Source organism: Oncorhynchus masou, unplaced genomic scaffold (genome assembly GCF_036934945.1).
Source record: "Oncorhynchus masou masou isolate Uvic2021 unplaced genomic scaffold, UVic_Omas_1.1 unplaced_scaffold_1387, whole genome shotgun sequence".
NCBI lineage: Eukaryota > Metazoa > Chordata > Actinopteri > Salmoniformes > Salmonidae > Oncorhynchus > Oncorhynchus masou.
In genome coordinates this window covers 75,366-138,408 of record NW_027003790.1, presented here as the reverse complement: position 1 = coordinate 138,408, position 63,043 = coordinate 75,366, and the positions used below count along the sequence as shown (strand labels likewise).

Below are 63,043 nucleotides of genomic sequence, written 5' to 3'. Positions count from 1 at the left end.
CTGAAGATTACTGCATTACTTTAGAGGGGCCTGGGAGATCCCTGCATTACTTTAGAGGGACCTGGAGATCACTGCACTACTTTAGAGGGACCTGGAGATCACTGCACTACTTTAGAGGGACCTGGAGATCACTGCACTACTTTAGAGGGACCTGGAGATCACTGCACTACTTTAGAGGGACCTGGAGATCCCTGCACTACTTTAGAGGGACCTGGAGATCACTGCACTACTTTAGAGGGACCTGGAGAGAAGAGAACATATCAAAGCCTCAATTCTATGATCCTAAAGTGCTGTATATGAGAAAAATGATCTCTCCATGCTAATGCCTAGGCTTTAGCGTGACGAGCCGACACATTCATCCTGGATACCAGGGTTTGATTCCTGGTTGGTCAACAGAGTGTTGTTAGCAACAGTTATGGGCCCTGTCACATGATGCCCTGTCGGCTTAGTCTGACAACATGGATTAAAAATCACCTGACTCATCTGAGGAAAGGGAACATCGTCTGCCTGCCTATCACATTAAACCATGACAACATCCTATCATAATCCGTCTCACGTCTTACACAATCAACACACTAAAAGGCAACGGTCCTCTAAAGGTGCCACTGTTTCTAGTAGAAGAGTCCATCCTGACGACCTTCACCTGCGTCAGTTTAGATATTTTCCAAAAAAAATGTCATATACTTTCAAATACTTAAGAGGCACTTGATTGACAAATTCAAAATGAAAGACACATTACAGTTGAATACATTCAGTTGGACAACTGACTAGGTATCCCCCTTTCCGTTCTTTATTATGTACATGTAGGTAAAGTAACTACGCATGGATAATGAACAGAGAGTAGCAGCAGTGTAAAAATGAGGGTTGGGCTTGGGGACAATGTAAATAGTCCGGGTAGCCATTTGATTAACTGTTCAAGAGTCTCATGTCTTGGGGGTAGAAGCTGTCAAGAAGACTTTTTTTCCACCTTTAACCAATTTGGAACCAAATGAACCAATGGGACAGTACCAGAAGTATACACCTCAACAATCCACTGCTTGGAAGGAAAGAGACATTTAATGTGATGTCATAATTGTTTTATCACTAGCGAGGAAGCCAACGTGATGTTTAGATTGGTGCTTGGTTGGCGAGACTGACTAGGCCTTAAAACAATACATGGTTTGTGTCCTAGCCTGCTGCCATTGCTTCTGCTCTGGGCATCCTCAGTTGGGAAACATATGGTTGCTGTTCATCAAAGTCAGGGAGAGCCAGCGTTCCAAATGACACCCTATTACCTATTTACTGAACTACTTTTGACCATAGCCCATAGGGAATCCCATAGGGCTTTGATCAAAGTAGTGAACTGTATAGGGAATAGTGTGCCATTTGGGACGTATCCTAAGAAAACCAGTGAAGGCCTGAATTCATCACTCCCCAGCCCTCAGCACTTCTCTGGGCTGATGGAATAGCATAGAACCCTTCATGTTCTCTGTCTCTCTCTTTGTCTCTCTCTCTGGCTCTGTGTCTCTCTCTCTGTCTCTCTCTGTCTATGTGTCTCTGTCTCTCTCGCTGTCTCTCTCTCTGTCTCTCTCTCTGGCTCTCTGTCTCTCTATCTCTCTGTCTCTCTCTGTCTCTCTCTCTGGCTCTCTGTCTCTCTGTCTCTCTCTGTCTCTCTCTCTCTCTCTGTCTCTCTCTCTCTCTCTCTGTCTCTGTGTCTCTCTGTGTCTCTGTGTCTCTCTGTCTCTCTCTCGCTCTCTGTCTGTCTCTCTGTCTCTGTCTCTCTCCATCCAAGGTGGTTGTTCTGACTGCAGCACTGATGGTGAATGATTGTGTGTGTGTGTGTGTTTGTGTGTGTATCCGTGTGCATGGGGGAGGTAAAAGTAATTGGGTATCCTTGTTTAAATCAATATAGTGTCTGGGCAACATAGACAGGAGAAATAAGGGTACTCATATTTGGCCCCCTGTAAACAGGCCATGACAATGTCCCTCCCTGGCAGAGAAAGTCATTTGAGCTTGACAGGAATGTGTTTTATACAGAACAAATAAACACACACAGCTGTATGGGGTATTTCAATGACATGTCATTCCATCCAACTGTTCGTGTTCAACTCAGGGATTATAATAAGAAGAAATGTGAGCGACCAATATTATTTTCATCTTATATATTATGTTTGGAATTTCAGCCAAGTGACTTTTAATTAGGAATTTCTGTCACATTCAATAATGATAACATACAAAGCTCTTGGGACGGTAGATGAAACCACTTTTTCTCTGTTGAAAACATGAGCTAATGAATCACATCAAATAGTATTTGTCACATGCGCCGATTACAACAGGTGTAGACCTTACAGTGAAATGCTTACTTACAAGCCCTTAACCAACATTGCAGTTTTAAGAAAAATACATGTTAGGTAAAAAAAAATAGATAATTAAAAATAAGAAATAAAAGTCACAAATCATTAAAGAGCAGCAGTAAAATAACAATAGCGAGGCTATATACAGGGGATACCGGTACGGAGTCAATGTGCGGGGGCTCCGGTTAGTCAAGGTAATTGAGGTAATATGTACATGTAGGTAGAGTTAAGGTGACTATGCATAGATAATAAACTGAGAATAGCAGCAGTGCAAAGGGTGGGGTGGGGGGGGGGGACAATGCAAATACTGTGGCTAGCCATTTGATTAGCTTTTAGAACGACTGATATTGTCATTTTTACACCTATTTGAATTCCATCACAAGGTGGAGGAATGTGCCTTGTCCAATGACTGTGCATCTTACAGTAGACCAGAGTCATATATTTAGATCTTATTACATGACTCCGCAGTAGACTATTCCATGGCAGGGGCTCTCGTACTGGTTTAGAATTATATGGCGCTCCCTGCTGGCCAATGCTTGTACTGCGCTCCTACTGATGGATGGTAGACAAATACCAGATGGATAATTACGGTCTTTACGGGCACAGAAAAGATAGCAGGAAAATATTTCAAGTTATATTGCAAGAATAATAGTTATTATTTCGAGCTAGTATAACAACGACTAAATGCAGTGTTTTTTTGTTTTGTTTTGCTAAAGGATTATGTGTTTTACCTGTAGGCAATACTCTGACATTGTCATGGAAAACCCCCATACAAAGTAGCAAAGAAACTATTTGCAGATTTCGAAAGCATATAGCACGTATTCAAAATCGAATGCAATCTCTCTGCATGTATTCCCCCAGGGACATTCAGGGTAATTAGCCTAAGGCACGTCTCCATCCCCGGGTCCACGTCTCAGAAGTTTGAATGGGGTACTTACTTGTGGGCATCAACTCTTTTTTCTCTCTCTCTCCTCAATATGTTGCTCCTCCTCATCCCCAAACCTTCCCCCCTTATTAAAACAAGTCCAAAAACTCTCCCTGGTTAAGAGTCTTTTGAAATGTAAGGAGCTACGTGCAGGAAGCATAAACCCAGGACGTCTGGAAGGAATTAGACGCTGAAGAAGCAGTAAAAGTAGCGTGGTTGGGCAGTTCATGACTTTAACCTGTATTACCTACAGCTCTTCTCACCAACATTGACTACTGTTGAATTACAATTTTTTTCTTTTTTCTTTATTTTGTTTATTTCTTTTATTCGTTGTATATATTACACTTATGCCAAAGTTGACTAACAAGATGATTTGTATACATTTTAAATGTATACATTATATAATTAATGTATGCAAAGAGAGAAGTTAAAAAAAAAAAAAAAATACAATACTTGAATGAATGTTTTCAACCGTTCACAGCAAGGAGAATTGGAAAATTGCACAAACTTTTTTCTTTATGAAGAGACATTTTAAGAAGCTTCATGAGTGTTTCTGCAAAGGTGACTCAAGAAGATACGTTGCTGAGAAGTTTTCTCCAAGTTGAACGCTGCTAACCGAGCCTATGCTGACTGCATCCATTTAAAGAAACGGCACAGCCACACACAGCTGCTTCAAGGTATGCCCATCACATCTATATTATTCACTTTGACAACTTTGTTATCAACTAACTAGCTGTTTTTATTTCATTATGAGAACATATATTTTTATTTTATTTGACATTTTCATTTTAAATAATTTGAATTCAATGAATGGAGCTTTGGATGAAACTTGGCAACTACAGTTAATTGACATGTCATGATTGTTCGGTAGTTGCCAAGTCATGGTTTAATCCACATCAATGAATCGTGATGCTGTATCTGTCAGGGTGTGGAAAGTATTTAATGTTTGTTATATTAAAGTACTATGGCATATGTTTGGAATATGGTAGGATATACCCCATACAGAACAGTCCTGTAGACATGTTGATGTGTGGTTTGGTTACGAGTTTGTTTTATTTTATAGACATTAGTATTGCATTAATCTCAGCCAATAAATGAATGGATAAATGAAATAGTGGAACTATAAAGTCGAAACAAGGTAGTTCTTTATTATTCCCTGCTGCCTACGGGGATAAAACAAATCTACACCATAACGTAAACTGGATTCACACGGTACTCCATCGAGGATGGACATAATCACTGTCCAAATAATTTATTGTACCGTTAGAATAAAACATATATCGACGTCACGGTCTCATACGTCATTCGAATCGCAGGGGTGCTTGAGCCAATGACAAGGCAGCTATTGGGTTTCCTTCAGAGCACGCTCAGTAGGTTCGAAATGTCGTTTTTTCCATGGATACAGTATTTTATATTTATTTTTTATTTATTGTCATATACGCAGGTCAGATGCAGTGAAATATGGTGTTTTACACGGTCAGCCACAGTAGTACTGGAGCAAATTAGGGTGAAGTTCCCTCCTTATTCAAGGACACAACAATCTTCGAACTTCCTTCCTTTCCCGCTCAGGCGTTTTATATACCCTCCGCGTGGATGCGCGCGGTGTTCGAAACACATAAATAGCAGCCCACCATTCATTCCATAGCAGTTAATTTAGCTCGTGGTTTTGAGTTAACTTGATTCCACAGCAGTTTATTTAGCTAGTGGTTTTGAGTTGACTTGATTCCACAGCAGTTTATGTAGCTCGTGGTTTTGAGTTGACTTGATTCCATAGCAGTTTATGTAGCTAGTGGGTTTGAGTTAACTTGATTCCACAGCAGTTTATGGAGCTAGTGGTTTTGAGTTAACTTGATTCCATAGCAGTTTATTTAGCTAGTGGTTTTGAGTTAACTTGATTCCACAGCAGTTTATTTAGCTAGTGGTTTTGAGTTAACTTGATTCCACAGCAGTTTATTTAGCTAGTGGGTTTGAGTTAACTTGATTCCACAGCAGTTTATTTAGCTCGTGGTTTTGAGTTGACTTGATTCCATAGCAGTTTATTCATGATAAGCCTATACTTTATGGAGATAATCACATCTCATCTGTTGTGTAGGGATTATATATTTTTTCAAAGATGTACACCTACAGTATACAGTAGACTATTTTCATTTCTGAAAGTAAAATATCCCACTGGGCACAGATGTCAATTCAACGTCTATTCCACGTTAGTTTAACGTAATTTAATTCCACGTTGGTTCAACATAATTTAATTAAAATGACGTGGAAACAATGTTGTTTCAACCAGTGTGTGTCCAGTGGGATATGACTGTAAATGATCAAATACATGCTTTAAACTGTGTGAAAACAAAACCACATGACTGCAAGGGTACATGCTGTCATTCATTATAACCGCATGAAGACTCCTGTTGAGAGGTGGGAGTCCTCAACTCAACATATATGGAGATGCTTAAAGCTGGAATCCTCAGTTGAAACAATAACAAAGCAGCTACCCGCCTCTGTTTTTTAAATTAATTCATTAATACGTCCAAAAATGAATGTAGCAACTAAGAATTCTAGGTTTAACACAGCCACGACATAAACCTGTGGGCCGACACCCCTTTTGATATATGTCACTATATGGTCAACATTGTTATGACAGATGGCAGGCATTACAGGTCAGATACCCAGCTTTTATCTACTTCCTCAGCCACAGTTATGACATTGTTATTAAATGGTTGAACATGACTACATAGAATGTCACAATGGCAATACTGTCTTCAAACTGAAACCTCCAGTCATCTAGTTAAGACTACTGTCATCTACCGCAAGGTTTCACAGACTCAGTCCCCCCCTGTGTGCGTTTTTCCCTTAGCGCTACACAACCAATTTAAATAATCAACCCTTTGAATCAGGTGTGTAGTGCTTGGGGGGAAAAACTAAACGTGCACCTAAGGGGGGCTCCAGGACCAAGTTGGGGAATCCCTGATCTACCGGACCAGTACACATTTATAGTTTAACAATAACTTTGTCACAATAAGCCTGCTGCCTGTGAGGAAAGTTGTTTGTCCGTTCTGGCTCAGACAAGGTTACTTACTCTTACTTACTATGAGGAAAGTCATGACTCAGCATGCCTGTGTCTACGTGTTGGTCATTGCTCAACAACTTACACAGAGAGATGGCAACACACACAAACTAATGCATTGTTTATGTCTGCATTTCAGACTACCATTTATCCCATTTCTAGTTGACGTACTCTTCCTATCTAATCCCACCTACACTATATTCAGTGTGCAATCAAGATCTCTGAAGGTTATATCTACCAATGAGGTGGTTTGTGTATTTACAGAGGAAGAGTTCTGTAGGACTATCCACCAATGAGGTGGTTTGTGTATTTACAGAGGAAGAGTTCTGTAGGACTATCCACCAATGACGTGGTTTGTGTATTTACAGAGGAAGAGTTCTGTAGGACTATCCACCAATGAGGTGGTTTGTGTATTTACAGAGGAAGAGTTCTGTAGGATTATCCACCAATGACGTGGTTTGTGTATTTACAGAGGAAGAGTTCTGTAGGACTATCCACTAATGAGTTAGTTAGTGTATTTACAGAGGAAGAGTTCTGTAGGACTATCCACCAATGAGGTGGTTTGTGTATTTACAGAGGAAGAGTTCTGTAGGACTATCCACCAATGAGGTGGTTTGTGTATTTACAGAGGAAGAGTTCTGTAGGACTATCCACCAATGAGGTGGTTTGTGTATTTACAGAGGAAGAGTTCTGTAGGACTATCCACCAATGACGTGGTTTGTGTATTTACAGAGGAAGAGTTCTGTAGGACTATCCACCAATGAGGTGGTTTGTGTATTTACAGAGGAAGAGTTCTGTAGGATTATCCACCAATGACGTGGTTTGTGTATTTACAGAGGAAGAGTTCTGTAGGACTATCCACTAATGAGTTAGTTAGTGTATTTACAGAGGAAGAGTTCTGTAGGACTATCCACCAATGAGGTGGTTTGTGTATTTACAGAGGAAGAGTTCTGTAGGACTATCCACCAATGAGGTGGTTTGTGTATTTACAGAGGAAGAGTTCTGTAGGACTATCCACCAATGAGGTGGTTTGTGTATTTACAGAGGAAGAGTTCTGTAGGACTATCCACCAATGAGGTGGTTTGTGTATTTACAGAGGAAGAGTTCTGTAGGACTATCCACCAATGAGGTGGTTTGTGTATTTACAGAGGAAGAGTTCTGTAGGACTATCCACCAATGAGGTGGTTTGTGTATTTACAGAGGAAGAGTTCTGTAGGACTATCCACTAATGAGTTAGTTAGTGTATTTACACAGGAAGCATTCCACGCCTGTTCCGTATTAATGCTCCCAGTCAGGGCCTTGACAGTCATGCTTAAACACTGCAGGCTGGGAAGCAGGTAGGCAGGGAAGCGGGAAAGCTGGGAGGCAGGGAAGGAAGGAAACTGGGAAAGAGGGAAGGAGGAAAACTGGGAGGGAGGGAAGCTGGGAAGGAGGGAAGCTGGGATGGAGGGAAGAAGGGAAGCTAGGAGCGAGGGAAGGAGGGAAGCATAAAGAGGAGGTGAGTAGCAGAAAGTCAGGGAGCTGGAGCAACGATAAGTAGTAGTGGTGGAGGATCACTGACCGGACCAGACAGGAAGGAGGGAGGGACAGAGAGATGTGATGGATGAGTCAGAGAGCTAGCTGAATCAGGAAAGCATCCAGGAGCCAAGGTTGGCAAGGCGCCACCACCGCCCAACTTCAACATCACACACAGTCTCCTCCTCTTGCTGAGGTTCAACCCATCCAGAAAGAGAGAGGGAGTTGTATGAGGGAAGACTGTGTTGTACGGTAACTACTACAGCTGATTCCAATCAGGAGAGGAAGAGGAGTAGGGTGTTCCATTTAATGATGGAACACTTAATGACAACATGATTCCCCCACCAGGGAGAATATTGCAGCCACAGGGAAAGGCTGTACATCTACATAGGGTTCCGGAACTACAAGAGGGTTAAGGGGGGGGGGGGGGGGGGGGGGGGGCGTCACTTCACACACACACACACACACACCCTTTTGACACATTACTAGTTGTCTCTTAATCACGTTCCCGAACCTCAGAACCTCAGTGACATTTGTTCATTGAGTTTGCTTATAAGTCCAGTTCAAGAGAAGGTTTGATCTGAACTAACTACAGTAGCAAGCCTAGATAGAACTACAAGTAGCTAACTACAGAAGCAAGCCTAGCAAGAACTACAAGTAGCTAACTTCAGAGGCAAGCAAGAACTACAAGTAGCTAACTTCAGAAGAAAGCAAAAACTACAAGTAGCTAACTACATAAGCAAGCCTAGCAAGAACTACAAGTAGCTAACTACAAGTAGCTAACTACAGAAGCAAGCCTAGCAAGAACTACAAGTAGCTAACTTCAGAGGCAAGCAAGAACTACAAGTAGCTGACTTCAGAGGCAAGCAAGAACTACAAGTAGCTAACTTCAGAAGCAAGCAAGAACTACAAGTAGCTAACTATGGAAGCAAGCAAGAACTACAAGTAGCTAACTATAGAAGCAAGCAAGAATTACAAGTAGCTAACTTCAGAAGCAAGCAAGAACTACAAGTTACTAACTACAGAAGCAAGCAAGAACTTCAAGTTACTAACTACAGAAGCAGCAAGCTTTGAGATAGTACAGTGTTGTATATATAATTAACATCTTGTACAAGGATCCCTGGTCATTCCGCTCCTGTCTTGTAATCTGCTATAGAAAAGTCGTCATGAGAAAGACAAGTGTTAGCAAGTACATAATCTATTGGTAAATAGCCCACCCATTTTCACCTACCTCATCCCCACAGTTTTTATTTATTTACTTTTCTGCTCTTTTGCACACCAATATCTCTACCTGTACATGATCATTTATCAATCCAGTGTTAATCTGCAATATTGTAATTATTCGCCTACCTCCTCATGCCTTTTGCACACATTGTATACAGACTCCCCTTTTTTTCTACTGTGTTATTGACTTGTTAATTGTTTACTCCATGTGTAACTCTGTGTTGTCTGTTCACACTGCTATGCTTTATCTTGGCCAGGTCGCAGTTGTAAATGAGAACTTGTTCTCAACTAGCCTACCTGGTTAAATAAAGGTGAAATAAAAAAAAAAATGAGGCATGTGTTTCCTGACATTTATAATGGCAGTATTGAGGACCGTCTTCATTTCACTGCAGCTGTGCCTCTCAGACATGAAGTGGAATCTCTGTCGTCTTGAACTACAGTACTGTAATATAGTACCGTTACTGTATTAGCATTAACACAAATGCGTTATGAAACTATAAATAATGGAATGGGGATCTAACTTTACTGGTCTTCATGACTACACATGATGTTCCACTTCAGCATGCAGTCTGTAAGTGCTACGCTAAATCCCATCCAGCAACACAAGGACATCACTTTAACATGTATTAAATACAGGACACCAACTGATTTTTTTCCATCAATAACCCCCTTCTATCCAGATACATTTCCCCCTTCTGTACATGCTGTAAGGTGTAAGAGCCATTGAAGCCATATATTCATGGTGATGGTAAACCATTTGATTGATTGATTGATTGATTATTCCACACATGAAGTTCCACCTCACCATACACCTGAGAATGTCAATTCAATGTCTTGTTTTTTCATTCAACAACCCTCTTCTATCCTTTCATCCTCCTTCTACACATACTGTTAGCAAGGCAACTGTTACCAAGACACCTGTTACCAAGACAAGGGTTATTAAGACAACGTTTAGCAAGCAACTGTTACCAAGACAAGTGTTAGCAAGACTGCTGTTAGCAAGACAAGTGTTAGCAAGTCTGCTGTTAGCAAGACAAGTGTTAGCAAGACTGCTGTTAGCAAGACAAGTGTTAGCAAGACAAGTGTTAGTAAGACAACTGTTACCAAGACAAGTACTATCAAGACAAGTGTTACCAAGACAAGGGTTTGCAAGACTGCTGTTAGCAAGACAAGTGTTACGAAGACAAGTGTTAGCAAGACAACGTTTAGCAAGACACGTGTTAGCAAGACAAGTGTTTGCAAGACAACTGTTACCAAGACAACTGTTACCAAGACAAGTGTTTGCAAGACTGCTGTTAGCAAGACAAGTGTTAGCAAGACAACGTTTAGCAAGACAACGTTTAGCAAGACAAGTGTTAGCAAGACAAGTGTTAGCAAGACACGTGTTAGCAAGACAAGGTTTAGCAAGACAAGTGTTACGAAGACAAGGTTTAGCAAGACAAGTGTTAGCAAGACAAGTGTTAGCAAGACACGTGTTAGCAAGACAACTGTTAGCAAGACAAGTGTTACCAAGACAACTGTTAGCAAGACAAGTGTTACCAAGACAACTATTACCAAGACAAGTGTTAGCAAGACAACTGTTAGCAAGACACGTGTTAGCAAGACAACTGTTAGCAAGACACGTGTTAGCAAGACAAGTGTTAGCAAGACAACTGTTAGCAAGACACGTGTTAGCAAGACAACTGTTAGCAAGACAAGTGTTACCAAGACAACTGTTAGCAAGACAAGTGTTAGCAAGACAACTGTTAGCAAGACACGTGTTAGCAAGACAACTGTTAGCAAGACACGTGTTAGCAAGACAAGTGTTAGCAAGACAAGTGTTAGCAAGACACGTGTTAGCAAGACAACTGTTAGCAAGACAAGTGTTACCAAGACAACTGTTAGCAAGACAAGTGTTACCAAGACAACTATTACCAAGACAACTGTTAGCAAGACAAGTGTTACCAAGACAACTGTTAGCAAGACAAGTGTTACCAAGACAAGGGTTATTAAAGTGCACTTCATACAGCTGTGGCCTGCAGGGCTCTGGTAAAAAAGTAGTGCACTATACAGGGGATTGGTGTCACTGACCAGGTGTGAACTGCACCTCCGTGGCGGTAGACCACTACATTAATTAAGTGTTTTTTACTACAGCAGGTATTAATTTTAGAGCTGTAAAGTCCATTGACTCCAGTCATTGCCACGATTATATTTCAGTTGTTGCACAGAACAGACTTCAAGTCCTCTTGGCCCAGTTTCAGCTAATGCTCAGCTCTGCTCTGGCCGCAGTGTTGTATTTCATCTAAACTGTAAAAGCCTTAGAGTTGAGGTTTTCCCCGCTGACCACGATTCAACTCTCCGTTGAGTCTATCCAGCTCAGCACAGGAACCCCTCCCTGTGTCCGCCTAGCCTTTATACCCCTCCTGGAACAGGGCCAGCTCCAGCAGAATCAAACTAATGGTCTTCATGTTGGATTCTCAGACATGTAGTCAGACAACAGGTGTAAATATGAAGTCTTTACATGTCAGCTACCATGCCGACATGGTAGCTGACGCACGCACGCACACACACACACACTCTCTCTCTCTCTCTCACGCTACCTCAGCTGTAGTTATAGTACGGTACAACATGACGTGTTAGATTTGCAGTTGGCTGCAGCCACAAGGTTTTTATTGGTTACTTTCACTCTCCAACATCCACCTTCACTTACTCAGCCTTCACTCTCTAACATCCCCCATCACTAACTCAGCCTTCACTCTCTAACATCCCCCATCACTAACTCAGCCTTCACTCTCTAACATCCCCCATCACTAACTCAGCCTTCACTCTCTAACATCCCCCATAACTAACTCAGCCTTCACTCTCTAACATCCCCCATAACTAACTCAGCCTTCACTCTCTAACATCCCCCATCACTAACTCAGTCTTCACTCTCTAACATCCCCCATCACTAACTCAGCCTTCACTCTCTAACATCCCTCTTCACTAACTCAGCCTTCCCTCTCCTACATCCCCCATCACTAACTCAGCCTTCACTCTCTAACATCCCTCTTCACTAACTCAGCCTTCACTCTCCAACATCCCCCATCACTAACTCAACCTTCACTCTACAACATCCCCCATCACTAACTCAGCCTTCACTCTCTAACATCCCCCATCACTAACTCAGCCTTCACTCTCTAACATCCCCCATCACTAACTCAGCCTTCACTCTCTAACATCCCCCATCACTAACTCAGCCTTCCCTCTCCTACATCCCCCATCACTAACTCAGCCTTCACTCTCTAACATCCCTCTTCACTAACTCAGCCTTCACTCTCCAACATCCCCCATCACTAACTTCAGCGTTCACTCTCCAACATCCCCCATCACTAACTCAGCCTTCACCAACATCCCCCTTCACTAACTCAGCCTTCACTCTCCAACATCCCCCTTCACTTACTCAGCCTTCACCAACATCCCCCATCACTAACTCAGCCTTCCCTCTCCAACATCCACCATCACTAACTCAGCCTTCACTCTCCAACATCCCCCATCACTTCCTCAGCCTTACTCACTATCAATTGAGATCATTGGCGGTGTTATCTCAGGCAAAGGGAGTTTCCCACCCAGACCCAGGCCCAGACCCAGCCCCAGCCAACACAGTGCGTCAGTCAGTCCACGTTGCAAATGGCACACTATTCCCTATTTAGTGCACTACTTTTAAACAAGGGCCCATATGGCTCTGGTCAAAAGTAGTGCACTGTACAGGGTGCCATTTTGTCAGTCTGCAAGTGTTCAAGCTAACCCACCGGCAAACAGCCCAGGGACAACACACACAGGGCCTTGTGCAACTGTGAGGTGACATCATCTCAATACGCTGATGACACCCTCAATGTCGCACACGTGCACACATACACACACATGCACACACACACGTGCATACACACACACACACATGCACACACACACACATGCACACACACGTGCACACACACGCGCACACACACACGCACACACATGCACACACACACACGTGCACACACACACACACACACATTTGAAATACTTTATTTACATCTACCAAGTACATTTTATTTACATCCACCATTCAATTCAAACATTTCAAAGGTCCCTGTATACATGGCACTCAAGGGTACAGAAAGCACCTCCTTCTCCAAACAGTCCACGACAGCTGAAACAGAGCAGTACCTAGCCAATTTCTTTGTGCTAGTTTTCGTCAGGCCCACAATCTGGAGGCTCTACCCGAGTCTGTCCCAGCGTGCCACGAGGGACTGGTGCTTAAGCAGCTTCTCGGCAAAGGCCTGCTCCAAGTAGCCGTCAAATGAGCAGCCCACTTCAAAATGAGCACCCCCCCCTCCCCGGCCCCCATCAACAACAATATCTGGTGTTTGGCACACAGAAAAACACATCATTATCACCATCAAACCAAGGTTTAGATCTACGTACATAGTGTCTGAAAGTACAAGGGGGTTAAGGGGAGGAGGAGGGAGGGGGTGGGGGGCAAAACGTCACTTCACACACACATTAGTGGTTAATCCTTCTGCATCTGGCCCGCAGGGTTTAGTTATCTAGGCTGTTTTAGCACCATCTGAATGAGGGGGTTTATGTTCACAGTTCACACAAAATGTAGCCTACAACAGTGAGACTTGAAAATAAAGATTTTAGGGTTGGGACACTCTTTGTACTGGTTTAACACTACAGATGGTAACACCAATGCGTTAGGTTAACCAGTTGGCCAAGGGGTGGGGACTTGGACCATATGGAGGGGAATGGAGACAGAGGTCTTGTAAATGTGATGACGCTTCAAGTCCAGAAACATGCCAGTTCAGCACTCAGCTCGCCTTACACACTGATTACATCCACTTTTCATCCTGTATCAAGTGATCCAGGCCTTATTTGATGCCAAGGAGGTGGCTGATTTAACAAAAAGAAACCAAACTACAGTCTAGACACAAGGCGTATCAGGGTTTCTTTGCTTCACAACAGCACCGAAACACTTCAAGGTGTCACTTATGCAATCACATATCACATATCCAAGACTTTAACCACGATGTACCAGCGTCTTCTTCACTGTGACAGACAGAGAGGTCTTTCATGGAGAGGAGCCTCTGCTGAGTCCCCAACAAACGGATGTTCCAGTTTTCAGGGGAAATGGAAAGAGTCCTTGGAAATGGAAAGACTTCATGTGTCTTCCACTTTTGGATGTTAACAAGGAGACACTCCATCTTAACTCCTCCTCCACATTTACTGGATTGGTTGAACAGTGCAGAAGAGAACCTCCCCAGACCAGGATGTAGGGGATCTAGTTTCAGACCAGTATGTAGGGGATCTAGTTTCAGACCAGTATGTAGGGGATCTAGTTTCAGACCAGTATGTAGGGGATCTAGTTTCAGACCAGTATGTAGGGGATCTAGTTTCAGACCAGTATGTAGGGGATCTAGTTAGGGGACCTAGTTTCAGACCAGTATGTAGGGATCGAGTTTCAGACCAGTATGTAGGGGATCTAGTTTCAGACCAGTATGTAGGGGATCTAGTTTCAGACCAGAATGTAGGGGATCTAGTTTCAGACCAGTATGTAGGGGACCTAGTTTCAGACCAGTATGTAGGGGATCGAGTTTCAGACCAGTATGTAGGGGATCGAGTTTCAGACCAGTATGTAGGGGATCTAGTTTCAGACCAGTATGTAGGGGATCTAGTTTCAGACCAGTATGTAGGGGATCTAGTTTCAGACCAGTATGTAGGGGATCTAGTTTCAGACCATGTATAGTTTCAGACCAGTATGGGGATCTAGTTTCAGACCAGTATGTAGGGGATCTAGTTTCAGACCAGTATGTAGGGGATCTAGTTTCAGACCAGTATGTAGGGGATCTAGTTTCAGACCAGTATGTAGGGGATCTAGTTTCAGACCAGTATGTAGGGGATCTAGTTTCAGACCAGTATGTAGGGGATCTAGTTTCAGACCAGTATGTAGGGGATCTAGTTTCAGACCAGTATGTAGATCTATCTAGTTTCAGACCAGTATGTAGGGGATCTAGTTTCAGACCAGTATGTAGGGGATCTAGTTTCAGACCAGTATGTAGGGATCTAGTTTCAGACCAGTATGTAGGGGATCTAGTTTCAGACCAGTATGTAGGGGATCTAGTTTCAGACCAGTATGTAGGGGATCTAGTTTCAGACCAGTATGTAGGGGATCTAGTTTCAGACCAGTATGTAGGGGACCTAGTTTCAGACCAGTATGTAGGGGATCGAGTTTCAGACCAGTATGTAGGGGATCGAGTTTCAGACCAGTATGTAGGGGATCTACTTTCAGACCAGTATGTAGGGGATCGAGTTTCAGACCAGTATGTAGACGACCTCAGCCTTTAATGTAGTCTACCAAGACGACCTCAGTCTTTAATGTAGTCTACCAAGACGACCTCACCCTTTAATGTAGTCTACCAAGACGACCTCACCCTTTAATGTAGTCTAGCAAGACGCCCTCAGCCTTTACTGTAGTCTACCAAGACGACCTCATCCTTTACTGTAGTCTTCCCTGACGACCTCATCCTTTAATGTAGTCTAGCAAGACGCACTCAGTCTTTAATGTAGTCTACCAAGACAACCTCAGTCTTTAATTTTGTCCACCAAGACGCCCTCAGCCTTTACTGTAGTCTACCAAGACGACCTCATCCTTTAATGTAGTCTACCAAGACGACCTCAGCCTTTACTGTAGTCTACCAAGACGCCCTCAGCCTTTACTGTAGTCTACCAAGACGACCTCAGTCTTTACTGTAGTCTACCAAGACGACCTCACCCTTTAATGTAGTCTAGCAAGACGCACTCAGTCTTTAATGTAGTCTACCAAGACGACCTCAGTCTTTAATGTAGTCTACCAAGACGCACTCAGTCTTTAATGTAGTCTACCAAGACGACCTCAGCCTTTAATGTAGTCTACCAAGACGACCTCAGCCTTTACTGTAGTCTACCAAGATGACCTCAGCCTTTACTGTAGTCTACCAAGACAACCTCAGCCTTTAATGTAGTCTACCAAGACGACCTCAGCCTTTAATGTAGTCTACCAAGACGACCTCAGCCTTTACTGTAGTCTACCAAGACGACCTCAGACTTTAATGTAGTCTACCAAGACAACCTCAGCCTTTACTGTAGTCTACCAAGACAACCTCAGCCTTTAATGTAGTCTACCAAGACGACCTCACCCTTTAATGTAGTCTACCAAGACGACCACAGTCTTTAATGTAGTCTACCAAGGCAACCTCAGTCTTTAATGTAGTCTACCAAGACGACCACAGCCATTAATGTAGTCTACCAAGACAAGCTCAGCCTTTACTTGACCAAGAAGTACCACTTTGTTCTCCATTGTGACAGATGGGTCTTTAGTGTTACTGGACAGACCCATGCAGGCAGCATTGGACACATCAAAGTGTCACTTATGATAGATCCAAGATCTTTAAATAAAACAAAGTAACAAGATGCACTACTACCTGCTTCACTGTGACAGAAGGGTCTTTAGTGGAGACCCAAAAAACTGGCATTCAAATAAAACAAGTCGTGATAGTGTTGCATTGCTTTTCAACAGCATTAGACACCTTGAAGTGTCACTTAAACTATCACATGTCTAAGCCTTAAACAAAAGGTGCCAACCTCCTCCTGTCTCAACTGATAAAATGTACCACCATATTGTTCAATGTGACAGAAGGGTCTTTAGTGGAGAGGCAGCGTTTTACATTTCCCTGCTCTTGTCTTCCCACGGAGATATAAACAGATGATGTCAGAGGGTGGTGCTCGCTCTCTCGCTCGACTCGTACGTCTGCCCAGCAGATGGGATGCAGCATTAATACAGAGACTTGGAACAATCGGCCATAGAGAACCATCTGACATTTAGAGGGGGATTTTGGGGGGGGGGGATGTAGGGAGAGAGAGATGGGAGGAGTCTGTTTACAGTCTATCTGAACCCGTTTTTGTTGTTGTTGTGAAACATGAAGTCTGTTGCTATGGTGACAGTGTAGAGTTAAGGAAGAGCTTTTACAGTGACGCATCGTAATGATGATTATTAGGTACATTTATCATCATTTTGGTGATTATTAGGTACATATATCATCATTATCATCAATATGTCTTCTGTATATCTCTAACAAGTTGACCAATTAATATCTGAAGCTGTGTTAATTTCGTAATTACCATATCAATGTCCTCCCAGTGTCACTACTGTCATCTCATTATTGATCCCACTGTATGTCTCTACTGTCATCTCATTTGACATTGACAGTGATTCTGTTCTTGTTTGCTTTTCCAGATGAAATGTGACAAAGCTCTCACCTACCTAAGAATTTTCGGGACAACAATGTTTGGAGTCTCGCTCCTCGTGGGGATCTCTACCGCCTACATAATGGGCTACCAGTTTTTCACCACGGCACGAAACCACTTGTCCTTCGGGCTGTACGGGGCCATCCTGGTCATCCACCTCATCATCCAGAGCCTGTTTGCTGTCCTAGAACACCGGAACATGAGGAGATCCATGGAGACGCCCATCAAACTCACCAAATCACTGGCCCTGTGCATTGCAGCCTATCAGGAGGACCCGGCCTACCTGAGGAAGTGCTTGGTATCGGTCAAGAGGTTGACCTACCCGGGCATCAAGGTCATCATGGTGATCGACGGGAATAACGAGGACGACAAATACATGATGGAGATCTTCCGGGAGATCATGGGGTGGGATAAAGCCACCACGTACGTCTGGAAAAACAACTACCACCACCGGGGATCTGAGGAGACGGACGAGATGTACGCTGAGAGCCTGCAGGCCATCTCGCGCCTCGTGCTCAATAATAAATGTGTCTGCATCATGCAGAAGTGGGGAGGCAAGAGGGAAGTAATGTACACAGCCTTCAAAGCCCTGGGGAGGAGTGTGGACTATGTTCAGGTAAGTCCTGGGGGGAGGAGGGGTTGGAGGGGGGGCGGTGGGGGTACACAAAGACCCTTTTGTGTTCTCCTTCTTTAAAAGGATGGTGTGGAGGCCTTGTGTATGTACTGTAGCCCTACGGCTGTAAGGCTAATGCTGTTCACAGAGTGCTAGAGCTCAGCGTGAAACCCATTTACATATGTTTCTGCACTCAGTCCAACTCAGACAAAGTGGAGAGACCTGTAGACTAATAGGTTGGAGTCAGATCATGTTGCATAGCATCGCGTCAAAACACACAGTATTCTCAGTGAGGAACTTTAAAAGTGACAGTATCCGCATTAGCTACTATCCCAAGGCGTGTATTAAGTTCCTTCATTTACATTTACTAAGTAAACAGCACCAACTATGCTGTATATACTACATCGTGAATAGTTATACAGCAATACTGGAGTGTAGGTCCTCCAAACTGTTCTGGGTAATACTGGAGTGTAGGTCCTCCAAACTGTTCTGGGTAATACTGGAGTGTAGGTCCTCCAAACTGCTCTGGATAATACTGGAGTGTAGGTCCTCCAAACTGCTCTGGATAATACTGGAGTGTAGGTCTGGTCAAACTGCTCTGGATAATACTGGAGTGTAGGTCTGGTCAAACAGTTCTGGATAATACTGGAGTGTAGGTCCTCCAAACTGCTCTGGATAATACTGGAGTGTAGGTCCTCCAAACTGTTCTGGATAATCCTGGAGTGTAGGTCCTCCAAACTGCTCTGGATAATCCTGGAGTGTAGCTCCTCCAAACTGCTCTGGATAATACTGGAGTGTAGGTCCTCCAAACTGTTCTGGGTAATACTGGAGTGTAGGTCCTCCAAACTGTTCTGGGTAATACTGGAGTGTAGGTCCTTCAAACTGCTCTGGGTAATACTGGAGTGTAGGTCCTCCAAACTGTTCTGGATAATACTGGAGTGTAGGTCCTCCAAAAACTGTCCTCCAAACTCTGGGTAATACTGGAGTGTAGGTCCTCCAAACTGTTCTGGGTAATACTGGAGTGTAGGTCCTCCAAACTGCTCTGGATAATACTGGAGTGTAGGTCCTCCAAACTGTTCTGGATAATACTGGAGTGTAGGTCCTCCAAACTGCTCTGGGTAATACTGGAGTGTAGGTCCTCCAAACTGTTCTGGGTAATACTGGAGTGTAGGTCCTCCAAACTGCTCTGGATAATACTGGAGTGTAGGTCCTCCAAACTGTTCTGGATAATACTGGAGTGTAGGTCCTCCAAACTGTTCTGGATAATACTGGAGTGTAGGTCCTCCAAACTGTTCTGGATAATACTGGAGTGTAGGTCCTCCAAACTGTTCTGGATAATACTGGAGTGTAGGTCCTCCAAACTGTTCTGGATAATACTGGAGTGTAGGTCCTCCAAACTGCTCTGGATAATACTGGAGTGTAGGTCCTCCAAACTGTTCTGGATAATACTGGAGTGTAGGTCCTCCAAACTGCTCTGGATAATACTGGAGTGTAGGTCCTCCAAACTGCTCTGGATAATACTGGAGTGTAGGTCTGATCAAACTGCTCTGGATAATACTGGAGTGTAGGTCCTCCAAACTGCTCTGGATAATACTGGAGTGTAGGTCTGGTCAAACTGTTCTGGATAATCCTGGAGTGTAGGTCTGGTCAAACTGTTCTGGGTAATACTGGAGTGTAGGTCCTCCAAACTGTTCTGGATAATACTGGAGTGTAGGTCCTCCAAACTGCTCTGGATAATACTGGAGTGTAGGTCCTCCAAACTGCTCTGGGTAATACTGGAGTGTAGGTCCTCCAAACTGTTCTGGGTAATACTGGAGTGTAGGTCCTCCAAACTGCTCTGGATAATACTGGAGTGTAGGTCCTCCAAACTGCTCTGGATAATACTGGAGTGTAGGTCTGGTCAAACTGCTCTGGATAATACTGGAGTGTAGGTCCTCCAAACTGTTCTGGATAATACTGGAGTGTAGGTCCTCCAAACTGCTCTGGATAATACTGGAGTGTAGGTCCTCCAAACTGCTCTGGATAATACTGGAGTGTAGGTCTGGCCAAACTGCTCTGGATAATACTGGAGTGTAGGTCCTCCAAACTGTTCTGGATAATACTGGAGTGTAGGTCCTCCAAACTGTTCTGGATAATACTGGAGTGTAGGTCCTCCAAACTGTTCTGGGTAATACTGGAGTGTAGGTCCTCCAAACTGCTCTGGATAATACTGGAGTGTAGGTCCTCCAAACTGTTCTGGATAATACTGGAGTGTAGGTCCTCCAAACTGTTCTGGATAATACTGGAGTGTAGGTCTGGTCAAACTGTTCTGGGTAATACTGGAGTGTAGGTCTGGTCAAACTGCTCTGGGTAATACTGGAGTGTAGGTCTGATCAAACTGTTCTGGGTAATACTGGAGTGTAGGTCTGGTCAAACTGCTCTGGGTAATACTGGAGTGTAGGTCTGATCAAACTGTTCTGGGTAATACTGGAGTGTAGGTCTGATCAAACTGTTCTGGATAATACTGGAGTGTAGGTCCTCCAAACTGTTCTGGATAATACTGGAGTGTAGGTCCTCCAAACTGTTCTGGGTAATACTGGAGAGTAGGTCTGATCAAAATGCTCTGGATAATACTGGAGTGTAGGTCTGGTCAAACTGCTCTGGATAATACTGGAGTGTATGGCACCTATTCAGTGCACTACTTTTGTCCAGGGCCTGTCTTTCCACCGTAAACTCCTGGTTTCAGTTATAATTCTAACCTCTGATCCAAAGCGTATGGAGGGCTAACTGTGTTGGCCTTGTCACAGATCTGTTTTAGCTAGCTATTAGCTACCAGACCTGTGTGGTTATTCTCACTGTGGGGTTGTCTGTCTAACGTATCTGATCGTGACGGTTAAAGCCTTGGCTTGGCAACACACAGATGACTTACTTGACTTGACTTAGGTTACGTCCCAAATGGCACCCTATTCCCAAACATAGTGCACTGCTTTTGATCACTACCCTAAGGTCCCTGGTCAAAAGTAGTACAGTATATCGGGAATAGGGTGCCAAAACAGTTGGGTAGAGTTCGTGCATATACTGTATTATAACAACATTTAGTGACATTTTAGTTAGTTTTGGACTTCGGTCAGGGTTTTTTCAGCTGTTCGTTCACACACATTTGTTTTCTGGAGGTAAGCCTAAGTTCGGTGTCTGACGTTTCCACCCCTTGGTCGGTGATTGGTCAACGGTAGGGATTCTTCAATAAAGTCTTTGTTGTCATTCAACATAAGACGACTTGTTTTCATGCACATTTTTTCATTGAAAAACACTGCACCAAACATCTTAGTTAGATGTAAAATTGTGTGACTAAGATCCCTTCGGCAAAAAACAGATTTCTTGAGTTATCTTAGATTCATTCGGACTATTTTGAGGAAGTGTATACTGGCTACGGCGTCTCAAAATGAACAAACTGTACTATTGCCGTTCTTTTATCATTTTTAAATTGAAGGTCTTTTTAAGGGAGTATGCTAGCACACTCATTCGGTATGACTAGATTCAGCCAACAAGTGCTCAGCATATGTGGGAACTCCTTCAAGACTGTTGGAAAAGCATTCCAGGGTGAAGATTCAGCCGAACTGAAGCATGCTGACACTTTTATTCCTTTTTGCTGCTAGTGGAGCAGAGGGCCTCGACAGTTCAACACAGACATGACAGATTGTTCTCTAATGCCATGTCCTTTCAAAGGTAGCCAGTTTAAACTGAATTCCTCCAAATTGCTTAAATGGAAATTAAAACATCGACATCATAGTCATTATCTCCAGAACCATCCATGCGTCAACATATGTGAAAATTGCACATTTCTATGTTCTGTAGTAAAATAGTTAGAAGATGTGTTTCCAATGATATCATCGGTGTGCATCACGTGATTTTAACCAATTGCCTTGGAGGCATTACCTACTAATTACCTACTAATTGTCTACTAATTAGTTTATGATGTCATTGGAAACACCTACCGTCCTCCATTTTCTTTTACTACTAAACATAGAAACGTGCCATTTTCAAATATGTTGACGATGGAGTGGTGCTGGAGAGGATGGCTATGATGTTGAATTGTCCCTTTAAGCATTCCTCTTAGCAGTCCTGTCTGATAAGATATGTTGACGATGGAGTGGTGCTGGAGAGGATGGCTATGATGTTGAATTGTCCCTTTAAGCATTCCTCTTAGCAGTCCTGTCTGATAAGATATGTTGACGATGGAGTGGTGCTGGAGAGGATGGCTATGATGTTGAATTGTCCCTTTAAGCATTCCTGTTAGCAGTCCTGTCTGATATGACATGTTGACGATGGAGTGGTGCTGGAGAGGATGGCTATGATGTTGAATTGTCCCTTTAAGCATTCCTCTTAGCAGTCCTGTCTGATAAGACATGTTGCATCAGTGGATGACCTTGACGTGACCTTTATTTAGCTACCGGTTGCTGCATGATCATCACAGTAAACTAACATGGCCGAGTACGTCCCAAATACCACCACCTCTTTCCCCTATACAGTGCATTACTTTAGACCAGGGCCCACAAGGTCAACAGAACTAAACCTTGTGTTCTCACCAGAACTGTGTGTGGATGTATTGATACCAGAACTGTGTGTGGATGTATAGGGTGTGGGTATAGGGTCAACAGAACTAAACCTTATATTCTCACCAGAACTGTGTGTGGATGTATTGATATGTGGGTATAGGGTCACCAGAACTGTGTGTGGATGTATTGATATGTGGGTATAGGGTCACCAGAACTGTGTGAGGATGTATTGATATGTGGGTATAGGATAAACACGTAACAACACAGGCATAAGAGAAACTTAGTATAAAGAGTGTTACCCGGCATTGCTTTGCGGTGTCATTATTCTGTTGGCAGGTGCATTATGGGTAATACTCACCACACTGTGAAAGGAAAGCGCCCCAGGACACCCAAGCTGTCCTCAGACAACCCCTTGTTTGTTCGAGGAACTAGCTCCATGTGACAGGCGTACTACGGCGTTAGGAGAAGGACTACAACGCTGTCTGTCAGAGGACATGTCCTATGTTAGAAGGACTACAACTCTGTCAGACAGAGGACATGTCCTACATTAGAAGGACTACAACGCTGTCTGTCAGACAGAGGACATGTCCTATGTTAGGAGAAGGACTACAACTCTGTCAGACAGAGGACATGTCCTACGTTAGGAGAAGGACTACAACGCTGTCAGACAGAGGACATGTCCTACGTTAGGAGAAGGACTACAACGCTGTCTGTCAGACAGAGGACATGTCCTACGTTAGGAGAAGGACTACAACTCTGTCAGACAGAGGACATGTCCTACGTTAGGAAAAGGACTACAACGCTGTCAGACAGAGGACATGTCCTACGTTAGGAAAAGGACTACAACGCTGTCTGTCAGACAGAGGACATGTCCTACGTTAGGAGAAGGACTACAACGCTGTCTGTCAGACAGAGGACATGTCCTACGTTAGGAGAAAGACTACAACTCTGTCAGACAGAGGACATGTCCTACGTCAGGAGAAAGACTACAACTCTGTCAGACAGAGGACATGTCCTACATTAGAAGGACTATAACGCTGTCTGTCAGACAGAGGACATGTCCTATGTTAGGAGAAGACCTACAACTCTGTCAGACAGAGGACATGTCCTTCGTTAGGAGGACTACAACTCTGTCAGACAGAGGACATGTCCTACATTAGGAGAAGACCTACAACTCTGTCAGACAGAGGACATGTCCTACATTAGAAGGACTACAACGCTGTCTGTCAGACAGAGGACATGTCCTACGTTAGGAGAAAGATGACAACTCTTTCAGACAGAGGACATGTCCTACGTTAGGAGAAGGACTACAACTCTGTCAGACAGAGGACATGTCCTACGTTAGGAGAAGACCTACAACTCTGTCAGACAGAGGACATGTCCTACGTTAGGAGAAGACCTACAACTCTTTCAGACAGAGGACATGTCCTACATTAGGAAAAGACCGACAACTCTGTCAGACAGAAGACATGTCCTATGTTAGGAGAAGACCTACAACTCTGTCAGACAGAGGACATGTCCTACATTAGGAGAAGACCGACAACTCTGTCAGACAGAGGACATGTCCTACGTTAGGAGAAGGACTACAACTCTGTCAGACAGAGGACATGTCCTACGTTAGAAGGACTACAACGCTGTCTGTCAGACAGAGGACATGTCCTACGTTAGGAGAAGGACTACAACTCTGTCAGACAGAGGACATGTCCTATGTTAGGAGAAGGACTACAACTCTGTCAGACAGAGGACATGTCCTACATTAGAAGGACTACAACGCTGTCTGTCAGACAGAGGACATGTCCTACGTTAGGAGAAGGACTACAACTCTGTCAGACAGAGGACATGTCCTACATTAGAAGGACTACAACGCTGTCTGTCAGACAGAGGACATGTCCTACGTTAGGAGAAGGACTACAACTCTGTCAGACAGAGGACATGACCTACGTTAGGAGAAGACCTACAACTCTGTCAGACAGAGGACATGTCCTACGTTAAGAGAAGACCTACAACTCTTTCAGACAGAGCACATGTCCTACATTAGGAAAAGACCGACAACTCTGTCAGACAGAAGACATGTCCTATGTTAGGAGAAGACCTACAACTCTGTCAGACAGAGGACATGTCCTACATTAGGAGAAGACCGACAACTCTGTCAGACAGAGGACATGTCCTACGTTAGGAGAAGGACTACAACTCTGTCAGACAGAGGACATGTCCTACGTTAGAAGGACTACAACGCTGTCTGTCAGACAGAGGACATGTCCTACGTTAGGAGAAGGACTACAACTCTGTCAGACAGAGGACATGTCCTATGTTAGGAGAAGGACTACAACTCTGTCAGACAGAGGACATGTCCTACATTAGAAGGACTACAACGCTGTCTGTCAGACAGAGGACATGTCCTACGTTAGGAGAAGGACTACAACTCTGTCAGACAGAGGACATGTCCTATGTTAGGAGAAGGACTACAACTCTGTCAGACAGAGGACATGTCCTACATTAGAAGGACTACAACGCTGTCTGTCAGACAGAGGACATGTCCTACGTTAGGAGAAGGACTACAACTCTGTCAGACAGAGGACATGTCCTACATTAGAAGGACTACAACGCTGTCTGTCAGACAGAGGACATGTCCTACATTAGAAGGACTACAATGCTGTCTGTCAGACAGAGGACATGTCCTCTGTGTAGTATGAATCCAGATGGAACCGCAGTGAATCCATTGTTCGTCTGCTGACTTCATGACCCCCCCCCCCGACTTTAGCCTTTTGTGATGTCAAAACCCTGTGGTATTTGTGGCACAGATCAACCGACTGACGCCAGATTGAACATGTTTTACTGAGGAGACCTTTTACACAAGCTATTCCCGATAACCTCTTATCGAAGGAACAACTGATCATTAGCGGTTTTCATGTCATCTCCCCAAGCTGAGGCTCGTTACAGCTGCAATCTGTTACCTCTTTTACAGTCAAACTATAAATATTAAACGGGACTTTCCCCCTTCGTTTTCAGCATCTGTAGTCTTTGCAGTAATTTGATGCGGGTGATCTGTGAATATTAATGCCATTTATGGACACGTCAGAACAGGTTTGGTGCTAACGTTGCTATGGGACTGGTTGCCAAGGGGCAGTGATCAAAGAAACGGATTTCTATGCAGTGATGCAGCTTCGCCTAATCAAACACTCTGCTGATGATGTAAATAACATGAGGAATGTTGTGCACATTAGCAGACGTGTCAACAGGCTATGACTAACTACGCATGAGGATCTGTTCTCACCGGGAAAGGGGGAGTGTGTGTTGGTGTTCTGTGTATCAAAACCAATAGACTGGTTAGGGGTACAGAAGTCTTTTCCTGAGGTGGTGTGATTATCTTCTGACCATATCATTATCTTTAGTTACTCTCCTTTCATGCTATTTGTGTTTTAATACTTTGCTCTTACAGCAGAAAGATAGAAATTGAATTATCACAGTGCTACACAATCTAAATGTATTCATTTTCAAACAATTCAAACAGCTGTCTTGATCTTTCTCCATATATGACCATTTTGAAACAGCAATACAGCTATACTACAAAATCTCTGTCACCATCAGAACACAACCAATCACAACCCTCTCTCAATCAGAACACAACCAATCACAACACAACCCTCTCTCAATCAGAACACAACCAACCACAACACAACCCTCTTTCAATCAGAACACAACCAATCACAACACAACCCTCTCTCAATCAGAACACAACCAATCACAACCCTCTCTCAATCAGAAAACAACCAATCACAACACAACCCTCTCTCAATCAGAAAACAACCAATCACAACACAACCCTCTCTCAATCAGAACACAACCCTCTCTCAATCAGAACACAAACAATCATAACACAACCCTCTCTCAATCAGAAAACAACCAATCACAACACAACTCTAAATCAGAACACAATCAGAAAACAATCTCAGTCAGAACACAACCAATCACAACCCTCTCTCAGTCAGAACACAACCAATCAAAACACAACCCTCTCCCAGTCAGAACACAACCAATCATAACACAACCCTCTCTGTCAGAACACAACCAATCACAACCCTCTCTAAATCAGAACACAACCAATCAGAACACAACCCTCTCACAGTCAGAACACAACCAATCACAACCCTCTCTCAGTCAGAACACAACCAATCAAAACTAAATCAGAACACAACCAATCACAACACAACCCTCTCTGTCAGAACACAACCAATCACAACCCTCTCTAAATCAGAACACAACCAATCAGAACACAACCCTCTCACAGTCAGAACACAACCAATCACAACCCTCTCTCAGTCAGAACACAACCAATCAAAACATAACCCTCCCCCAGTCAGAACACAACCAATCATAACACAACCTTCTCTCAGTCAGAACACAACCAGTCAGAACACAACCAATCAGAACACAACCAATCATAACACAACCCTCTCTCAGTCAGAACACAACCAATCACAACCCAGCCCTCTGTCAGAACACAACCAATCACAACCAATCACAACCCTCTCTCAGTCAGAACACAACCAATCCCAACCATCTCTCAGTCAGAACACAACCAATCACAACCCAGTCCTCTCAGTCAGGACACAACCAATCACAACCCAGCCCTCTCAGTCAGAACACAACCATTCACAACCCTCTTTCAGTCAGAACACAACCAATCACAACCCTCTCTCAGTCAGAACATAACCAATCACAACCCTCTCTCAGTCAGAACATAACCAATCACAACCCTCTCTCAGTCAGAACACAACCAATCCCAACCATCTCTCAGTCAGAACACAACCAATCACAACACAACCCTCTCTCAATCAGAAAACAACCAATCACAACAAAACCCTCTCTCAATCAGAACACAACCAATCACAACACAACCCTCTCTCAATCAGAACACAACCAATCACAACCCTCTCTCAATCAGAAAACAACCAATCACAACACAACCCTCTCTCAATCAGAAAACAACCAATCACAACACAACCCTCTCTCAATCAGAACACAACCAATCACAACACAACCTCTCTCAATCACAACACAATCAGAACACAACCAATCACAACACAACCCTCTCTCAGTCAGAACACAACCAATCACAACCGTCTCTCAGTCAGAACACAACCAATCATAACACAACCCTCTCAGTCAGAACACAACCAGTCAGAACAACAAAACCCTCTCCCAATCAAAACCTCTCAATCCCAATCATAACAACCAAACACTCTCAGTCAGAACACAACCAATCACAACGCACCCCTCTCAGTCAGAACACAACCAATCACAACCCTCTCAGTCAGAACACAACCAATCACAACCCAACCCTCCAATCACCCTCTCAGTCAGAACACAACGACCGTACTGTATCACTTCCAGTACAGGATGACGTGCCAAACAGCACAGCAACCTTCCAGCCAAACCCCAGCCCTCCTTACACCGGCCCCAATGACTTCACTTACCCAATGAAATCATTCCCAATTAAGGAGTGACTGAAGAAACCTTTCTAATCTGTGAAGAGATCGCTGCAAACATGACTTTACTCACACGGTTGTTTGTTGACCAACTGACGGACCTTCCCACGTGACACTAACTTGTTTTGGAACGATCTTTCCGGGGAAACATCCACGTTGCAAACAAAGCTTCAAGTTGACATCCAAAAAGTTTGACATGTACATCAGTAAAGAGATTTTACCAACCCTGTACATCAGTAATCAGTGTCATTAAGAAATCAGTAATCAAAGCAACCCTGTACATCAGTAATCAGTGTAATTAATGTACCAACCCTGTACGGCAGTAATCAGTGTAATTAATGTACCAACCCCATCAGTAATCAGTGTGATTAATGTACCAGTAATCAGTGTAATTAATGTACCAACATCCAGTGTAATTAATGTACGGCAGTAATCAGTGTGTACCAACCCAGTAATCAGTGCATTAATCAGTAATCAGTAAATGTGATTAATGTACCAACCCTGTACATCAGTAATCAGTGTGATTAATGTACCAACCCTGTACATCAGTAATCAGTGTAATTAATGTACCAACCATGTACGACAGTAATCAGTGTAATTAATGTACCAACCATGTACATCAGTAATCAGTGTAATTAATGTACCAACCCTGTACATCAGTAATCAGTGTAATTAATGTACCAACCCTGTACATCAGTAATCAGTGTCATTAATGTACCAACCCTGTACATCAGTAATCAGTGTGATTAATGTACCAACCCTGTACATCAGTAATCAGTGTGATTAATGTACCAACCCTGTACATCAGTAATCAGTGTAATTAATGTACCAACTCATCAGTAATCATCTGTACATCAGTAATCAGTGTAATTCATGCGCTGCTGATTGGTCAAATTGGCCAATATAAAATAAACATATCCCGCCCAAAAACTTGATGAAGGACACTTTGTCTGTGTAACGATATCTTCTGGCCTAGTTTAACTTTCTAACAGTGTGTGTGTGTGTGTGTGTGTGTGTGTGTGTGTGTGTGTGTGTGTGTGTGTGTGTGTGTGTGTGTGTGTGTGTGTGTGTGAGTGAGTGAGTGAGTGAGTGAGTGAGTGAGTGAGTGAGTGAGTGAGTGAGTTAGAGAGAGAGAGAGAGAGAGAATTGTTTTGGGGATTGAATTGGATAGTGTGTACCCTTGTGTTTCAGGTGTGAAGTGGTTTGTGGATTCAACAGGATTGTGTGTGTCCCCTTGTGTTTCAGGTGTGTGACTCTGACACCATGCTGGATCCTGCGTCCTCTGTGGAGATGGTGAAGGTTCTGGAGGAAGACCCCATGGTGGGAGGAGTGGGAGGAGACGTTCAGGTGATGTCTCCATTGTTATTGACTAGTCTGTATGTCTGAGACTGTGTTCTCCTAGCCTGGTACCGTACTGTAGGTGCTGAAACCAGCTCCAGTCTCCATTGTTATTGACTAGTCTGTATGTCTGAGACTGTGTTCTGGTGACTAGTCTGTATGTGAGCTGTGAAACCAGCTCCAGTCTCCATTGTTATTGACTAGTCTGTATGTCTGAGACTGTGTTCTCCATTGTTATTGCCTGGTACCGTACTGTAGGTGCTGAAACCAGCTCCAGTCTCCATTGTTATTGACTAGTCTGTATGTCTGAGACTGTGTTCTCCTAGCCTGGTACCGTACTGTAGGTGCTGAAACCAGCTCCAGTCTCCATTGTTATTGACTAGTCTGTATGTCTGAGACTGTGTTCTCCTAGCCTGGTACCGTACTGTAGGTGCTGAAACCAGCTCCAGTCTCCATTGTTATTGACTAGTCTGTATGTCTGAGACTGTGTTCTCCTAGCCTGGTACCGTACTGTAGGTGCTGAAACCAGCTCCAGTCTCCATTGTTATTGACTAGTCTGTATGTCTGAGACTGTGACTGTGTACTGTAGGTGCTGAAACCAGCTCCAGTCTCCATTGTTATTGACTAGTCTGTATGTCTGAGACTGTGTACCGTACTGTACTGAAACCAGCTGTATGTCTGAGACTGTGGTACCGTACTGTAGGTGCTGAAACCAGCTCCAGTCTCCATTGTTATTGACTAGTCTGTATGTCTGAGACTGTGTTCTCCTAGCCTGGTACCGTACTGTAGGTGCTGAAACCAGCTCCAGTCTCCATTGTTATTGACTAGTCTGTATGTCTGAGACTGTGTTCTCCTAGCCTGGTACCGTACTGTAGGTGCTGAAACCAGCTCCAGTCTCCATTGTTATTGACTAGTCTGTATGTCTGAGACTGTGTTCTCCTAGCCTGGTACCGTACTGTAGGTGCTGAAAGCTCCAGTCTCCAGTCTCCATTGTTATTGAGCCTAGTCTGTATGTCTGAGACTGTGTTCCTAGCCTGGTGGTAGGTGCTGAAACCAGCTCCAGTCTCCATTGTTATTGTAGGTATGTCTGAAACCGTACAGAAACCAGCTCCAGTCTCCATTGTTATTGACTAGTCTGTATGTCTGAGACTGTGTTCTCCTAGCCTGGTACCGTACTGTAGGTGCTGAAACCAGCTCCAGTCTCCATTGTTATTGACTAGTCTGTATGTCTCTCTCCTAGCCTGGTGTCTGAGAGCTCCAGTCTCCATTGTTATTGACTAGTCTGTATGTCTGAGACTGTGTTCTCCTAGCCTGGTACCGTACTGTAGGTGCTGCTCCAGTCTCCATTGTTATTGACTAGTCTGTATGTCTGAGACTGTGTTCTCCTAGCCTGGTACCGTACTGTAGGTGCTGAAACCAGCTCCAGTCTCCATTGTTATTGACTAGTCTGTATGTCTGAGACTGTGTTCTCCTAGCCTGGTACCGTACTGTAGGTGCTGAAACCAGCTCCAGTCTCCATTGTTATTGACTAGTCTGTATGTCTGAGACTGTGTTCTCCTAGCCTGGTACCGTACTGTAGGTGCTGAAACCAGCTCCAGTCTCCATTGTTATTGACTAGTCTGTATGTCTGAGACTGTGTTCTCCTAGCCTGGTACCGTACTGTAGGTGCTGAAACCAGCTCCAGTCTCCATTGTTATTGACTAGTCTGTATGTCTGAGACTGTGTTCTCCTAGCCTGGTACCGTACTGTAGGTGCTGAAACCAGCTCCAGTCTCCATTGTTATTGACTAGTCTGTATGTCTGAGACTGTGTTCTCCTAGCCTGGTACCGTACTGTAGGTGCTGAAACCAGCTCCAGTCTCCATTGTTATTGACTAGTCTGTATGTCTGAGACTGTGTTCTCCTAGCCTGGTACCGTACTGTAGGTGCTGAAACCAGCTCCAGTCTCCATTGTTATTGACTAGTCTGTATGTCTGAGACTGTGTTCTCCTAGCCTGGTACCGTACTGTAGGTGCTGAAACCAGCTCCAGTGACTCCACTGTGTTCTCCTAGCCTGTTATTGACTGAAACCAGTCTGTACTGTCTGTATGAGACTGTGTTCTCCTAGCCTGGTACCGTACTGTAGGTGCTGAAACCAGCTCCAGTCTCCATTGTTATTGACTAGTCTGTATGTCTGAGACTGTGTTCCTCTCTAGCCTGGTACCGTACTGTAGGTGCTGAAACCAGCTCCAGTCTCCATTGTTATTGACTAGTCTGTATGTCTGAGACTGTGTTCTCCTAGCCTGGTACCGTACTGTAGGTGCTGAAACCAGCTCCAGTCTCCATTGTTATTGACTAGTCTGTATGTCTGAGACTGTGTTCTCCTAGCCTGGTACCGTACTGTAGGTGCTGAAACCAGCTCCAGTCTCCATTGTTATTGACTAGTCTGTATGTCTGAGACTGTGTCTGGTACCGTACTGTAGGTGAAACCAGCTCCAGTCTCCATTGTTATTGACTAGTCTGTATGTCTGAGACTGTGTTCTCCTAGCCTGGTACCGTACTGTAGGTGCTGAAACCAGCTCCAGTCTCCATTGTTATTGACTAGTCTGTATGTCTGAGACTGTGTTCTCCTAGCCTGGTACCGTACTGTAGGTGCTGAAACCAGTTCTCCTAGCCTGGTACCGTACTGTAGGTGCTGAAACCAGCTCCAGTCTCCATTGTTATTGACTAGTCTGTATGTCTGAGACTGTGTTCTCTAGCCTGGTACCGTACTGTAGGTGCTGAAACCAGCTCCAGTCTCCATTGTTATTGACTAGTCTGTATGTCTGAGACTGTGTTCTCCTAGTCTCCTGTCTGTACCGTACTGTAGGTGCTGAAACCTCTCCAGGTGCTGAAACCAGCTCCAGTCTACAGTTGATAGAATACTAGTGTTGGGTTCAGCACGGTGGAGTCTGCTGAGGGGAGGACGACTCATAATAATGTCTGGAACGGAGCAAATGGAATGGCAGCAAACCATGTGTTAGATGTATTTGATACCATTCCACTCATTCCACACCAGTCATTACCACGAGCACCGTCCTCCTCAATTGAGGTGCCACCAACCTCCTGTGGTTCAGCACCTACAGTACATACGGCATGGATACAAAGCTGGGGTTGTCTAACTGCTTTCAGAGATGTACTGGGTGTGCAGGTGGGTCATCTAACCCAGTGGATACTGCTGAGGGGAGGACGGCTCCCAATAATGTCTGGATGAGGGTTATGACCTGAATGAAATGGTATCAAACACATGTAGGCTCAGAGAATCTTCAGAGTTGCTCCGGGTTAAACTGAGAGAATCTACAGATTTGCTCCGGGTTAAACTGAGAGAATCTACAGAGTTGCTCCGGGTTAAACTGAGAGAATCTACAGATTTGCTCCGGGTTAAACTGAGAGAATCTTCAGAGTTTCTCCGGGTTAAACTGAGAGAATCTTCAGAGTTGCTCCGGGTTAAACTGAGAGAATCTACAGATTTGCTCCGGGTTAAACTGAGAGAATCTTCTCACCCTGTGGTTTATTAACTGATGTAGTGATGTTGATGCCTTTTACGACCCACATCTAGAAATAAACACAAACCTAGTAAAAGTATTTTGATAGCTTTTTCAACAAGTAAGCTTCAGTGCATAAAATAAAGCTTTAGTGCATTCTGTTATGATCCTGTAAAGTATTTCTGGACAAGAGAAAGACTCATGGTTAAGCCTACACTGTTGTTGAGGACCAAATCAGCCCTTATTTCATTTAAAGTTCCCTGAATACCAAATAATACAAACTATAAAAATGCATCTACACAACAGGACATTCCTCTACAAAGTTGAGTTAGCCTATACCTTAGGCTTACATTGATTACTCTCCTGTGAGAATTCTACACAATAGCAGGTTGATAGGTGGAACATCTGTAGGAGCTCTGGGAGAGATGATAGCATGTTCTTTTGCTAATTAGGGGTCCTTAAACCAATTGCCCACGATTGTGCCGTTTGGTTGTTATGCTAATACTATAGAATGTGTTTACAGCAGTTGTTAACCAACTTAAATACCCTGACCCTATGTGTCTTTCTTCCTCCACAGATCCTGAACAAATACGAGTCCTGGATCTCGTTTCTTAGCAGCGTCCGTTACTGGATGGCCTTCAACATCGAGCGAGCGTGTCAGTCCTACTTCGGCTGCGTCCAGTGTATCAGCGGACCACTGGGGATGTACAGGAACAACCTGCTCCACGAGTTCATAGAGGATTGGTACAACCAGACCTTCATGGGCAGCCACTGTAGCTTCGGCGACGACCGCCACCTCACCAACCGCGTGCTGAGCCTGGGCTACGCCACCAAGTACACGGCCCGGTCCAAGTGCCTGACCGAGACCCCCATCACCTACCTGCGCTGGCTGAACCAGCAGACCCGGTGGAGTAAGTCTTACTTCAGAGAGTGGCTCTACAACGCCATGTGGTTCCACAAACACCACCTCTGGATGACCTACGAGGCTGTCATCACCGGGTTCTTCCCCTTCTTCCTCATCGCCACGGCGATACAGCTGTTCTACCAGGGGAGGATCTGGAATATCCTTCTCTTCCTGTTGATCGTCCAGGCGGTCGCCCTCATCAAGTCCTCCTTTGCCTCTTGCATGAGGGGCAACATCGTCATGGTCTTCATGTCCTTCTACTCAGTGTTGTACATGTCCAGTCTGCTACCGGCCAAGATGTTCGCTATCGCCACTATAAACAAGGCTGGCTGGGGCACGTCAGGGAGGAAGACGATCGTGACTAACTTCGTAGGGCTCGTTCCCATATCGGTCTGGTTCACCATCCTCTTCCTTGGCATTATCTATACGGTCGTCCAGGAAACCAGAAAAGATTTTCCTTTTCCAGACTCTGAAAAGATAGTCTTAATCGTTGGTGCGATAGTGTACGCCAGCTACTGGGTCATGCTCTTGACGTTGTACATGGTACTGATCACTAAATGTGGCAAGAGGAAGAAAGAACAGCAGTATGACATGGTGCTGGATGTATGACATCCCCCTCCTTTCCTTCTCCACTGAAACTCCTCGATTGGGTCTTAAACGCCACTCTATTTCCTGTGTAGTGCACTACTTTTGACCAGGGTCCATACAGGGTTCTGGTCAAAAAGAGTAACACACTTTTTCCGGATCAGGGTGCAGTTCGAGACGCAGACATGCTCCCTCTCAACGTTTACAAAGTGAAGAATCTCAAACTGCTCATTGATTGTTGGACTCTCGGCAGGTGACGTGAAGTGACGATGCCAGAAGAGCGATATCATTGCTGCTGTGACTGACTGCAACAAGAAACTACAGATATTTCCTTCTGAAATATTATGATGATGAGGTAAAAAAAAATATATTAAAAAATTGAACTCTTGTTGGTGATGTGTTTTGCCAAATGGAAAAGCACCAAATGGACATCCTGTTTTTCCACATAGATACACAGAGATGATATGCATAATGTCCTATGCACTTTTACGTCTCACTCCCATTGTGCATAATGCTTGACAGAGTCATTTGAAGATGAAATACCTCAGTGGTTATGCTTTTCATTGTATGAGTGAGTGATCGGGATGCACCCAGAAAATGGCTCGTTCTTGATTATAACATAATTTATGATGTTTTTTTGGTCATATTTGTCCTCTTTTTTTATACACAGTTGTTAATGAAAGTCAAAGCTGGAATTTCTCAGTTCTTTGGCCATGCTGTATCTGTTGACGTGTTACTTTGTAATTTACATATTATATTTTAATGCCTTTTTATATAGACTTTTTTAAATTCTATTTTTGCTTTAATAAACACCAAAGATTCTTTATTTTCATTCATTTTTTTTATATAAAATGGAGAGAAAAAAATGCATTGTGCATTCAACTGTTATACCAATGATGTGTATATCTGACCAAAAATGTGAAGTTAACAGCTGGGTTTTTGTCTGCAATGATAACAATAAAATGCAATTCTAGGGATAAGTTATTGAATACAAGAAGGGTGATTAACCTGTGTTTTTTTTTAATGTACATTGAAAGAAAACCAGCGATATTTATAAGAACATTCTGTGGTTTATAGATAATTATATATTTGATAATATACATTTCATAATAGACCTTATAGAGACCATCGTTGGTTGTGGAGAGGAAGCCATTCTGCAGGATTTTGCTCCAGCCCTAATCTTAAATAGCCTTTCGCAAATCTAAATGAGCAAGACAGCACAAACAGATCTGGGACCAGGCTAGCTCTAACACACTCTAATTTACTGATCAGCACAAACTAATCTGGGACCAGGCTAGCTCTAACACACTCTAATCTACTGATCAGCACAAACTGATCTGGGACCAGACTAGCTCTAACACACTCTAATTTACTGATCAGCACAAACTGATCTGGGACCAGGCTAGCTCTAACACACTCTAATTTACTGATCAGCGCAAACTAATCTGGGACCAGGCTAGCTCAAACACATTCTAATCTACTGATCAGCACAAACTGATCTGGGACCAGGCTAGCTCTAACACACTCTAATCTACTGATCTGGGACCAGGCTAACTGTTCCTGCAGGGCAGGAGCAAAAGCCTGCCACGCAGTATCTCTTCAGGCTGCGGTTTTGACCACCTCTTGCCTTACTGTAGGACTTCCTGAAATAGGTTTCAAGGTTTCATACGAGTTCAGAGGAGGACATTCGTCACATGATGCATTCTGAAAACTGTATAAACAATGTGTTAATCCACATCAGATTAAAATGCCAAAAGATACATTTTCGCAAAAATGTAATGATCTATTCCAGAGTATTGATTATTGATTATTGACTCTTTAGAGAGTTTAAGAACACATTTTAATCCATTTTATTAGAATTGATCAGACCGAATATTGAACCGTGACTTTGGGATCATGGGTAGTATTATCCTGAAGCACTTTTGTGTTGTGCCAAAAAATAAATAAATAATGTCTTACTATGTCTAGAACGTTGTCATCATTGATCTGTAATACTACTACTGTCATAATGAATATGTGTGACTCCCTCGTGTATTATAACACTGATGGTCAGTAAAACACACTTGTTTGCACATAAAATGAGACATTCTCACGAGTGTAGTAGTGTTAGTTTACAATGGCGGATGTTGCTGTTTGGCTGCTGTTGTGTTTTATTGTTTCAATGGAGACTGAATCTGGAATCTGGAGAATAGAGGGCCTTTCTCCAGACAAGTATCACAGGGTGGAGAGTTGTCATGGCAGAGAAGCTTATTTATTGTACACACAAACGTTTTAGTATACTGTAGCAGAGTAGTGAAATCAGTCGTCTAGACTTGGCCATTCCATAAGAATCCTCTCACTGATCTTCCCAGGTCATCCAGGAGGTTCACTTTGAATGAGATACATCACATGGTATTAATGGGGAAGATTTGTCTTTTTCTTAAAGCGGAATTCTCCCACAGAATTCTCTCACAGAATTCTCCCACGGAAATCTCTCACGGAATTCTCCCACGGAATTCTCCCACGGAATTCTCTCACGGAATTCTCCCACGGAATTCTCTCCTGGAATTCTCCCACGGAATTCTCCCACGGAATTCTCTCACAGAATTCTCTCACGGAATTCTCCCACAGAATTCTCTCACGGAATTCTCCCACAGAATTCTAACTCAATACTCTATTACTCAATACAGCCCATTCCAGAGTACAGAACTAGGTTATTACTCACACAATATGACATGTTCAAGTCCTCCTAGACTAACATTGGATTGAACACCTGCTGTTAAAATCCTCCTGAGTTCTGCTGTATTTCTGTCCAGTCTCCAACATGGCTCCCAAATGACCCAAGTCAAGAAGAGTACACTATATAGGGAATAGGGTTCCATTTCTGATGAAAACTCTTGTCTGGTCTCAGACCATAAGGGGAAAAATGGAACCGCAACATTGTACTATACCACTTTCAACAGGTGGTAAAAAAAAAAAGAAATCCAGCTTCTTCCTGGTTGGTTGGGTCATGGAAAGAAAAAGTACATGTGAATTCTCTCAGTACTGCACAGCCACCAAGCCAGCTGTGTTTTCTCTGTCTAGCTACCTCACTGTAGTAACAGACCGAGAGACCCAGTCATACATCCAGAACGGCACATGTGGGCAACATCGGAGCCAAGTCCCCCAGTGAGTCACACCTGGGTTCAAAAACTATCCGAAATCCTTATACATACTTTGTCTATGTTTGATTGAGCTTGCCTGGCAAAATGGAACCAATGGAATCATTCCAAATGTGTAAAACCCCACCCATCGGGCACTCCAGGCAGGCTAAAGCAAACGCTGAAAGTATGTGAAAGATTTTGAATACTACTTCAACCCAGGGTCTGCAGTGCGTCAGCAGTGAAACGCCATTCCCAGCTTTGCCAGAGGCATTAAAGTAGCGCTCAGAGCTGGAGCTATTCCCCTCTGTCTGTGGGAATGAATGTATGTAACTCATGTCATGTTCTCCTGCATGCAGTTCTTGGTCAGAGATGCCAGACTCTGCACAGTGGAATCATTAGCAGTACAGCTGATACATATACCATGAGGATCTGTGGGACTGAATAACTCAACCATTCTAGAAGCCATTGAGACTCTAAAGAACACATTGGCTGTTGTGAATGTTCTAGATGTGAAGAGTTTCATTCCAAAACGCTATAGTGGAGCAAAAAAGTATTTAGTCAGCCACCAATTGTGCAAGTTCTCCCACTTAAAAAGATGAGAGAGGCCTGTAATTTTCATCATAGGTACACTTCAACTATGACAGACAAAATTTGAAAAAAAGGGGACCTAGTGAATGACCTGCAGAGAGCTGGGACCATAGTAACAAAGCCTACCATCAGCAGCAAGGGCATTGTAGATGAAACGTGGCTGGGTCTTTCAGCATGACAATGATCCCAAACACACCACCCAGGCAACGAAGGAGTGGCTTCGTAAGAAGCATTTCAAGGTCCTGGAGTGGCCTAGCCAGTCTCCAGATCTCAACCCCATAGAAAATATTTGGAGGGAGTTGAAAGTCCGTGTTGCCCAGCAACAAAGCCTTACCATCAGTAACACACTATGCCGCCAGGGACTCAAATTCTGCAGTGCCAGACGTGTCCCCCTGCTTAAGCCAGTACATGTCCAGGCCCGTCTGAAGTTTGCGAGAGAGCATTTGGATGATCCAGAAGAAGATTGGGAGAATGTCATATGGTCAGATGAAACCAAAATATAACTTTTTGGTAAAAACTCAACTCGTCGTGTTTGGAGGACAAAGATTGCTGAGTTGCATCCAAAGAACACCATACCTACTGTGAAGCATGGGGGTGGAAACATCATGCTTTGGGGCTGTTTCTCTGCAAAGGGACCAGGACGACTGATCCGTGTAAAGGAAAGAATGAATGGGGCCATGTATCGTGAGATTTTGAGTGAAAACCTCCTTCCATCAGCAAGGGCATTGAAGATGAAACGTGGCTGGGTCTTTCAGCATGACAATGATCCCAAACACACCGCCCAGGCAACGAAGGGGTGGCTTCGTAAGAAGCATTTCAAGATCCTGGAGTGGCCTAGCTAGTCTCCAGATCTCAACCCCATAGAAAATCTTTGGAGGGAGTTGAAAGTCCGTGTTGCCCAGCAACAGCCCCAAAACATCACTGCTCTAGTGGAGATCTGCATGGAGGAATGGGCCAAAATACCAGCAACAGTGTGTGAAAACCTTGTGAAGACTTACAGAAAACGTTTGACCTCTGTCATTGCCAACAAAGGGTATATAACAAAGTATTGAGATAAACTTTTGTTATTGACCAAATACTTATTTTCCACCATAATTTGCAAATAAATTCATTAAAAATCCTACAATGTGATTTTCCGGATTTTTTTTCTCATTTTGTCTGTCATAGTTGAAGTGTACCAATGATAAAAATTACAGGCCACTCTCATCGTTTTAAGTGGGAGAACTTGCACAATTGGTGGCTGACTAAATACTTTTTTGCCCCACTGTATATATGCATGTTCTGAATCTTTCTTTTGTTTAAAGAATTTATGAAAGAGATTGGTGTGTTTTCGCCATCTAATCATGGAACGGGGTTGTTGAATGACAGACAGGTGTGTTTAAAACCTATCACTACATGGTTTCATGTCAGAGACAAACCATCGCATGTTGTTGCAAAACAAGATACAATGTATTCAGGAAGTATTCAGACCCCTCCCCTTTTTCCACATTTTGTTACGTTACAGCCTTATTCTAAAATGTATTAAATTAAAACTATTTCCTCATCAATATACACATAATACCCACAGTGACAAAGTGAAAACAGGTTTTCAGAAATATTTGCAAATGCATTAAAAATAGAGAACATAAATACCTTATAAAAAAGCTCCGCCTTATCTCAGTTCACTGGTCACGATGGCAACACCCATCCGTAGCACGTGCTCCAGCAGGTGTATCTCACTGATCATCCCTAAAGCCAACACCTCATTTGGCCGCCTTTCGTTCCAGTACTCTGCTGCCTGTGACTGGAACGAATTGCAAAAATCCCTGAAGTTGGAGACTTTTATCTCCCTCACCAACTTCAAACATGTGCTATCTGAGCAGCTAACCGATCGCTGCAGCTGTACATAGTCTATTGGTAAATAGCCCACCCTTTTTCACCTACCTCATCCCCACACTGTTTTTATTTATCTACTTTTCTGCTCTTTTGCACACCAGTATCTCTACCTGTACATGACCATCTGATCATTTATCACTCCAGTGCTAATCTGCAAAATTGTAATTATTCGCCTACCTCCTCATGCCTTTTGCACACATTGTATATAGACTCCCCTTTTTTGTACTGTGTTATTGACTTGTTAATTGTTTACTCCATGTGTAACTCTGTGTTGTCTGTTCACACTGCTAAGCTTTATCTTGGCCAGGTCGCAGTTGCAAATGAGAACTTGTTCTCAACTAGCCTACCTGGTTAAATAAAGGTGAAATAAAAACATTTTTTTTTTTTTTTTACATAAGTATTCAGACCCTTTGATCATCCTTGAATTGTTTCTACAGCTTGATTGGAGTCCAAATTCAATTGATTGGTCATGATTTGGAAAGGCTAACACCTGTCTATATCAGGTCCCACAGTTGACAGTGCATGTCAGAGCAAAAACCAACCCATGAGCTCGAAGGAATTGTCCATAGAGCTCAGCGACACTATTGTGTCGAGGCACAGATCTGGGGAAGGGTACCAAAACATTTCTGCAGCATTGAAGGACCCCAAGAACACAGTGGCCTCCGTCATTCTTTAATGGAAGAAGTTTGGAACCACCAAGACTTTTCCTAGAGCTGGCCGCCCAGCCAAACTGAGCAATTGGGGGAGAAGGGCCTTGGTCAGGGAGGTGACCAAGAACCTGATGGTCACTCTGACAGAGCTCCAGAGATCCACTGTGGAGATAGGAGAACCTTCCAGAAGGACAACCATCTCTGCAGCACTCCACCAATCAGGCCTTTATGGTAGAGTGGCCAAACGGAAGCCACTCCTCAGTAAAAGGCACATGACAGCCCACTTGGAGTTTGCCAAAAGGCACCTAAAGGACTCTCAAATCATGAGAAACAAGATTCTCTGGTCTGATGAAACCAAGATTAAACTCTTTGACCTGAATGCCAAGCCTCACGTCTGGAGGAAACCTGTCAGGGACTGGGAGACTAGTCAGGATCGAGGGAAAGATGAGCAGAGGTAAAGTACAGAGAGATCCTGAATGAAAACCTGCTCCAGAGCGCTCAGGACCTCAGACTGGGGCGAAAGTTCACCTTCCAACAGGACAACGACCCTAAGCACACAGCCAAGACAACGCAGTAGTGATTTCGGGACAAGTCTCTGAATGTCCTTGAGTGGCCCAGCCAAAGCCCAGACTCTAACCCGATCAAACATCCGGAGAGACTGAAAATAGCAACGTTCCCCGTCCTGACAGAGCTCAAAACACGGGGTGAAAAATCAGCACTAAACGAACATAACTCATTCATCTGTAACAAACACCAGGGTTACAATAATCAATCCCGCAGTAAGAAACGGGGGCGGCTGACTAAGCCCAACTAATTACAACCAACTCAAAACAGGTGTAATCACTAAACACATAAGGAGAGCGGAAAAGCATCAGTGGCATCTAGTAGACCGGCGACGGGAGCCACTGGAACGGGAAGGGGAGCCGGGAAGGGGAGCCACTGGAGCCACTGGAACGGGGGAGCCACTGGAACGGGAAGGGGAGCCACTGGAACGGGAAGGGGAGCCACTGGAACGGGAAGGGGAGCCACTGGAACGGGAAGGGGAGCCACTGGAACGGGAAGGGGAGCCACTGGAACGGGAAGGGGAGCCACTGGAACGGGAAGGGGAGCCACTGGAACGGGAAGGGGAGCCACTGGAACGGGAAGGGGAGCCACTGGAACGGGAAGGGGAGCCACTGGAACGGGAAGGGGAGCCACTGGAACGGGAAGGGGAGCCACTGGAACGGGAAGGGGAGCCACTGGAACGGGAAGGGGAGCCACTGGAACGGGAAGGGGAGCCACTGGAACGGGAAGGGGAGCCACTGGAACGGGAAGGGGAGCCACTGGAACGGGAAGGGGAGCCACTGGAACGGGAAGGGGAGCCACTGGAACGGGAAGGGGAGCCACTGGAACGGGAAGGGGAGCCACTGGAACGGGAAGGGGAGCCACTGGAACGGGAAGGGGAGCCACTGGAACGGGAAGGGGAGCCACTGGAACGGGAAGGGGAGCCACTGGAACGGGAGCCACTGGAACGGGAAGGGGAGCCACTGGAATGGGAAGGGGAGCCACTGGAATGGGAAGGGGAGCCACTGGAACGGGAAGGGGAGCCACTGGAACGGGAAGGGGAGCCACTGGAAGGGGAAGGGGAGCCACCTTCGGTCGGAGTCGTGACAAGTGGGAAAATACTATTTCATCCATTTTACAATAAGACTGTAACGTAACAACATGTGGAAAAGGTAGTACTGGAAGGTTTTACACTGTCAAATGTGACAAATGATACATTTGTGACATCAATATTTAAATTGAATTTGTTTTTTATCTTGGCTCTGGTCAAAAGTAGTGCACTATATAGGGAATAGGGTGCCATTTGGGACGGGGCCAAACTCTAACCAAACACTGTAGCATGAGGCTAGAATTGGTGTTAAATATACAGGATAGGAAAATACCATTCCAGATAACCAATGGGTATACAGGATAGGAACATACCATTCCAGATAACCAATGGATATACAGGATAGGAACATACCATTCCAGATAACCAATGGGTATACAGGATAGAAACATACCATTCCAGATAACCAATGGATATACAGGATAGAAACATACCATTCCAGATAACCAATGGATAAACAGGATAGGAACATACCATTCCAGATAACCAATGGGTATACAGGATAGGAACATTCCGTTCCAGATAACCAATGGATATACAGGATAGGAACATACCATTCCAGATAACCAATGGATAAACAGGATAGGATCATACCATTCCAGATAACCAATGGATATACAGGATAGAAACATACCATTCCAGATAACCAATGGATATACAGGATAGGAACATTCCATTCCAGATAACCAATGGATATACAGGATAGGAACATACCATTCCAGATAACCAATGGATATACAGGATAGGCCAACATTCCATTCCAGATAACCAATGGATATACAGGATAGGAACATACCATTCCAGATAACCAATGGGTATACAACCTTACATTTACAAATAAACCCTGAATGAATCTACAGTACACACTAGGCCAACCTTACATGAATCTACAGTACACACTACACTACATGAATCTACAGCCAACCTTACATGAATATACAGTACACACTAGGTCAACCATACATGAATCTACAGTACACACTAGGCCAACCTTACATGAATTCCACTGAATTAATTTATTTTTTAAGTTTATACTTGTGACTTCAATGTTCATTACAACTGTTGGCCTTAATAAGACAATTAGATTTGGGACATACTAGAGCATGGTTACTGTAAGTTATAAACACTCAGGCTAGGTGAAGAAGGCACTGAATAATTGTTAGGAATCGAGAGGTCATTACAGTACATTTTATAGATTTGGTCTCTTTCCTCAAGACACCCAAATGTGGCTGGCCACTATACCATTATCAGTTTCCCTGGTTTTGAGAGGTCAAAATGCATACTTAATGAGGGTATATATGTAAATAAATAGATAACATCTATACACATAGAAAGGGTTGTCCAAGGCCATGCGATCTGAGTCTTAATAGCTGTGTTTAATTCAGCATCAACTATTGCTTCCCACATGCTTATATAGTTACATTAGAGTCATTTATTATTTTTTATGCTTTACTTAAACTTTATCTACCATTCAACGTCATCTACCATTCAACACCATCTACCATTCAACGCCATCTACCATTCAACGCCATCTCTATTACCATTCAACGCCATCTACCATTCAACTACCATCTACCATTACCATTCAACTATTCAACGCCATCTACTATTCGCCATCTACCATTCAACGGCATCTACCATTCAACGTCATCTACCATTCAACGTCGTCTACCATTCAACGTCGTCTACCATTCATCTACCATTCAACGTCATCTACCATTCAACGTCATCTACCAATCAACGTCGTCTACCATTCAACGTCATCTACCATTCAACGTCATCTACCATTCAACGCCATCTACCATTCAACGCCATCTACCATTCAACGTCATCTACCATTCAACGTCATCTACCATTCAACGCCATCTACCATTCAACGTCATCTACCATTCAACGTCATCTACCAATCAACGTCGTCTACCATTCAACGCCATCTACCATTCAACGCCATCTACCATTCAACACCGTCTACCATTCAACGTCGTCTACCATTCAACGTCGTCTACCATTCAACGTCATCTACCATTCAACGCCATCTACCATTCAACGTCATCTACCATTCAACACCATCTACCATTCAACGGCATCTACCATTCAACGTCGTCTACCATTCAACGTCATCTACCATTCAACCATTCAACGTCATCTACCATTCAACGCCATCTACCATTCAACGCCATCTACCATTCAACGTTGTCTACCATTCAACGCCGTCTACCATTCAATGTCATCTACCATTCAACGTTGTCTACCATTCAACGCCGTCTACCATTCAATGTCATCTACCATTCAACGTCATCTACCATTCAACGCCATCTACCATTCAATGTCATCTACCATTCAAGTGTCCATCTACCATTCCTGTTCACTTATCTCCAGGGGTTTTGTCTCTTGCCTCCCAACATTAAACATGTGTTTTATTTCATTTTGTCATTGTTTCGCCCAGCGGGGAATGGTCCAAACAGAGACAATTGAACGACCCCATCTACCATTCAACAGCATTTACTGACATTCAATGTCATCAAGACCAACAGCACATTCAGAGAAATCATATGTCTGTTCTCAAGATGGTCCAGTTCACTTATCTCCACCGGGGTTTTGTTCTCCCTGCTAAAACAGCCTTCCCAACATTAAAACATGTGTTTTATTTCTAAAATAAATGCTCATTGTTCCCCTCCCTGCTAAAACAGTCTGCCTTTGGTCCTGATAAAACAGAGACAAATGATAAAACAGCCTGCTGTTCCCCTCCCTCGATAAAACAGCCTGCTGTTTACTGACTGTTCGTCCCTGATAAAACAGCCTGCTGTTTCAAGATAAAACAGGACATTCAGAGAAATCATATTTACCCCCTGATAAAACAGCCGTTAATAAAATCACAGATGGAACTGGAACCCAGAATCAGCCTGCTGTTCCCTCCCGATAAAACACCGCCTCCCTCCCTGATAAAACAGCCTTTGTTCCCCTCCCTGATAAAACAGCCTGCTGTTTCTGTCATTCCCCTCACTGCTAAAACAGCCTGCTGTTGTTCCTCTCCCTACTAAAATAAATGCTGTTGTTCCCCTCCCTGCTAAAACAGTCTGCCTTTGTTCCCGTCCCTGATAAAACAGCCTTCTGTCATTCCCCTCACTGCTAAAACAACCTGCTGTTGTTCCCCTCCCTGCTAAAACAGTCTGCCTTTGTTCCCGTCCCTGATAAAACAGCCTTCTGTCATTCCCCTCACTGCTAAAACAACCTGCTGTTGTTCCCCTCCCTGCTAAAACAGCCTGCTGTTCCCCTCCCTGCTAAAACAGCCTGCTGTTCCCCTCCCTGATAAAACAGCCTGTTGTTCCCCTCCCTGATAAAACAGCCTGCTGTTCCCCTCCCTGATAAAACAGCCTGTTGTTCCCCTCCCTGATAAAACAGCCTGTTGTTCCCCTCCCTGATAAAACAGCCTGCTGTTCCCCTCCCTGATAAAACAGCCTGCTGTTCCCCTCCCTGATAAAACAGCCTGCTGTTCCCCTCCCTGATAAAACAGCCTGCTGTTCCCCTCCCTGATAAAACAGCCTGTTGTTCCCCTCCCTGATAAAACAGCCTGCTGTTCCCCTCCCTGATAAAACAGCCTGTTGTCAATCCCCTCACTGATAAAACAGCCTGTCGTCGTTCCCTCCCTGATAAAACAGCTGTGTGCTCCATCTGAAAACAGTGAAAAGTCAAGACTCTCTTGATGGGCACGGGGTATGTGAAACAACACACGCACACACACGCACACACATAAACACACACAGGACACACACACACACATCCTGACTGGATCCCATATGACTGACTCAGCACCTGACTGGATCCCATATGACTGACTCAGCTATCCTGACTGGATCACATATGACTGACTCAGCCATCCTGACTGGATCCCATATGACTGACTCAGCCATCCTGACTGGATCCCATATGACTGACTCAGCTATCCTGACTGGATCCCATATGACTGACTCAGCTATCCTGACTGGATCCCCTATGACTGACTCAGCCATCCTGACTGGATCCCATATGACTGACTCAGCTATCCTGACTGGATCCCATATGACTGACTCAGCTATCCTGACTGGATCCCATATGACTGACTCAGCTATCCTGACTGGATCACATATGGCTGACTCAGCCCAGCCATCCTGACTGGATCCCATATGGCTGACTCAGCTATCCTGACTGGATCACATATGGCTGACTCAGCCCAGCCATCCTGACTGGATCCCATATGACTGACTCAGCCATCCTGACTGGATCCCATATGACTGACTCAGCCATCCTGACTGGATCCCATATGACTGACTCAGCTATCCTGACTGGATCACATATGGCTGACTCAGCCCAGCCATCCTGACTGGATCCCATATGGCTGACTCAGCTATCCTGACTGGATCCCATATGACTGACTCAGCCATCCTGACTGGATCCCATATGACTGACTCAGCCATCCTGACTGGATCCCATATGGCTGACTCAGCCATCCTGACTGGATCACATATGACTGACTCAGCTATCCTGACTGGATCACATATGACTGACTCAGCCATCCTGACTGGATCACATATGACTGACTCAGCCATCCTGACTGGATCCCCTATGACTGACTCAGCCATCCTGACTGGATCCCATATGGCTGACTCAGCCATCCTGACTGGATCACATATGACTGACAGCTATCCTGACTGGATCACATATGACTGACTCAGCCATCCTGACTGGATCCCATATGACTGACTCAGCTATCCTGACTGGATCCCATATGACTGACTCAGCTATCATGACTGGATCACATATGACTGACTCAGCCATCCTGACTGGATCCCATATGACTGACTCAGCTATCCTGACTGGATCCCATGACTGACTCAGCCATCGTGACTGGATCCCATATGACTGACTCAGCTATCGTGACTGAATCCCATATGACTGACTCAGCCATCCTGACTGGATCCCATATGACTGACTCAGCCATCGTGACTGGATCCCATATGACTGACTCAGCTATCCTGACTGGATCCCATATGACTGACTCAGCTATCATGACTGGATCACATATGACTGACTCAGCCATCCTGACTGGATCCCATATGACTGACTCAGCTATCCTGACTGGATCCCATATGACTGACTCAGCCATCGTGACTGGATCCCATATGACTGACTCAGCCATCGTGACTGAATCCCATATGACTGACTCAGCCATCGTGACTGGATCCCATATGACTGACTCAGCTATCCTGACTGGATCCCATATGACTGACTCAGCCATCCTGAATGGATCACATATGACTGACTCAGCCATCGTGACTGAATCCCATATGACTGACTCAGCTATCCTGAATGGATCCCCTATGACTGACTCAGCTATCCTGACTGGATCGCTATCCTGACTGGATCCCATATGACTGACTCAGCTATCCTGACTGGATCCCCTATGACTGACTCAGCTATCCTGACTGGATCCCATATGACTGACTCAGCTATCCTGACTGGATCCCATATGACTGACTCAGCCATCCTGACTGGATCCCATATGACTGACTCAGCCATCCTGACTGGATCCCATATGGCTGACTCAGCCATCCTGACTGGATCACATATGGCTGACTCAGCCCAGCCATCCTGACTGGATCCCATATGACTGACTCAGCTATCCTGACTGGATCACATATGACTGACTCAGCCATCCTGACTGGATCCCATATGACTGACTCAGCTATCCTGACTGGATCCCATATGACTGACTCAGCTATCCTGAATGGATCCCATATGACTGACTCAGCTATCCTGAATGGATCCCCTATGACTGACTCAGCTATCCTGACTGGATCCCATATGGCTGACTCAGCCATCCTGACTGGATCCCATATGACTGACTCAGCTCTCCTGACTGGATCACATATGACTGACTCAGCCATCCTGACTGGATCACATATGACTGACTCAGCTATCCTGACTGGATCCCATATGACTGACTCAGCTATCCTGACTGGATCCCATATGACTGACTCAGCCATCGTGACTGGATCCCATATGACTGACTCAGCCCAGCCATCCTGACTGGATCCCATATGACTGACTCAGCTATCCTGAATGGATCCCCTATGACTGACTCAGCTATCCTGACAGGATCCCATATGACTGACTCAGCCATCCTGACTGGATCCCATATGACTGACTCAGCTATCCTGATTGGATCCCATATGACTGACTCAGCTATCCTGCCTGTTTGTCTGCCCTGAATCAGGTTTACAACCATAGAAGAACCCATTGTGTTTTAACAGGATTAAACTGTATATCCCACGGTTGTCCCACTTTGATGGTGTTACGTCCCAAATAGCACCCTATTCCCTATATAGGTCACTACTTTTGACCAGGGCCTTTGGCCCATAGTAGGGAATAGGGTGCCATTTGAGACGCAGACATGTTGTTTCTGTGGGGGAACCCTGGGTGGTCAACCACAAACCTCTGGTAGAGCAGCAGACGAAGTTTACCAACGTCCCCGTCATACTGAAGCCCTGGCTGGCTGCAACAAAAGGGAGTTATCAACTCATTACCTTCTGGTGATTACGTCTAATTATGTAGTTAAGTTCTGGTGAATAGAGGTAATGACGTTATTAGTGGTTAAGTAGAGAGGGTCTGAAGAAGGGAAGGAAAGAACACTAGAGGGGATACTTTGATTGTGGAGCACCAGGCCAGATCAGCCCGACCACCCGTAACGTTGGGAGGGAGAAGTCAATGGGATTTACCATGGCTGCCCCAGGGCAGGAGTGTCTGGAAAGAATCAATACGCTTTGCTTATGCTCCACCATGACAGGTTAATTAGTGACTCCACAATGGTAGGTTAATTAGTGACTCCACAATGGTAGGTTAATTAGTGACTCCACAATGGTAGGTTAATTAGTGACTCCACAATGGTAGGTTAATTAGTGACTCCACAATGGTAGGTTAATTAGTGACTCCACAATGGTAGGTTAATTAGTGACTCCACAATGGTAGGTTAATTAGTGACTCCACAATGGTAGGTTAATTAGTGACTCCACAATGGTAGGTTAATTAGTGACTCCACAATGGTAGGTTAATTAGTGATTCCACAATGGTAGGTTAATTAGTGACTCCACAATGGTAGGTTAATTAGTGACTCCACAATGGTAGGTTAATTAGTGATTCCACAATGGTAGGTTAATTAGTGACTCCACAATGGCAGGTTAATTAGTGACTCCACAATGCCAGGTCAATTAGTGACTCCACAATGCCAGGTCAATTAGTGACTCCACAATGACAGGTCAATTAGTGACTCCACAATGACAGGTCAATTTGTGACTCCACAATGGCAGGTCAATTTGTGACTCCACAATGGCAGGTCAATTTGTGACTCCACAATGGCAGGTCAATTTGTGGCTCCACAATGGCAGGTCAATTTGTGACTCCACAATGGCAGGTTAATTTGTGACTCCGTAATGGTAGGTCAATTTGTGACTCCGTAATGGTAGGTTAATTTCTGACTCCACAATGGCAGGGAAATTTCTGACTCCACAATGGCAGGTCAATTGTGACTCCACAATGGTAGGTACATTTGTGACTCCGCAATGACAGGTTATTTGTGACTCCACAATGGTAGGTCAATTTGTGACTCCACAATGGTAGGTCAATTTGTGACTCCTCAATGGTAGGTCAATTTATGACTCCATAATGGCAGGTCAATTTATGACTCCACAATGGTAGGTAAATTTGTGACTCCGCAATGGCAGGTTCATTTGTGACTCCAGAATGGTAGGTCAATTTGTGACTCCACAATGGCAGGTTATTTGTGACTCCACAATGCCAGGTAAATTTGTGACTCCACAATGGCAGGTAAATTTGTGACTCCACAATGGCAGGTAAATTTGTGACTGCACAATGGCAGGTAAATTTGTGACTCCACAATGGCAGGTTAATTTGTGACTCCACAATGGCAGGTTAATTTGTGACTCCATAATGGCAGGTAAATTTGTGACTCCACAATGGCAGGTTAATTTGTGACTCCACAATGGCAGGTCAATTTGTGGCTCCACAATGGCAGGTCAATTTGCGGCTCCGCAATGGTAGGTCAATTTGTGACTCCGCAATGGTAGGTCAATTTGTGACTCCGCAATGGTAGGTTAATTTGTGACTCCACAATGGTAGGTCAATTTGTGACTCCACAATGGCAGGTTAATTTCTGACTCCACAATGGCAGGTTAATTTCTGACTCCACAATGGAAGGTTAATTCGTGACTCCATAATGGTAGGTAAATCTGTGACTCCACAATGGCAGGTAAATTTGTGACTCCATAATGGCAGGTTAATTTGTGACTTCATAATGGCAGGTTAATTTGTGACTCCATAATGGCACATCAATAGTGGGGTTATATAGGATTACTAGCAGGGCTGCTCCCTACAGGATGACAAATGACAGTAAAGACATGATGGATCAACCCTGAAAAACAGGATTTATAAAATGTACAGTATATTGGTAGTGAGATTGCAGTTTCCCTTTTTCCACTGGGTAAACCACTTGGGATAGTTTTCCAAATATATCCGATTGCCCCAGTCAGGATCATTGGGGTTTGCCAGCAATCAGCTGCTCTGTTGATTGAAAAGAATATCATATTTATAAAGAAAGAAAACATTATGTCATAACACTGAGGAAAATACACAGCATGAGAGGCTGATCAGACTCAGACCTGGGTTCAAAGACTATTTGTTATCCTTTCACATACTTTATCTGGGCTTGATTGAGCTGGCCTGGCACAATGGGACTAATGGAATAGTCACAACACTGCAAACCTCACCCACCTGGCACTCCTGGCAAACTAAAGCAAACGTTACACGTGTTTGAAATATTTCAAGTAGTACTTGAACCCTGCAGGTCTCGACTGGACGGTCTTCCACCACCTGTATTTACTTTCTACAGCCAATACTGGGCATTGGAGATCATTGTGCCAGAAATCAAATTCCGTGTTTGACTGTTGATGAATGGCTCTAGGACAGGAAGTCAATGCACACCGTCTTGTGAGCTTTTTAATTCATGTACTGCTGCCAACGTTATGTCTGGAAGAACCTGGGTATGGAACAAGATTTTGTCAAAGAGGATTAATTGAATGTATTCACAATGATGTTCGAGGGTCTAAATGATTGTCCAATGATTTCTAGATAGTAGTAGTAGATATATTACAGGATACCACTCCAGAGTTCAACCAATTATTGACCTTTATTATTTGACCTTGCGTCGACCTTGAGGTATTGTTCTATCATCTCTGTGGGTGGTATATTGGAGGAAATGTTGTTTTAAATGTTGTGGACCTTACCAAAGAGAGCTCATTTAAAACTCTGTAAACACTGCAGACGTTGTATTGTGGCTTTCTCTGTATGTAGTCAGTTTGGAACGGTTTCCCTATACACTGGGTGGGATTGGCAGGGTTCACTATAAACTGTATGTTGGGTGGGATTGTCAGGGTTCACTATAAACCATGTGTTGGGTGGGATTGTCATGGTTCACTATAAACCGTGTGTTGGGTGGGGTTATCAGGGTTCACTTTAAACCGTGTGTTGGGTGGGATTGTCAGGGTTTACTTTAAACCATGTGTTGGGTGGGATTATCAGGGTTCACTATAAACCGTGTGTTGGGTGGGATTATCAGGGTTCACTATAAACTGCGTGCTGGATGGGATTGTCAGGGTTCACTATAAACTGTGTGCTGGGTGGGATTGGCAGGGTTCACTATAAACTGCGTGCTGGATGGGATTGTCAGGGTTCACTATAAACTGTGTGCTGGGTGGGATTGTCATGGTTCACTATAAACTGTGTGCTGGGTGGGATTGGCAGGGTTCACTATAAACTGTGTGCTGGATGGGATTGTCAGGGTTCACTATAAACTGTGTGCTGGGTGGGATTGTCATGGTTCACTATAAACCGTGTGTTGGGTGGGGTTATCAGGGTTCACTATAAACTGCGTGCTGGATGGGATTGTCAGGGTTCACTATAAACTGTGTGCTGGGTGGGATTGGCAGGGTTCACTATAAACTGCGTGCTGGATGGGATTGTCAGGGTTCACTATAAACTGTGTGTTGGGTGGGATTGGCAGGGTTCACTATAAACCATGTGTTGGGTGGGATTGTCATGGTTCACTATAAACCGTGTGTTGGGTGGGGTTATCAGGGTTCACTTTAAACCGTGTGTTGGGTGGGATTGTCAGGGTTTACTTTAAACCATGTGTTGGGTGGGATTATCAGGGTTCACTATAAACCATGTGTTGGGTGGGATTATCAGGGTTCACTATAAACCATGTGTTGGGTGGGATTATCAGGGTTCACTATAAACCGTGTGTTGGGTGGGATTATCAGGGTTCACTTTAAACCATGTGTTGGGTGGGATTATCAGGGTTCACTATAAACCATGTGTTGGGTGGGATTGTCAGGGTTTACTTTAAACCATGTGTTGGGTGGGATTATCAGGGTTCACTATAAACCATGTGTTGGGTGGGATTGTCAGGGTTTACTTTAAACCATGTGTTGGGTGGGATTATCAGGGTTCACTATAAACCATGTGTTGGGTGGGGTTATCAGGGTTCACTATAAACCGTGTGTTGGGTGGGATTATCAGGGTTCACTATAAACCATGTGTTGGGTGGGATTGTCAGGGTTCACTATAAACCATGTGTTGGGTGGGGTTATCAGGGTTCACTATAAACCATGTGTTGGGTGGGATGATCAGGTTTCACTATAAACCATGTGTTGGGTGGGATTGTCAGGGTTCACTATAAACCGTGTGTTGGGTGGGATTATCAGGGTTCACTATAAACCATGTGTTGGGTGGGATTATCAGGGTTCACTAAAAACCATGTGTTGGGTGGGGTTATCAGGGTTCACTATAAACCGTGTGTTGAGTGGGGTTATCAGGGTTCACTATAAACCGTGTGTTGGGTGGGGTTATCATGGTTCACTATAAACCATGTGTTGGGTGGGATTATCAGGGTTCACTATAAACCGTGTGTTGGGTGGGATTGTCAGGGTTCACTTTAAACCATGTGTTGGGTGGGATTATCAGGGTTCACTATAAACCATGTGTTGGGTGGGGTTATCAGGGTTCACTATAAACCATGTGTTGGGTGGGGTTATCAGTGTTCACTATAAACCATGTGTAGGGTGGGGTTATCATTGGTTCCGGGTTGGAGCGAGCGGTCGCATCTACACTTCGGTCCGCAGGTAGTATAACTTTTCATTACATTTTTCATTACATTTCATTATAGTACAACGGTTTGATTTGTGTAATCTTAGCAATTTCTTCTTAGCTAGCTACATAGCCGTCTTTGTATCAAAGATAATTGCGTAATTATCGTATTTCGTCGTCCTAACGTAGTCTACACTGCTATCTGCCCAGCAGCTAGCTAAGCAGCTAGCTAACGTCCACTGTCCACCAGCACTGTAGAAACTATTACACTCAACTGAACGACTCGATTAGTGAAGTGTTAGCTAGCTACATAGTTGTCTTTGCTGTCTTCGTATCCAAGATAATTGTGTAGTTTAGAGTGTGTAGACTTAGAGTGATTATCTTAATTTACCGTGGTTAGCTAGCCAGCTATTTGTCGTCCTTAACGTAGGAGATGCTGCTAGCTAGCTAGCCAACAGCTAGCCAACCTCTACCGAATAGAACTTCAACTAACTTCCGCTTCGCTCCACAGGTAGTATCACATTTTCATTTCACTTCATTACAGTACAACGGTTTGATTTGTTTGATCGTAGCTAGCTAGCTACATAGCCGTCTTTGTTTCTAAGACAATTGTGTAGTCTAGAGCGATTTTCTAGGTTAGCTAGCCAGCTATTGTCGTTCTTTTAACGTAACGTAACGCAATCAACACTGCTAGCTAGCCAGCTAGCCCCCGAATAGCAGCACTGTAGAAACTATTACAGTACAACGGTTTGATTTGTTTGATCGTAGCTAGCTAGCTACATAGCTGTCTTTGTATCTAAGACAATTGTGTAGTCTAGAGCGATTTTCTAGGTTAGCTAGCCAGCTATTGTCGTTCTTTTAACGTAACGTAACGCAATCAACACTGCTAGCTAGCCAGCTAGCCCCGAATAGCAGCACTGTAGAAACTATTACACTCGACGGAACGACTTGATTAGTGTAGTGTCAACATCGCAGCCACTGCCAGCTAGCCTACAAAGTCAACAACGCAGCCACTGCCAGCTAGCCTACTCCAGCAGTACTGTATCATTTCAATCATTTTAGTCAATAAGATTCTTGCTACGTAAGCTTAACTTTCTGAACATTCGAGAAGTGTAGTCCACTTGTCATTCCAATCTCCTTTGCATTAGCGTAGCCTCTTCTGTAGCCTGTCAACTATGTGTCTATCTATCCCTGTTCTCTCCTCTCTGCACAGACCATACAAACGCTCCACACCGCGTGGCCGCGGCCACCCTAATCTGGTGGTCCCAGCGCGCACGACCCACGTGGAGTTCCAGGTCTCCGGTAGCCTCTGGAACTGCCAATCTGCGGCCAACAAGGCAGAGTTCATCTCAGCCTATGCCTCCCTTCAGTCCCTCGACTTCTTGGCACTGACGGAAACATGGATCACCACAGATAACACTGCTACTCCTACTGCTCTCTCTTCGTCCGCCCACGTGTTCTCGCACACCCCGAGAGCTTCTGGTCAGCGGGGTGGTGGCACCGGGATCCTCCTCTCTCCCAAGTGGTCATTCTCTCTTTCTCCCCTTACCCATCTGTCTATCGCCTCCTTTGAATTCCATGCTGTCACAGTTACCAGCCCTTTCAAGCTTAACATCCTTATCATTTATTGCCCTCCAGGTTCCCTCGGAGAGTTCATCAATGAGCTTGATGCCTTGATAAGCTCCTTTCCTGAGGATGGCTCACCTCTCACAGTCCTGGGCGACTTTAACCTCCCCACGTCTACCTTTGACTCATTCCTCTCTGCCTCCTTCTTTCCACTCCTCTCCTCTTTTGACCTCACCCTCTCACCTTTCCCCCTCTACTCACAAGGCAGGCAATACGCTCGACCTCATCTTTACTAGATGCTGTTCTTCCACTAACCTCATTGCAACTCCCCTCCAAGTCTCCGACCACTACCTTGTATCCTTTTCCCTCTCGCTCTCATCCAACACTTCCCACACTGCCCCTACTCGGATGGTATCGCGCCGTCCCAACCTTCGCTCTCTCTCCTATCTCCTGATTCTGCCTCCTCAACCCTCCTCTCTTCCCTTTCTGCATCCTTTGACTCTCTATGTCCCCTATCCTCCAGGCCGGCTCGGTCCTCCCCTCCCGCTCCGTGGCTCGACGACTCATTGCGAGCTCACAGAACAGAGCTCCGGGCAGCCGAGCGGAAATGGAGGAAAACTCGCCTCCCTGCGGACCTGGCATCCTTTCACTCCCTCCTCTCTACATTTTCCTCCTCTGTCTCTGCTGCTAAAGCCACTTTCTACCACTCTAAATTCCAAGCATCTGCCTCTAACCCTAGGAAGCTCTTTGCCACCTTCTCCTCCCTCCTGAATCCTCCTCCCTCCTGAATCCTCCTCCCCCTCCCCCCCCTCCTCCCTCTCTGCAGATGACTTCGTCAACCATTTTGAAAAGAAGGTCGACGACATCCGATCCTCGTTTGCTAAGTCAAACGACACCGCTGGTTCTGCTCACACTGCCCTACCCTGTGCTCTGACCTCTTTCTCCCTCTCTCTCCAGATGAAATCTCGCTTCTTGTGACGGCCGGCCGCCCAACAACCTGCCCGCTTGACCCTATCCCCTCCGCTCTTCTCCAGACCATTTCCGGAGACCTTCTCCCTTACCTCACCTCGCTCATCAACTCATCCCTGACCGCTGGCTACGTCCCTTCCGTCTTCAAGAGAGCGAGAGTTGCACCCCTTCTGAAAAAACCTACACTCGATCCCTCCGATGTCAACAACTACAGACCAGTATCCCTTCTTTCTTTTCTCTCCAAAACTCTTGAACGTGGCGTCCTTGGCCAGCTCTCCCGCTATCTCTCTCAGAATGACCTTCTTGATCCAAATCAGTCAGGTTTCAAGACTAGTCATTCAACTGAGACTGCTCTTCTCTGTATCACGGAGGCGCTCCGCACTGCTAAAGCTAACTCTCTCTCCTCTGCTCTCATCCTTCTAGACCTATCGGCTGCCTTCGATACTGTGAACCATCAGATCCTCCTCTCCACCCTCTCCGAGTTGGGCATCTCCGGTGCGGCCCACGCTTGGATTGCGTCCTACCTGACAGGTCGCTCCTACCAGGTGGCGTGGCGAGAATCTGTCTCCTCGCCACGCGCTCTCACCACTGGTGTCCCCCAGGGCTCTGTTCTAGGCCCTCTCCTATTCTCGCTATACACCAAGTCACTTGGCTCTGTCATAACCTCACATGGTCTCTCCTATCATTGCTATGCAGACGACACACAATTAATCTTCTCCTTTCCCCCTTCTGATGACCAGGTGGCGAATCGCATCTCTGCATGTCTGGCAGACATATCAGTGTGGATGACGGATCACCACCTCAAGCTGAACCTCGGCAAGACGGAGCTGCTCTTCCTCCCGGGGAAGGACTGCCCGTTCCATGATCTCGCCATCACGGTTGACAACTCCATTGTGTCCTCCTCCCAGAGCGCTAAGAACCTTGGCGTGATCCTGGACAACACCCTGTCGTTCTCAACCAACATCATGGCGGTGGCCCGTTCCTGTAGGTTCATGCTCTACAACATCCGCAGAGTACGACCCTGCCTCACACAGGAAGCGGCGCAGGTCCTAATCCAGGCACTTGTCATCTCCCGTCTGGATTACTGCAACTCGCTGTTGGCTGGGCTCCCTGCCTGTGCCATTAAACCCCTACAACTCATCCAGAACGCCGCAGCCTGTCTGGTGTTCAACCTTCCCAAGTTCTCTCACGTCACCCCGCTCCTCCGCTCTCTCCACTGGCTTCCAGTTGAAGCTCGCATCCGCTACAAGACCATGGTGCTTGCCTACGGAGCTGTGAGGGGAACGGCACCGCAGTACCTCCAGGCTCTGATCAGGCCCTACACCCAAACAAGGGCACTGCGTTCATCCACCTCTGGCCTGCTCGCCTCCCTACCACTGAGGAAGTACAGTTCCCGCTCAGCCCAGTCAAAACTGTTCGCTGCTCTGGCCCCCCAATGGTGGAACAAACTCCCTCACGACGCCAGGACAGCGGAGTCAATCACCACCTTCCGGAGACACCTGAAACCCCACCTCTTCAAGGAATACCTAGGATAGGATAAGTAATCCTTCTCACCCCCCCCCCCTTAAATGATTTAGATGCACTATTGTAAAGTGGCTGTTCCACTGGATGTCAGAAGGTGAATTCACCAATTTGTAAGTCGCTCTGGATAAGAGCGTCTGCTAAATGACTTAAATGTAATGTAAAATGTTCACTATAAACCATGTGTTGGGTGGGATTATCAGGGTTCACTTTAAACCATGTGTTGGGTGGGATTATCAGGGTTCACTTTAAACCATGTGTTGGGTGGGATTATCAGGGTTCACTTTAAACCATGTGTTGGGTGGGATTATCAGGGTTCACTTTAAACCGTGTGTTGGGTGGGATTGTCAGGGTTTACTTTAAACCATGTGTTGGGTGGGATTATCAGGGTTCACTTTAAACCATGTGTTGGGTGGGATTATCAGGGTTCACTTTAAACCATGTGTTGGGTGGGATTATCAGGGTTCACTTTAAACCATGTGTTGGGTGGGATTATCAGGGTTCACTATAAACTGTGTGTTGGGTGGGATTATCAGGGTTCACTATAAACCGTGTGTTGGGTGGGATTATCAGGGTTCACTATAAACCATGTGTTGGGTGGGGTTATCAGGGTTCACTATAAACCGTGTGTTGGGTGGGGTTATCAGGGTTCACTATAAACCGTGTGTTGGGTGGGGTTATCAGGGTTCACTATAAACCATGTGTTGGGTGGGGTTATCAGGGTTCACTATAAACCGTGTGTTGGGTGGGGTTATCAGGGTTCACTATAACCATGTGTTGGGTGGGGTTATCAGGGTTCACTATAAACCATGTGTTGGGTGGGGTTATCAGGGTTCACTATAAACCATGTGTTGGGTGGGGTTATCAGGGTTCACTATAAACCATGTGTTGGGTGGGGTTATCAGGGTTCACTATAAACCATGTGTTGGGTGGGGTTATCAGAAAATGAAGAAAATGAAGAAACTGAAGATGTCTTGATGGCGTCTGTCTTCACACCCCAGATTTAATAGTGGGTGGAAGCACCTATACAGCAGTTAATCATTTTTGTTTTTAAAGTTGTTGTTTTTTACCTCCTTTTCGTGGTATCCATTTGTTAGTAGTTAATATCTCGGGAGAGACGAAGGTCGAAAGTCATGCGTCCTCCGAATCACAACCCAACCAAGCCGCACTGCTTCTTAACACAGCGCACATCCAACCCGGAAGCCAGCCGCACCAATGTGTCGGAGGAAACACCGTGCGCCTGGCGACCTTGGTTAGCGTGCACTGCGCCCGGCCCACCACCAGAGTCTCTGGGTTTGCGATGCAGTGCCCTAGACCACCGCGCCACCCGCGAGGCCCTAGCAGTTAATCATTTGAAATAAGAGTCTTTTTACACTGAAAATCCGGTGTTTCTATGTCAAATGGTTTTGTGATATTTCAGTCTTCTGTGATGTACTGCATATAAAGTGTAATGTTTGGATGCAAACTCAAAATGTAATACATTTCAACTCTATTTCTGACATGGTACATGTCTTCTTATTAAAGCCCATAACCATGTGTGTGAGGTGTATACTTTAGTTTCAAAGTAGATTAGTTTAAGACCCAGAAACACTGTGTTTAAGACCCAGAAACACTGTGTTTAAGACCCAGAAACACTGTGTTTAAGACCCAGAAACACTGTGTGTGACCCTGATTTAGCCCACTGCAGTAAAAGGCTAAGGTGGCAAAATGTGAAGACTGTGCAGGGGGTGTGTAGACTTTCACTAGCGACTGTATGTAGAAGATGGACCCTGATTTAGCCCACTGCAGTAAAAGGCTAAGGTGGCAAAATGTGAAGACTGTGCAGGGTGTGTGTAGACTTTCACTAGCGACTGTATGTAGAAGATGGACCCTGATTTAGCCCACTGTAGTAAAAGGCTAAGGTGGCAAAATGTGAAGACTGTGCAGGGGGTGTGTAGACTTTCACCAGCGACTGTATGTAGAAGATGGAGGAGTGGACTTCAATTAATGAACTTCATCTTTGAGATTTATTCTCCCAAGCGTTCCATGCATTATTTAACTCAGGTATATCACAAGGAACTAATAAATAAATATATTTCTACTCAAAATGGCTGTGGACACTGGAGGAATGGCTGGTAGAAAAGAGAAGAGCCAATGCAGGAAGGACATATTGACGCTTGAGTTCCTCTAAAACAAACAATGAATAAATAAATAAAAATGGGATTTCCTCCTCCCTAAACCAAGATCTGGTTCAAAAAGGGCTTAGTGTCCAATATCGGGCTGATACAGTAGATGTCAGGCAGACAGGCTACAATACTCAGTTAAATAAAAATGAATAAAATTAAAAATGAAAGTACTCAGACCATACTGATGAAAAATACATCTCCACTGGAAAGGACTGGGTGTTTTCTTGCATTGGTGACAACAGCTATAAGAGGAAAAGGCAAGAATCAACCATATCTGAAACATGTCTGTACTCTTTTCAAGTCTGAAAGTAACTTCCCATTCGCCCATTGGGTTGCGTTTTTGATTGAGGATGCAACAAAGGCCCTTCTGACATGGCTGTGCTCTGGTGATTTACTGGTCCCCAGGGACACTGCCATTCCGCTCAGCTCCAGATGCTTTATAAACAAGGGGACTTCCTGTGATTCTGGAGACTACGTATCAAATGGCACCCTATTCTCTATATAGTGCACTACTTGTGACCAGAGTCATATGACCAGAGCCCTAAAGTAGTGCACTTTATAGGGAATAGGGTGCCATTTTGAAATTCAGCCTGGCTGGCGCTCCTTGCACATGTCGAGCAAAGCACTCGCCTCAGTCAGCCCTCAGTCCCACTTCCAGCCCTGAAAACTGCCTGGCGCAGTCTCTGAAGGGTGGGAGGGCTTGGAGGGCCCTGGTTTTATAGTGTTGTAGTGGTTCACAGCAGTACTGTGCAGCCTGGCTGCTGAGTCTTCCCAATAGTACTGCTGGGATTATCTTGTCACCGAGCAACATCTGTTAAGAGTGTTTACGCTGTACATCCGACATGAAAAGCCCCTCTAAAGAGTTATTTGCTTCAGAACACAGTGATTTAAGACTACTCTGAGCCTTTTAACGGATATGTTTTAAATCATTGTTTAACGCGTAAGGAAATGAACACGTTGAAAGTGCTGTCTTGAAGTGACTTTGATTCATGAATAGTTGAACTCTCTGGATAACCTTGAAAAGATTAAACAAACTATGATATATTGTACATCTACCGTCTCTGCCAATGTCAAAAATGAGTTTTGTGCCTCTAAATCCAACTATATAGCCTTTCATTCATTATCAGTAGCTTAGTGTCTTAGAAAACCTATCCTGTACCTCAGAGATACTGTAGAGAACACAACACCTATCTTGTACCTCAGAGATAAGGTAGAGAACAGAACACCTATCTTGTACCTCAGAGATAATGTAGAGAACACAACACCTATCTTGTACCTCAGAGATAATGTAGAGAACAGAACACCTATCTTGTACCTCAGAGATACTGTAGAGAACACAACACCTATCTTGTACCTCAGAGATAAGGTAGAGAACAGAACACCTATCTTGTACCTCAGAGATAATGTAGAGAACAGAACACCTATTCTGTACCTCAGAGATACTGTAGAGAACAGAACACCTATCTTGTACCTCAGAGATAATGTAGAGAACAGAAGACCTATCCTGTACCTCAGAGATAATGTAGAGAACAGAACACCTGTTCTGTACCTCAGAGATACTGTAGAGAACAGAACACCTATCTTGTACCTCAGAGATACTGTAGAGAACACAACACCTATCTTGTACCTCAGAGATACTGTAGAGAACAGAACACCTCTTCTGTACCTCAGAGATAATGTAGAGAACAGAACACCTATTCTGTACCTCAGAGATACTGTAGAGAACAGAACACCTATCTTGTACCTCAGAGATACTGTAGAGAACACAACACCTATCTTGTACCTCAGAGATAATGTAGAGAACAGAACACCTATCTTGTACCTCAGAGATAAGGTAGAGAACAGAACACCTATTCTGTACCTCAGAGATACTGTAGAGAACAGAACACCTATCTTGTACCTCAGAGATACTGTAGAGAACAGAACACCTGTTCTGTACCTCAGAGATAATGTAGAGAACACAACACCTATCTTGTACCTCAGAGATAATGTAGAGAACAGAACACCTATCTTGTACCTCAGAGATAAGGTAGAGAACAGAACACCTATTCTGTACCTCAGAGATAATGTAGAGAACACAACACCTATCTTGTACCTCAGAGATAATGTAGAGAACAGAACACCTATCTTGTACCTCAGAGATAAGGTAGAGAACAGAACACCTATCTTGTACCTCAGAGATAAGGTAGAGAACAGAGCACCTATCTTGTACCTCAGAGATACTATAGAGAACAGAACACCTATCTTGTACCTCAGAGATAAGGTAGAGAACAGAGCACCTATCTTGTACCTCAGAGATACTATAGAGAACAGAACACCTATCTTGTACCTCAGAGATAATGTAGAGAACAGAACACCTATCCTGTACCTCAGAGATAATGTAGAGAACAGAACACCTATATTGTACCTCAGAGATAATGTAGAGAACAGAACACCTATTCTGTACCTCAGAGATAATGTAGAGAACAGAACACCTATCCTGTACCTCAGAGATAATGTAGAGAACAGAACACCTATCCTGTACCTCAGAGATACTGTAGAGAACAGAACACCTATCTTGTACCTCAGAGATAAGGTAGAGAACAGAACACCTATCTTGTACCTCAGAGATACTGTAGAGAACAGAACACCTATCCTGTACCTCAGAGATACTGTAGAGAACAGAACACCTATCCTGTACCTCAGAGATACTGTAGAGAACAGAACACCTGTCCTGTACCTCCGAGATCTCCCCTCACATCATCACATCTGAAATCCACAGGCGAAGCTGGACACTGAAGTACTTTCTCAGATGCTTTGTGTGTCTGAGTGCTACTGGCCTGGCGTTATTTATGTAATTCTCTGTTCATTTAGGAGTGTTGGGGGACACACTGCTGCATCAGCCTCGCCTTAAAACTAAACTGTTCTTCCATCTAGGTAAGGAGTCATTCTAGTTTAACATGGCTGTATTGCCCTCCCAGTCTGCCTGGATGGATGGATGGACGGATGGATGGACTATGTCTGGGTTGATAAATACAGAAGGTAAGGCATTTTTTTGTCTTATTCAAAACTGCTGTCAAGTCTACATAGTTTTGGTGGTTAAGATGAGCAGACTTTGGGGAAGTGAAATGTGCCTTCGTTTTTGTAATTTTTTTTGCAAATTTGGTGCCTGTCCTCCGTATCCATCAGACTACAGCAACATGGTGGAGAAAATCGCTTTGATGATAAAGAAGAAGATGTACAAGAGACATACAATGTAGTTGCTCCAGTACACTCTTCAGATATTGGCTCTCTGTAACATTTAAAAACCTTTGAATTAACAAAGGTGTTGTCAAACAAAGCCTAACATCAATCTGCTTAAATAACGAGACGCCAATCCAACTGATCGGATAACTGATCGGATAAGACGATGGAAAATGCAACAAGACTGTACAACTATCGCCCTCCAGGAC

The 63,043-nt window shown here is 44.5% G+C and overlaps 1 protein-coding gene across 1 annotated transcript; it reads left to right on the top strand.

Annotated features, from left to right (window-relative positions):
- Positions 1-3,393: 3,393 nt before the first annotated feature.
- has2 (hyaluronan synthase 2) lies at positions 3,394-36,267 on the top strand. The gene is made up of 4 exons (XM_064958886.1): positions 3,394-3,935; positions 17,334-17,960; positions 29,227-29,328; positions 33,398-36,267. Exons 2-4 carry the CDS (start codon positions 17,334-17,336, stop codon positions 34,331-34,333), a joined length of 1,665 nt encoding a protein of 554 aa, XP_064814958.1. The 5' UTR covers positions 3,394-3,935; the 3' UTR covers positions 34,334-36,267.
- The last annotated feature ends 26,776 nt before the right edge of the window (positions 36,268-63,043 follow it).

Bases quoted from the DNA above. Each gene is read 5' to 3' on its own strand.
- has2 (XM_064958886.1), top strand. From the start codon at position 17,334: ATGAAATGTGACAAAGCTCTCACCTACCTAAGAATTTTCGGGACAACA. The intron at 17,961-29,226 runs GTAAGTCCTGGG...CTTGTGTTTCAG, and splicing joins GGAGTGTGGACTATGTTCAG to GTGTGTGACTCTGACACCAT. The intron at 29,329-33,397 runs GTGATGTCTCCA...CTTCCTCCACAG, and splicing joins GAGTGGGAGGAGACGTTCAG to ATCCTGAACAAATACGAGTC.